Consider the following 72,089-nt stretch of genomic DNA (forward strand, 5'->3'; position numbering starts at 1 on the left):
TTTGGTGGTTCTATAGAGTAGAGGTTTTTCTAAACATTTTTACACTTAGGAAAAAGAACAAAAAAAGTTGATTTTATTTTTCTCATAGTTAAGCTTCAAAATTTTGAGATTTTTGGGTTACTAATCAAATTGACTTTTGTAGCTTTGCAGGTTGGAGCATCTATGAAACCACTAATCATGTTTCTTGCAGGTTCTCCTTACATGGTTTAATGTGCTTGAAAAATGAACTTGCATGCTTAAACACATTTTTCTTTGAATGAATGTTGCTCAAACACAATCTTGAATGCCATGGATTAAAATCAATCTTTCTTGGAATGCATGCTTAAAACAAACAAACTCAATCTTGAATGCAAAAGATCAATTAACCATTGCAATATCTCACACTTCAATTTTTGGGCATAAAAAAACCTAACTCCACATTTTAAAAATTTCTTAAGTTATAAAAACTAATTAAAGACACTTTGAGTGAGTTTGTAGTTGGACTCACCCTCTTTAATCACCCATCAATTTAACCATTGGTTGCAATCTCAGCGCCATCTATGGGGATGGGTCTACTTAAGAGGGTGTTAAATGCTCCACGCAAATCAAACTCCACTTACTTGAGTTTTTAGTAGTTTATCTAAGTTCAAAAATCTCTTGAATGAGCATTAGTCTAGCTAACATTTCATTTGGGCATAATAATTGAACAACTCTTAACGTGGAGGGCCTCCAAGCGCGTGCTTGACAATCGAGTTTCACACATCTTTATTTTGGGCTTAAAACAAAATCACACCAACTCTTGAATGTCTTAAAGGAAATTAATCGATACTTGACGTGGAGGGCCTCCAAGCGCATGGGTTTACTTTCTTGTTGACCCTAACTCTTCTTCTTATTTGCATTCTTCGGTCGATTTTACTTTTGTTGAATGCTTCAAAGTTGGAATAAACATTGTATCTTAAACATGAGTGCTTGCAAAGTCTAGATCAGAAAACTTAAGCGTCAATTGGAAAAGAACTTTGTCTTTTAGCCCAAGGTCATCCAAATCTTCTCTCCCCTTATCATCTTTCGAGGCTATCTTGGGTGCATAAGACTAGGATCCAAAACCTTGTTTCTTTTTAGGAGGCCTGCTTAGGGATTTCATCACCCCTTGGACGACCTCGACTCCAGCGTTCCGACGGAGTATAAAGATTGGGAGGTGAATCCAAAGACACCTCTCTTGGAATCAAAATCTTGTCACTCAGGCTAAGCCTCAAGGAACTTTATACCCTTGAGAAGTGAAAGAGGAGAAGTGGGTTACCGCTCCTCTTGGCTATGTGACATCTTTTTGGTTTCATCTACGGATTTGGGCCTCACGTACCTTAGGTATATCGAGGACTCCCTAGCTAAACCAACTGTCAACCTTGCAGACAACCATCTAGGGTGTTAATGTGTTTGAAGTGACTGATCGAAACATTTGTAAAACATACACACTCCTTGGCGCAAGTATCACATTCTGGGAATCAAAACTTTTATCTGGTTGTTTCTATCTATTGCTTGATCTTTTACTTATTGAATGAATGTTTGCCAAACTTGGTCAATCCTAGCTTAGGGCACACTTAGCATAGTCACTGCCTGTTTCAGAAGTTGAACAAGTTGAAGCAAAACAATTGAGATCTCTCAAAGCCAAGCAGATTCAGGAATTGATGTCAGAACAACCCAAACCCAAATAGAAGTTTCACAAAGCCAAACTCAAGTCATCTCAGGCATACCAAGAACTTTCAGCCAAGAGAAAGAAAATAACACCAAGCCCTCGAATTGCCAAACTCCACAAAGCAGAGGACAAAGCTGCCAACGAAGCCCTTCAAGACGCCTGGTTAGATCGCACTATCCAACTTAACCAACATCCAGGAGTTAACCCTGCTTATGCCTTACCAACTAGGCATGATTTCTATGATTAGACCCCCTTGTTTCTCCACATCTTCTTGCATAAGCTTCACTTTAGAGTCATCCTTGTAGGTAAGCCAGCCATCCTTGGTCATCCCCTTAAGCATTTTAGCTCATCCATCTCATTTAGTTCTAAACCATCTAGCCAACAATCCAAAAACTTCACATCCAAGCCTTCAAAATTGTTGTCACCTTGCCAAAAGTTTGCCATTCCTAACATCTTCCAAATCCACCAATCTCACCAAGGTTATCCCTTTGATAGAGCTTTGTATAGGGTAATCTAGCTTTGTCACTTGTTATCCCTCATCACCTTGACCTAAAGGTTGGGATCCACAAGTGGTCAATCTCGTGTTTTTCCTAAAGGATCATCAGTCTATCCTTAAGTTGACACAATCACCACCAAGCTTGCACATAGGAAAGCAGACCTTTCATACTTTGGCAACATATCTTTGAAGTTAGAATTCCCAACCCAATCCTCCTTAAGTTTTGTCATATAGCTTTGCCTCAACCTAGAAAATCACTTGCATAGAAAAGCCTTCCCCTTTTGCATCCATCAGCATTGTTGCATCTCATCCCTAGGAACATTCTACATTTTCATGCCACCAGTCACTCGCTTAGCCAATAAGAAGAAGGAAACAATGGAGCCCTATCATTTGGATCAAATAGCTTTGCTCCCCTTGAGCACTCAACCATCCTTCAGCCCAGAGAACACTATACCATCACCTACTGACATTGAAGCTTTCATGAACCAACCAGGAAATGTAGTATTGGTGAATGCCATTATAGACAAGAACAAAGAAACAATCATGGCTGACTTTTGAAGGGACAACATTGGAGCCTTCGACTTTGGAAGACCTCCCCCCTTATCAGATCCATCTCACGCATTGTTTGGACAACTCCCACCACCCATGGGCTCTTATGATTCAAATCATCCTCAATATGTGCCAAAAGAAGAGCCTCAACCCACCCCATATGATCCAACAGACCCAAACATACCATCCTCCACCCAAGTTGAAATCTCCCTTCCGCAAACCAATCCAGCCACCACCACTCCACCATTGGTTCATACCACTCCATCCCAAACCCCCTTCACCCAAAACACCTCATCATTCACTCCCTTCACTATTGTTGCTGCTGCTCTCCAACCTCGCCTTCCAAATCCACCCATCTCCCAAATTAGTGCTAGTATCTTTGGCCAACCTCAGCAATATACAACTGGGATGCCACCCATAGGGTCAAGTAATCAACCTTTCATCACCCCCAGCTTGTTTACCTTAGCCCAGAACATAATTCCATCATTTCCACTTGGTCCTTGGAGCTCAGTTCCATCAACCACAAATCCACAAGCTACTACCCTCACTCCACAAAGCTATCAAACCCCACAAGCTACTACCAATGTTTTGCCAAGCTCTCAAGTAACCCAAGCTCCTGCCACCACTCTACCAAGCTTTCAAATCCAACCACCAAGCTATCAAACCCCATCAGTTCCATTCCCAAGCTTTCAATTCCCACCACCTCCACCACCAACTAATCCATTACCTCCTATTACCAACTATTTTTCTATGCCACTTCTAGGAAGAAATCCACCACCACCAACCACCAATTACTTGGCCTCTTTTGCCATGCAGACACCTTCCCAGATGGGGGCACAGCCCACATATATTGGTCAAACTCCTCAAATCCAAAGTCAAGTTCCACAAGCACCCTGATCCTTCCCCCAAGCTTCACAAGCATCTTATACCTTACCTCCACAAAGCAATCCATTTATCCCATAGCCAGCTTATGTTCCTCAGTCCCAACCTCAAATCCAATATCAGCAGCAAGCCTCACAACACATGCAGCGATATGTGCCCCCTCCACCTCAGCAACCCATCATCCACCATTCAGTTGCCCAAGCCATGTACAATCCCTACTAGCCCATACCTCAAAGAAATCCATATTCCATTGCCCCATCTAGCACATACCTACCTCAGGGCACTCCTACATTGGGGGCACCCCAACCATCACCCATTAATTCAGAATGGGAAACCATGAAGATAGCTTTGAAGAACATCCAAGAGAAAAATGATCCAAAAACCTTCAAGTTTGAGAATGTGTGTCCTTACCCATTTGACAGAGCCATTACCATGACACCATTTCCCAAACACTTTGAGATACCCAAGTTTGACAAATTCAGAGAAAAAGGAGACCCTGTCAAACATATCAAAGAATTTTACATGCACTGCCAAGAAGTGGCATACGGTGACGTCTTCCTCTTGCATCTCTTTCCCAAAAGCTTGGCCAGACCATCTCTTGAATGGTTTTATAAAATCCCCTATGGCACAATTAAAATTTTTGCTGAATTATTTGAGGCATTTGTAGCCCAATATGCCCTTCTTGTTGAAACAGAGCTATCAGTAATTGATCTTGTCCACACTAAGCAAAAAGGTGGAGAAAGCCTTCCTGAATATCTGCAAAGATGGCAAACCCTTACCACCCGCATATCTTGCACCTTGCAAGAGCGCCATTTGGTGAAAATGTTTATTGATAATGCCCATCCCAGCTTGGCTCACCACATGACCATGAACTGTTTGCATACCTACAAAGATATCAAAGAGAAAGGAATGATCCTTGAGCAAGGACTCATTAAAGATGGTGTGGTCAAGATTTACAAGGAGGCCAACCAAAATCAATCACATTCCAATGACAAGTCTAGGTATTGGAACAAAAACAAGCACGTTGCAACAGATGGCGTCACTGACACCAGACATGTGAATATTGTTGATCTTTCTCAAAACCAGTCCAACCCACCATATCAACCAAAAAATCAATAAGATATCAACTACCAATAGCATAATAACCAAAGCTATCAAAACCACAATCCAAGACCCAACTTTCGAGGGTCTAGCAATCAAGCTAATGCTATCAATGTAGCTACAGGGCAAAAGCCTAGATTCCAACCTGCACCTAGAAATTATACACCCCTTGGTGAGCCATTGGATGTCATTTTTGAGAAATTAGTCAAGGAAAACCTCATCAAATTTCCTCCTACCTAGCAAATCGACTGAAGCCAATCCAAAGTTGCATGGTACAAAGATAATGAGTACTGCAAATTTCATAGGGTAAAAGGTCACACTACCCTCAGATGCATGAAACTGAAAGATTATGTGCAGGACCTCATTGATCGAAAAGAAATCACAGTTGGAGCACAAACCTCTCCCAATGCAAGCTTACAGATCTATCAAAATGATTTTCCTCCTCACAATAACCAAAATCCTGGAAAAGCACCTATCCAAACCAACAACAACAACACCAACCATCACCAACCAAACCAACAGCATGGGAAGAACAATGACCACACTTCATCCTACATAGACTATGGTGGCCTCATAGGTTGTATATCCGAGAAAGAGCCTTCTATCAATGTTATCAATATCCAAGGACCAAATAATGAGTGTGCAGTCACCACTCGAAGAGCGCAATTTAACATCGCAGGCCCACCCTTTTCACCAGCACCATCAGCTCCATCAAAAAGCTAGTACAATATCTTGGAACACCTTAGGAACATGCCAGCCCAAATCTCCATTTTAGACCTTCTCTGCACTAATCTTGTGTACATAAACATCCTTGACAGTGCTCTCATAGAATCCCATGTCCCTTCAGATATCAACGCTGCTGATTTTCATAATCTCGTTGGACACCTATCCTCCTCATGTGCCCTATCTTTCAAACCCACCAACATACCTGTGGTCGAACCAGACCACACCCTTCCACTTCGCATAGCCATCATGGTATCCAATTTTTCCATGAAAAGAGTAATGATAGATAATGGATCAACCTTGAATATTTTCACCCTAAAATTCATAAAACAAGCTGGGTATACTGAGGTAGATATCATCAGTGAAGTTATCACCATCAAAGCTTATGACAACTTGGAAAGAACCACAGAAGGAACTATTTTGCTGCCAATCAAGGTTGGGCCAGTCATCCAAGAAACACTCTACCATGTTATTGATCTAAACCTACCATTCAACATCCTCCTTGGTCACCCATGGATTCATGCCATGAAAGCCGTTGCATCCACTTACCATCAGTGCATCAAATTTCTGCATCAAAGCACTGAGGTAACCATCCATGCCAATCCAGAACCCTTTGCTTACTGCAATGCAGTTGAAGCTTCATATGCAAACCATTGCCCTGGAATTGATATCAGCACAGCCATTACCAACTCATCCCACACTTGTAATGACTCAGAAACCATCCTCACATCCACCCTATCTACTGTAAAGATCAATAACAAAGGCTATGGAGAGTATAGTCTGTCAGATGCATTTGCTGTTGAGGCACTCCCACTTGATCCACACACCCATGGACGATCGACATATCACAAAGCTAAGGAGATTCCACCTCCTCGATACAAACTGTTTGGCCCAACAACCTTTGTATCCTCAAAAATCCCTCTTCATGAGGAGCTCATTCCAGATATCAATAATTGGTTACATAAGGATGCACTTCCAAGAAATCAAGCATGCCTTGATCACTTCAGCCAGAAGTATCTCCAAGAACATAAGCTCAATACTGACAAATGGAACTATCAAGGTGGTGGTCTACGACCAGAAGAAAGAGGCATGTAGTGCCCCATCGAAGCACACAAGTGGGAAACGAAGTCAGGTCCTGGCTTTGGCATACCCACAACTAGAGGCACCAATGAGAACGGTCATGCTTTTTCAAACATTCATCACGACCTTGTTGAAATCGAAGACATTCCTGAGGAAGTTGAAAAGAGAGCCTACGACGATATCCCAGACCAAATCTTCCTCGAAGACTCTATTCTCCAAGAACTATCCATCCATTTCATTGACCTACCACTTGCCCATCCACAACTCATAGATTGGGACCAACCAAGCATCATACACATTGATGAGTTCACATCAAAGGAAGCACTTCTGAGATTCATGGGAGCTGAAACACCTCACAAGAAAACAAAGCCAGATTCTAACTATATCTATAAGTTAGATCCCAAGGGGTATTTTGGAGAAAATCCCCAACCTAGTTCCAATACACCCAAAACTGGAACTAAGGTGACTCTAAGACTAGCTAAGGCAGGGAAGAGAACCCCTCAGCAAGAAAATCCAAAGTCACAAGCAGAAAATGACGATTTAGCATTGCCTCCTCAAGATAATCGACTAGAGGTGTCTTCTATTCTAATTGAGGATAGTAGAGAAGTCAACATCGGTTCTTCAGAGATTCCCAGACTTGTTCAAATTGTTGCATCCCTATCGCAAGACCAAGCTGATCTCCTCTTTAAGGTCTTAAGAGAGAACATTGGTCAATTTTCATGGTCATATCTGGACATGCTAGGACTTGGTCCAAAGCTTGTAGTTCATCATCTTACAGTCGATCCAAAGATCAAGCCCGACAGACAAAAGCTTAGAAAAATGCACCCCAAGGTGGCCTTACTAGTCAAAGCTGAATTAGAAAGAATGTTAGTTGATAAGGTTATAGAGTGGATCTCCAACATGGTCCCCATCACTAAACCTTCCGGTGACATCAAAATCTGCACTGATTTCAGAGATCTTAACAAAGCTTGTCCAAAGGATGATTTTTCCTTGCCAAACATAGATATGATTGTAGCTCTTATAGCTGAACATGAAATTTTGTCCCTCATGGATGGATTTTTTGGGTACAATCAAATCAAGATTGCAAAAGAGGATCAACATAAGACAACATTCACTACCACTTGGGGAACCTTTTGTTACAACATGATGCCTTTTAGCCTAAAGAATGCTAGGGCTACCTATCAAAGAGCTATGACAACCGTTTTCCATGATCTTATCCATAGCATTTTGGAGGATTATGTGGATGATATCTTGGTTAAATCTCACACCTTCATGGATCATCTTGCTGACCTGGAGAAAGTCTCTGATAGGTTAGCCAAATATCATCTCATGTTGAATCCCAAGAAGGGTGTCTTTGGGGTCACATCTGGCAAGCTTCTAGGCTTTATAGTTTCTAAACGAGGTATAGAGATCAACCCCAAGAAGGTCAAGGCTATCTTAGACATGCCTCCTCCCCAGACACTGTGATAGCTTCGCACTCTTCAAGGAAAGCTTCAATCCGTTTGACACTTCATCTCCCAACTTGCAGATAAGTGTATGCCATTTACAAATTTACTAAAAAAGGATGAAAACTTCAAGTGGGATCCTTTATGTCAACACAGCTTCAATCAGCTCAAGCAGTATCTCGCCAATCCCCCTATCTTGGTTCCACCAATTCCTGGTCGTCCCTTGATCTTGTACATATCAACAACGCCTACTGCTCTAGGGGCACTTCTAGCACAGCTCAATGACTATGGCAGAGAAAGAGCCATCTACTACATCAGTAGAACCCTAGTTGGTTATGAACTCAATTATACTCCTATGGAAAAAGCTTGTTTGGCAGTTGTTTTCTCAACTCAAAAGCTTCGCCACTACATGCTAAGTCATACCATCCAACTAGTCTCCAAGATTGACCCTCTCAAGTATATGCTCTCCAGAATAGCACTTACAAGCCGTTTGGCCAAATGGGTTATGCTCCTTAGCGAATTTGACATCCAGTATGTGGACAGAAAGGCAATCTAAGGGCAAGCTATAGTAGATCACCTCGCTGATACACCTCTAATAGATGCATATCCTTTGATCACAAAATTTCCAGATGAGCATATATGCCTAATTGAAGAACAGCCCCCATGGAAACTTTATTTTGATGGGTCACACACATCTCATGGATCAGGGGCAGGAATATTGTTGATCACACCTCAAGGAGATTACATTCCAAAAGCCTTCAAGTTACAATTCCCTAGCACCAACAATATAGCTGAATCTGAGGCCCTCATAGTAGGATTAAAGATAGCCACATAACGGAACATTACTGAATTACAAATCTTTGGCAATTCTCAACTCATCATCAAGCAAGCCCTAAATGAATATCAAACTAAAGATGAAAATCTATTACCCTACAAAGAGCTAGTTGATCAGCTAACCCAGCATTTTATAAAGCTTCAGTTTACACAAGTGCCTCGAATGCAGAACAAATCAGCGGATGCTATGGCTACTATTGGCTCGCTCTTGGAAATTCCCCAAGCAGCTACACAGTATGAGTTTTTAGTCGAGCAGCTCCTCACACCCACCTATGTGAATGAGGATTCAAACCGTGTTTGTATCTTGGTTAGTCCCCAATCCCCTTGGTACCATGAGATTCACGCTTACCTTAATGATGGTATCATATCCCCTCACCTCACACGTACCCAATGCCAAAACCTCATCCGAAAATCATCCCGCTATGTTATCATAGCCAATACCCTATATCGTCGGGGTTATCATGATACTCTCTCTCGATGTTTAGACCAAAACGAGGCTGCGATGGCGTTAAAAGAAGTACATTCTAGACTTTGCAATACCCACACGAGTGGTATTGCCCTAGCACGACAAATCCTCAGAGCAAGCTACTATTGGCCTACCATTGAAGAAGACTCCTGTGACTTTGTCAGAAAGTGTCTCCCATGTTAGCAGCACACAAATCTTGTGCACACTCTAGCACAAGATTTGCAGCCTATTGCACCACCTTGGCCTTTCACTTGTTGGGGCCTTGATCTAGTTGGAACTATCACACCTCTCTCATCTAATGGACATAAATGGATAACAACAGCTACAGACTATTTCACTAAGTGGTTGGAAGCAGTCTCCCTAGTCTCAGCTACAGGAGTTCAGGTCTCCAAGTTCATCTTGTACCACATTGTTTGCCGCTTCGGCATCCCATCCACCATCTTCACCAACCACGGAGGTAACTTTGAAAATCTCAACATGGAAGAATTATGCACTTCCCTCCGCATCCATCATCGCTTTTCTAGCCCATATTTCCCACAAGGTAATGGCTAGGCAGAGGCAACTAACAAAACCCTCCTCAAAATCCTAAAGAAAGTTGTCAATGATTCCGGCCGTGATTGGCACCTACAAATAAATCCAGCCCTATGGGCCTATCGAACTTCCTTCCATACATCCACAGGCATAACTCCATACTCCTTAGTCTATGGTGTCGAAGCAGTACTACCCATAGAGGTTGAACTTCCCTCCTTGCGCATATCTTTGCAAGGGCAAATATCAGATGAAAAATATAGAGTAGCTCGGCTCACCCAGCTAGATCTCTTAGATGAGAAGCAACAACAAGCCTATGATCATCTCATAGTCTATCAAACTCGTCTCAAAAGGAATTTCAACAAGAAGGTGTTTCCACGACACTTTCAGCCGGGTGACATGGTCCTCAAAGAAAATATGAAAGTCCAAGATGATTGAGAAAAGAAAGGCAAGTTTGAACCTACCTGGCTTGGTCCTTATGTTGTCACTGCTTCCTTTGGCTCTGGAGCCTATTAGCTATCTACATCGGAAGGAGAAATCTTGAATGATCCTACTAACATCATTCATCTCAAGAAGTTCTATGCTTGAAGATCCTTGGTATACCCAACTTTTGAAAAATACAAAAAAATAGTAAAGAGAAATAAGCATCCAATGGTGAAAACTTGGCAATTCAAGCACCTTGGATAGGTACCTTGGTGAAAACCTAGTAATTCAGGCGCCTTATGTACTAAGACTAATCCATTATCTATCACTAGCCTATCCCTCATCCATTCACCCACCATCTCATAACACACCTGCTTGTTCTTTTGGTGTTCCAACCAAATATCCAAAATATGATGAAGCTTGTAAATACCTCCTATACAGCTTGTAAATCTTGTCCCTCAGCTTGTAAATCTTGTACCCCAGTTTGTAAATCTTGTATCATCCCTTGTATCATACTTTGTATATCCAAATCTTGTCCAAAGCTTGTACCATATTCCAACTTGTATTATATGCCAAATCTTGTATCCTAGCTTGTATCCTATCAAATGCACATAAAGAACCCCATTTTCACTTAAGCTTTTCAAAAACCATCTACCTATCTGCCTATCAACTATTACAGACATCTCGCCCTTCACAAACATCTCCATCTCACCAAAACTAAAACATGAACAACCTTGTACATTTGTAACATATCTTGGTCTGTCAGCCTGTACATCCTCTTTAGCTTAGTACCATTGTATCTATCCAGCTTTCGTGTTAGTTCCTCCTTGATCAACATCTTGCACACATTGCACAACCCTTGGTTAGCTATTCCAATCCATCCTTTAGCTAGATCTCCTATCACCAAAGTGTTATCCTTCTTAGTTCAGCTTGCCAAACGCATCACTCATCCAAATCCACCAACTTAGGTGCTCTCCGATAGATCCTTATAGGATATAGTTTTTCTCATGTCTGATCTTGGTCCGTTAGTACCTCGTCCTACCCATTTCATTGGCAAACAATTCTCTTTTGAATTTTCGCTTTCTTTTGATTTGGAATCTTCCCTTCTGGGTCTTGACGTATCTTTTCCAAGCAATCTTTTTGTTCCCTCCTCGAGGTTGCCACAATCTTCCATATCATGGTATGCTGCGAATGGGGCACTCTGAGCGTATAGTTTTGATCAAGTCTTTCATTTGTTTCTTTTTTGCTTGTGGGTTACCCAGTGTCAGTTCCACACTGTTTCCTCTGGGTTTCATGTGTGATGCTGGGGCAATCCTTGTGTGTTTTGAGTCAGTCCGTCAGTCCTCTGGATAGTTGGTGAAAAGGCCTTGATGTTCTTGGTACCCTTGGCAATTAACCAACAGTCCTATAGTAAATCTAGTGCTCAACTATATGGTGGTACTTCTCTTTGAAGTATCTCCCTGCTCAAAAAGCTTCAATGGATTCCCTTCATCTCCATTATCCCCCATCCATATCCAGCATCTATCTCTCCTACCCTAGCTTGTGCAATCATATTTCTCAGAATCAATCATCACTCTTAGCTTTAGGGATCCACGATCCTAGTCTTAGGGATCCACCCATCAAATCAATCCATCAAGCCTCATCTTTTGAGATCCACAATCCTAGTCCTAGGGATCTCTGACACCCATCTTCCATCAATCTGACTCTTTGAAATCCTGTTGCCTCAGCTTTATCTCATCCCATCATCTCTTCCCTTATCCTGGATTCCTTTTTATATTGCTATACACCTTCATCCTCCCCCCAATCCTAAAAGTCTTAAGCTTATTTACTCTTATACCTCTGATTTTCCCCTTTATCATTCTCCCATAGTGAGAGTTTGAGCTAACTAAACCTCTTCTCTTAAGCCACTCTTCATCCTCCCACCTACCAAGATTCTTGTACTTTTCAAGAAGCCATCAAGCCTCGCTTTCTCTCCCCGCCACCTTCTTGAGGGGGCATCTCCCAGTCCATCCTCTCCTCTTCTGCTCTAGCCTTGGGCATCTTATTTTCTTATCTTTGATGCCATGCCACTTGCGGCATCACATCAAAGAGGGGCAAAATGTAGACACCTAAAATCTCTTAGAAAATAAAGTATTTTTATTTTCTGAAAAATCCCTGATAACATCATCATTTATTAATTAATTAATTATTTTATTTATTTATTTATTTTTATGCCATTAAATCCCTTTGTCTTAATTAAAAATATTTAATTAAGGAATCCCTCCCAAAAATGTTTAAATCTTATTTAAACATTATTTCCTTATTCATTAATTATTTAATTAATAAATTGACCAAAAATCCCAAAATAAATAATTTATTTATTTTTTGCCCAAAACTTGGCCAATTTCCTTAAGATCACTAACCTCTTCCAAAATCTTCTAATCCTTCTTCAATTTCGATTAAAGGCTAATCCCATCATTTTTTTACCCCTAATCCCAACTCAAAATATTTAACTAAGGTTAAATATTAATCCTCATATTTATTAAAAATGTTTTAATAAATATCTCCTCAACCCAAACCTATGAGGTAAATAAACTTTATTTATCCTAACCCTAAGCCTATCCCTAAACCCCCTTCTTAACCTAATCCACCCCATCCACCCATACTAATCAAGCTTAGCTACTAACTCACCCACCATTAAATGCCATCCACTTGCATGTCTCTAACATCCCTAATCTAATCCTAAATCACCTCTAATCCCCCCCTTAACCTTGTCACATTCCCTAAGCAAGCTTAATACTTTCCTAAGCCAAGCAAAGTCAACAATCCCAACTCCCTCCAAAATATCCCAACCACCCAACCATGAATGCTCTTACAAAGGCCATAAAGACTCTTACAAGCCCATTCATTGCTCTTACAAGCCATTTTATGAAGGGTCTTTATGAAGATATTATCCCTTGAGCCTCCTTTGTTGACTCATCCTTGCCCTTTCCTCCATCCACTCACCCTGTGACATGTGTCACTCCTTGATTGGCTATAAGGAAGCACAATCCATGTGCTCTCCTCTCATGCAATCCTAGCCCTCCTTAACCATTTCCCCATCCTTGCATCTTAGCCCTCAAACCCTCAAGCCCTTAGCCTATAAATTGAATCTCCTCTCAAGCCATTTCAAAACAATCCTTGAGTTAAAGTTATAATGCCCTTTTGAGAAGCCTAAATTCATACTTTTCCATACACCCACACCCAAATACTAAGAATCTATTGAAGCTAGTTTGAGAACCTTGAGCACACATCCTAAATCTATATCCAAATTAGACTCATGCCCAAATCAAGAGAACAAACTCATTGAGAGAGCCCCTTAATGGCTCACATTCTCATTTGAGTGGCTTCTCTTTGTCTATCTTATATGTTATGTTGATTTAGTTAATGTTAATGCTTTTGTTTTTCATTAAATTAGTGTTTCTAGCATACTAAAGTAGCATATACAGGGTAGTAGTGCTTTTTCACTCTTACCATTGAGATCCATCCATAGTCATCGTGGCTAGAGAATTCTTTGTTGGCATTTACCTTCATTATGTACATGGATCATTATGATTGATGGTTATATTTTATGATGGATGTTATATCTTTTTGATGTATGGATGTATCATGTATGGTGGATGATTTCATTTATTTTACTGTATTGCATTTGCATCATGGATCTGAAGAGGATGATGTATTTCTATTTTTACATATGTATATTCTTTTAAGCCTTTCATACCCTGTGACATGTACAGTGGATGAATGAGCATTCCGAATTAATTTGCCAAGAGGCATTCAGAACAAATGTATATTAAATGGACATTGGACGTTTCATTATTCTTTCATATGGATTTGGTATTTGATTGGTCTTAGTAGTAGATTAAATTTAAATGTAACTCAACATCTTGGGATCCTTAAGGAATGTAACTTGTTATGTATGTTTCCAATTGATTGTATGTTATTGCTTCCACTCCTATGTGATTGATGTGAATGATTTATCTTTCTTGTTTTTTTAAAAAATAATGTTTAGAAAACTTAGTAAAACTTTAGGTTAATTCTTTTGGATCCCTTGGTGGGGTGTTACAAGAAGCATCACAATGTAGCTCAAAAGGTTTGCTAAAACCATGTAATGCTAACATTGGATAAAAAGTCATCAACTCCTTAAATTTTTCAAGACACTCCTATGCCTCAGGAGTCCACAAGAAACCTCTCTTTCTCATCAAATCTGTCAAGGGTGTTGCATGCCTAGAATATCCATCCATAGACCTCCTATAGAAACCACACAATCTAAGGAAGCCCCTCAACTGCGTAAGGTTCACTGGTGAAGGCCACTCCACAATGGCACAAATTTTTTCAAGATCCATGCGTACGCTTTCTGCACTGATGATATGACCCAAATACAACAACTTTGTCATACCCAAATCACATTTCAACTCCTTTGCATACAAGGACTCTTTGCCCAATATATTGAACACTGTGTCAAGGTGAACCAAGTGCTCCTCCCAAGATCTACTATACACCAAGATATCATCAAATAAGACAAGAACAAATTTCCTCAACCGAGGATGGAAAACCCTATTCATTGTTGCCTGAAAAGTAGCAGGTGTGTTAGTTAGCCCAAATGGCACAACTACAAACTCAAAATGGCCACAATGACATATAAAGGTTGTCTTCTCAATGTCCTGCTTTCTAACTCTGATCTAGTGATAACCTGATCTCAAATCTATTTTTGAGAAGAAGCAAGCTCCATGAAGCTCATCTATCAACTTATTGATCCTAGGAATGGGGGACCTATTTTTAATTGTCTTCCTATTAAGCACCCTATAATCAATGCACATCATTGATGTCCCATCCTTCTTCTTCACCAATGCCACTAAAGAAGCGAAAGGAGACTTACTTGGTCTAATGTGGCCCATAATAAGTAACTCCTTTATGGTTTTTTCAATTTCATCCTCAAACCTCTTCGGATGCCTATAAGGTGTAATTATGATGGGCTTAGCCCCCTCCTCTAACTCAATGATGTGCTCAATACCCCTATCTGGTGGTCTACATGGTGGAATGTCACTGAACACCTTAGAGTGTTTAACTCTAGGCTTTTGAATATCAGGAGGATATTCAGTCTTTTGTTGCCCCTCCTGTGATTTTATTAACATGCACTATGTTGCCCACTCCATCTAATCATGTCGAATCATTCTAGCCATCCTCTCGAAAGAGACCATTCTGAAATCACTATTCCTGATTGCCTTAAGAATCTATGTCTTCCCATTTACTTTAAACCTCATCTCCATCTCCTTGATATTAAGAGTGAACTCACCAATATCGTGCAACCAACTCATTCTAAGGACTATATCTATATCTCCCATAGGCACAACATAGAAATCTACCTTGAAAGCATAATTATTAACTTCCAATGCGAGTCTAGTGATCTTATGATCACAATTGAAGACATAACCATTAGCAACCCTCACTCTAATTCCCCCAAACTCCCCTATTTGTATGCCAAGCCTTTCCACCAACCTAGCATCAATAAAATTATGAGTAGCACTAGTATCAACCAAAGTTATAACTCGTTGTCCAACAAGTACTCCTCTCATTCAAAATGATCATTCTTGTTTAATACTAGTGAGACGAGCTTCCCTGAGTTGCCCATCTCCTTCCCCATCCTTGAACTCCATTTTAGACAAGTTTTCAGCGTTGTCTTCCTTTTCTTCACCATATATTTCCTTTATATCAGATTGTTGGTCTGAATTATCTAATTCTAATTCCTCATAGTATGCCCACAGAACTCTATTAGCTTTGTCCTTTGGTCTAAGAGGACAGTCATGATTTGCTTCATAGGGTCCCTTACAGTAGAAATATAATTTTTTCTTTTTCAAATCATTTAATGTTTCCTTGTCAAAAGGTGCCAAAGTTTTATCTTTAGAATCATTTTTAAAATTAGTTCTCTCTATTTTTTTATAAAATGATTTGTTATCCTTACTAGAAGATGCTCTTGTTTGTTGAGACTACATGTTCCATACTTCTTGCCTTTTTCATAGCTTTCTATAAAGAAATGGGATCAAATGCTTTTACCCAACCTCTTAGTGGTTTAGATAGGCCTTCAATGAAAAGAACTATCAATCTATGCTCTAAAATCTTTGGCACCATAACTTCCAACCGCTGAAATTCACTAATGAAATATTCCAATTGCCTATTTGTTTCAACTATGCTAATTCCTAGAAATAAACCTCTGGATCTTTCTTGTCAAATCTTTCAACCAACCTATCCACAAAGTCTTGGTACTCTGTCACCTGACCATGTTGAAGTGTTACCATACCACGGTACCACCAATCATGTGCTACTCCCTCCAAATGCAAAGTGGCATATTTGATAGCTTCAATCTCTATCATTGGCCTTAGTGCCAAAAATGTGTCAAGCTTATGAATCCAAGCTTGAGTTTTCATCTTACCATTCCCATCAAATGTAGGCATAGTAAGCTTTCCTGTAGCCTTCTTCAACTCACTATTTTGACCCCTAGGCCTCCTATCCTATCTGAGTGACCTGTAATGTTCTCTTCTCTGATTTACAAAGCGTTCAGAGCTCATCTTCTCCCAAAACTGTGGTACCAATAATTCCCATTCATTATTTTCAACCATAAGGATATCTGCAAATGTCTCATCCTCAACTTCCTCCATTGGTTCTTGTACTAGTTTTTCTCTAACAAAGGTAGGACATCTGGGCCTGTCAGTTGCTCTAGAAAGAGTTCTACGAGCTCTAAGTGATCCCACCACACTCCTGTTATCCTCTTGTTCTTGATTCTATCTATCCTATGGATTCATGTGCTCAACCATGGTGGTGAGTGTCTGCAAAGCCTAAGCCATCTGCTCTTGTCCTATAACCATTGCTCTGTAAAATTCCCTTGTTTCTTGATCTTCATTCCTATTGTCTCTTGGTGGGCTATGCTCTTACCTGTCACCCATGATGTTTGGCTACCTATGAAAATCTTGTTCCCTATCAAATAAAGCTTTCCTGTGAGTGGAAAATCTATGAGAGCCAACCCCAGGTGGTTGCATGTGATTGCTAAACCCTTATGATGGCAGGATTTAGCTCTGATACCAATGTAATATCCCTTGCCCAAACTGATTGAATTTAGCTTAAGGAATATTGTCAAACACTTGTATGTTGCTTCTCCAAGCTAAGAAATTTAGGATAATATTATAATGCCTTTTTATTTTAATTTATTTAATGACTTTATAAGAAATTAATTTCTCCTTATTTCTCCACTTAGCCTTCGGAGAATGTCGAGGCTAAGAACTCCACTGAGATGCTAAAAGGATGGGGACATTACATCTAGGTTCCTTAAAGTATAGTTATAACCTTAAATGGATTTTTTAGATTATTTTAGTTGTTATATTACCCTAGCTTGGATTGAAGCCTCTCATGTTCCCTTTTGATTTCTTCTCTTTGGTCTTATGGGATTGAGTTTGATCTCTATTATTATAGATTATTATCATTATTGAACAAATGTTGGTAGTTTTTAGCTACTAATGATGATCTATGATCTGTTATTTTATTTGATTTCATTTCCTTAGTAATAATTAATGAAGGAAACTTAGATAGAATATTAAGCAAATTTGTACGTGTGAGGTATTTAAAATAAACATTTGGGCCTATATGCCTGAATTTGTATATTGTTCGGTGACCAGTGCTCTACTTTTTCCCTTTCATCATTATGGTTTGTTTGCACTTTATTATGCTTTAAGCAGAGCAAGATGTTTATCGATTTCCCTGCTACTGATTATTTTATAATCTTTGTTAGGCAATATGAATGAATTCAAGTTGACTTCTGTTTGGACTTCTCCTCTTAATCACATAAGTATATGATAAGAATAAGATGAATTAATGAATATCTAAAATTATTGAATTTAGTTAATATAATCTTGATTGATCTATTCATTCGAACTAGATAAGGACCTTGAATATCTAATCCACTCTAAGTATAAATTGTAAACTGAATAGGAAACGAGATCAAGTTCTAGATAAAGATTCACATAAAGCATATAATAAAACTCTTCTTATTAACTCCATCGGTACAATTTAGGTTTCTTATTGTATGAAGAGCCTCTCAGTATGTTGATTGGTCTTTCTACTTCCCCCTTTTTTCCTAATCACATTGATTTGGTTCTAACCCCATATTGGAAGATAGTTGTATTTTGTCATGTAGATGCTTGGTGGATCAATTCTTCATGGTAAGATCATTGCTGAATTTTGTTCGAGACCTTGTCTCTCTTTAGAATTATGTCCCCTTTTTCAAAGAAAGTCTATTTGTTATTAATTGCTTTATCAAATTTTGTATAAACCTGTATGAAGTTTCATATAAATTGGGGTATGCCCCTTTTAAATTGTATAATATAGGACTTTGGTCCCAGGCAAGACTAAAGGTTTTCTTGCTTCGTTCTTTCCTATCAATGCCCATTTGAATGGAGAATTTTGTAAATTTTATTTTATTTTATTCAATATAATATAAGGCTTCAACTGTTTACCGATAAAACAAAAAATTTATAAATCTATTTCTTACATATATATAGGTAATGGGCCAAAGCCTAGATTCATTATTATTTGTTTGAGATTAATTATCATGTGTTAAACTCGAGTGGATTTGAACCCAAGACCTCTCCATTGAGAGACTCACAAATTACTGTTGTGTTATAGGCTCTTGCCTACATATTTTATATTAAATTATTTTCTATTCATTTCAATTATATTAAATATAAAAATTATATCTAATTATTAGGCAAATATTAACTATGTGACACTTGTTATAATTTTTTTTACTATAATCAATAGAATATTAAGCCAATTTGTATGTGTGAGGTATTTAAAATAAACATTTGGGCCTATATGCTTGAATTTGTATATTGTCTGATGACCAGTGCTCTACTTTTTCCCTTTCATCATTATGGTTTCTTTGCACTTTATTATGCTTTAAGCAGAGCAAGGTGTTTATTGATTTCCCTGCTCTTGATTATTTTATAATCTTTGTTAGGCAATATGAATGAATTCAAGTTGACTTCTGATTTGGACTTCTCCTCTTAATCGCATAAGTATACGATAAGAATAAGATGAATTAATGAATATGTAAAATTATTGAATTTAGTTAATATAATCTTGATTGATCTATTCATTTGAACTAGATAAGGACCCTAAATATCTAATCCAATGTAAGTACAAACTGTAAACTGAATGAGAAATGAGATGAAATTCTAGATAAAGATTCACATAAAGCATATAATAAAAATCTTCTTATCAACTCCATTGGTACAATTTAGGTTTCTTATTGTATGAAGAGTCTCTTAGTATGTTGATTGGTTTTTCTACTTCCCCCTTTTTTCCTAATCACATTGATTTCGTTCTAACCCCATATTGGAAGATAGTCGTATTTTGTCATGCAGATTGTTGGTGGATCAATTCTTCATGGCAAGATCATTGCTAAATTTTGTTCAGGACCTTGCCTCTCTTTAGAGTTATGTCCCCTTTTTCAAAGAAAGTCTATTTGTTATTAATTGCTTCATCAAATTTTGTATAAACCTGTATGAAGTTTCATATAAACTCAGGTATGCCCCTTTTAAATTGTATAATATAGGACTTCGGTCCCGGGTGAGACTAGAGGTTTTCTTGCTCTGTTCTTTCCTATCAATGCTCGTTTGAATGGAGAATTCTATAAATTCAATTTTATTTTATTCAATATAATACAAGGCTTCAATCGTTTATCGATAAAACAAAAAAATTATAATCTATTTCTTATATATATATATATATATATATATATATATATATATATATATATATATATTCAAATGGGAAGAGTACTTCTGAGAGGGGGGGGGGGGGGGGTGTGAATTAGAAGTAACACACTTTTAACCTTTCCAAATCCTTTTAAAACAAATAATTGAAAGTAAACTGCATGCATGCAAACATATTAAATGAACATAAAATAAACACATGCATCAACACACATTAGACTAGATTTGGTAACCCAGAAACCCTCCAGGAATAAGAAGGTAAAACTGGGGTGGGGATGATACCCACAAAATCACTGCAGCAATATTTGTTTGACCACTTCTAATGGTCTTCCTTGTGAAAGGCCTACCCTGTTAAAGGCTTTACACTATGTCAATAGTGACCTAGTTAAAAGATTTACAAACACTTTACATGAAGTGTCACCCTGTTAAAGGATTTAATCACCTCTTCAAAAGATCTACAAAATAGCTGTTAAGTTAACCTATCAACATAGGGTTTTTACTATCTAATACAATTGCTAGAGAGTATTAGAAACCTTTGACCTAATTGCTTACAATCTTCAATTGCTAATTTCAGGCACTTGATCTGCTCACTCTAATGTGATCCTTGCTTGATCTGATATCTATTCGTATTCGTTGTACTATTCTGATCAACCAGATATGTAATTACTGCTCAATTCACTAAGTCTATGATGCTCCTGTTGTTTTCCCTATTCTATAATTTGCTATCTATTTAGCAACTTCCTTAACTTCTATTCAACAACATAAAATCGTGGGGTCTAAGCCTTCTTATAAAGACTTCGTAGACTTAGGGTTAGGTATGGATCTATGATCCATATTGAATCTTGAATTCCTGCTCATTCCTTGCATTTTTCTCATTGGTTGCATGCCTTCTCCATTTTTCTGATTGGTTGCATGCTTATTGCATAGGAAATGTAAAAGATTCATTCTTATCCTTCAAAATTCTTCTATGTTAGCTCATAAATGATTTACATTTGATTTTGTGAAGGCACAAACTCATGTTGATTTTGTGTTACTCGGCACATACTAGACTACTAGTGCTCGACACATGTTTGATCCTGGTTTGCTCGACACCTATTACATTCTGTCTTGCTCAACATCAACTATGACTCGACACCTCTAGAATGCTCAGCACCTGTTGGAATTCTGGCTCGACACATACTGTGGCTTGACATACATAGTGTACTCAGCTTCTATGTAGAAAGTGGTTAAGTGTGTTGACACTCAAATGTCAAAACCATTCTGAGACCAACAATCTTCCACTTTGACATGAGTGTCAAAAACACTTAACTAAACATTATTGATCTGACCTTATGAGTACCCTATCCAATCTTCTCTACATATGTACAAAATTACAAAAAAAATTCAAAATACCTCAAAATTCTTATAACTTCCCCTGAGTTGATTGTGTCATTTTCATTCTTGCAATCAAAATTCTTGTGTTGATGTATTTGATACTCTTTTCTTTTGCCCTGTTTCTATAATCTATACTTGTGTGCTGAGTTGTTCTATCTACTTTGACTATACTTTTAGGTTTTATTCATATCTCCCCCAAAAAAATAATTTCTCCCCACACTATTTACACATTAAATCTTATCTCCCCCTTTTGGCTATCTACAATTCTTTCCCTTTTATTCTCCAAAAGAATGAATGAAAGAACATAATTACTAGAATACTTAGTATTCTCCCCCTTAGTTATATCTTCCTTATTATTATTACTCCCGCTAAACATCATATCTACTAGAATACTTAGTATTCTCCCCCTTAGTTATATCTTCCTTATTGTTATTACTCCCCCTAAACATTATATATATCTAACTTATCATCTCCTCCAAAACATATTTCTCCCCCTTTTTGACACTTATGTCAAAGGGTTCTAAGGAGTAATACCATATTTTGCCAAAAATGTGTTGTTTACCTCCATTATCATTTTCAGAGCTGCATCCCAATTCTCCAAAGCAATGTCTAGTGACTTATGCTGGATGGTAGTCTCTGCAGCAAGATGCACAAGTCCATCTAATGTAGAAAGATTAGGATCTTTCTTTAAGATAGTTTCAACATAGACTTTCTCTTTGTGGAGGACCTCCAAATGTGGGGTTATGGAGGACTAAATCCTCATTAATTTGGCCTTTATATTGGCCTCTTCATGTGAGGTCCCTCCTTGTATGTACTTATTAAATATGTATCTCTTTGTTTAAAATTATTGTAGGAGGTTAGAATGGATATGAAATAATGTTTTATGGTTTTGATGTCCTAATAAGAACTGAGATCCTAATACATTCATGTTTTAAATATTCAGTGATTCAAGAACAAACTACATTATCTCAACTGTTTAAATACTAAAATTTCACTAATGATGATACAAGACATTTTCACCTGATGATAAGGGTGTTGATTTTGATACCCTGATGATTAAGTTTTATGTTCCAAATAGTTCAATATTCCTTAAATGGCGATGTTTATGATGTTAGGTATATGCATGCCTAACGATGATTTTTCTAGCATTTTAATCTAAATTAATGAGTAAGTTATGTTATATTGATTATGTGATTTATGATGATTAAATGTGAGTAGAAATGAATTAAATAGTTAATTATATGAGAGATTCATGTTTTGATTTATGTAACTATCCAGATAATTTTTGAATATATGTATGTAATTTTCTTGAGCTACTGATGTGTGCAATGAGTGTGCAAGGTATTTTAGCCGAGAAAATCTAACAGAGAAACAAAACTGAACCCTATGTATCATTTGTGGAAACCAGGGTTAAATCTAATGAAGGATACAAACCCTGTTGTCTGTATTTTATTTGTATTGTGTGTTGAATGAATGTATCATTTTGTAATCAATAAATGTTAATGTTTCATAGCAATGTTTTTATAGTGTCGCTTGACACTCATGAATTGTATATGCATTCCAACATGATAGTTAGGGTTAACCAATTAACCTAAAGATCTAAGTCAAACTAGGTTAGTGACCTTTTTTCTAATCAAGTTAGTAATCGAGATTAATTACCCCTAATCTAGATTAGTGTTTAATCTGCATTTTGAAGGTTGTTAGATAGTCCTAAAATTTCCTAGCTTTTGATAGGTCCCTAATTAATCCTAAAGGCATAAAAACATGAAATCTAAGTACCCAAGGGGTATGGGTATGGGTTGGGGGAATTTTCCACCCCCCCAGACCCTTTTGTTGAGTTTTATGGTCACTCAAAAACCCCATTTTTGCTTTATTACGAAAATTGATTGATTTCATCATGGGTTGGATAACTTGAACTCCACCTTGAGGTTAGCCTTAGGTCTAGTTGAGTTAGAAGCCTCTAGAAATTTTAGGTAGGTGGGGGAGTTATTGCCTTTTAGAGGTGGTTGAGTTTGTGATCTTATTTAGAGGCAATTTTGAGAGGGTTTGAGTGTTCACCCAACCTCTAGTTTTAGAGTGAAAATTAGGATTGAAGGAGAAGGAGAAGGAAGGGAATGCTCATCTCAAACTTGTTCTATTGCCATAACCTAGTTTGGAAGGTAGGAATACTTCACCTCATTTTGTTCATGTTGTGCTTCATGTTTCTGTTTTATTGCTTATGTATGATTGTGTGTGTGTTGAGTATGTTGGGAGGGATTGAAACAAGTTTTCTTAAATGTCTTTCCTTTGTGTTTTTCTTTGAATTTTGAAGGGTATTTTATGGGTGTATTAGTATTACTCATCCTTGGATAAGGTAGAAGTGGCCATGTACAGGGGAAGGTCTTAAGTTGGACTCTGACAGTGTAGAGTCTCTTCTCAGAACGAGAAGAGGGAGAGAGGGTAGCGTGTTATGGGCCCCTACTTGTCAGCATAAACCACGTATGAGTTTTGGAATGTAAGAATGGAAGAATGAAAGTTCTTGAGTTTATAGCCTGGAAAGGGCACCTATTTTGGTGTTGTGTTTGACATCTTCTATTGGAAAAATCCACCTTCTCCCTAGTTTGGTTCAATGGCAAACCGTTGTGCAAACTTGGGATGGGAGTGAATGTCTGATTTTGTCTTCATGTTATGATTGGTTGTCTCCCGGTCAATTTTTGTTCTCTCCATGATCATCGTGATGTATTGTAGAATTTGAAATGGATCCCTTGTTAAGGGCCAAGAAGAAAATTCAGAGTTGTTATCAAAATTCAGTTATGTTGGGAGATTTCTCCTTGGGATTGGAATCCCATGTACAAATGTTATTTAAACTTATTGTTAAAATGGCAATGATGACAGGTTTTCTTCTTGGTTCTTTCCAGGCAAAACCTTTGAATTAGGTGGTCAATAAAAAAAAGAGATTGAGTAATATCCTTGCTTATGATATTTCTAGTTTGTTTCAATTTTTTTGCATATGTACTTATAAATCAGTTGTGATGATATTACCTTATTGCAGCATTCTTATGTTTCGAAATCGTATTCATTTGATTGAGGTTAATTATATAACATGGTGATTTATATATATTAAGTTATGCAATTTAAGTTTTAAATTATGTTAAGAAAATTTGCATTTGATCGGTACTTAAATTTTGTAATTATACCTAAATATGAGGAAGTTAAGTAATTCTATTTGAATACTTATGTATTACATTTAATCCTATTATCATTTTAAAATTTAAAAAAAAAATCTTGGTGTGTTTTTGCCCCGAATTTTGGGCATGACACTTCACTTGTAAGTGTAGCTAATTCTCTTTGAGTGTGAAGTGATTGGGAAAAATGCTTCTCACTTTGAGCTAGATCCCTTGGTAATTGCATGATAGAAATCTTCAAATTTCTCTCCAAGCTCATTATCCTCTAACCCATCTCTTGTGTGAAGTTGGAAAAATCACACAGCTTTTTGTACAATGAGAAAATATTCTCAAGTACAGTTTTGACCTTTTTAATTTTCTTGACCAATTCTACTTGTTCAAGTGCTATACCACTTGATATTTTCTCATTCACCTTCCCCTAAAATTTCCTCTCAGACTACTCCATAAGTTTAACATTTGTATCCCGGTCTTCACTAGTCACCTTGTCAACTATATCTGATAATTGTTCCATTATGGGCTTTGACTCATCTGGTGACTGCAAGCTGAAGGCATCCATAAAGATATCCTTAATCTCATGTAGTGCTTGTTTGTGTTTATACTCTTTTCTGAGTATTTCCTACCTCTTTCTCCTATTTAATGCATCTTGCATCTCAGTAATCTGCTCCATTGTGATAGTCTTTGAGTCATAAGCAGGTATTACAATGTCTTCATCTAACTCAGGGTCTCCATAGTGAAGTACCTTGGTCACCTTTGTAGAACTCGAGCCTAGTGTGGAGATTTGCAAAGGTATGGCTTTAATCTTGGCTTCTGAAGGGTTTTTGTTGGAGTGCCAGTTTTTGGTAGTTCTACCAATGTCTATATAGTGGCCTGCTCCTTTTCCTTTGATGTATCCTCCTTCTCATTAGACTTCCCTTTTCTGCACTCAGCTTATGTGTGGTGTCACCTACTGCTATTGGTGGTGGAAGCATTAAAATTTGAGTGCTAGTAGTTGTATAAGTGAAAGGTGGTTCCTATGGTTTCACCTTGTCTCTTTTTGGTTTTGCTACTACCTTTTGTAGCTCATCTACACTCACGAATATAGGATTTGTGCATAATTGTGCCTGTAGAGTGGATTGGTGAAGTATCTTGAAGAGATCCTTTGTAGTTAGGGGATTGATGTTTTGAGCATAATTGTTAGGAACATCCTTGATAGTTATTGTGTCTATAGCTGTGATGGTTACATGAGGAGGGCTAGGGGGTGGCATTTGTGTGTCTTGCACACTCTATTCCTCTTGCTACTACTGTTCAACTATTGCCATAACTTCTCCCTTTTGTGTCTCTTCCTCCTCTCCTTTTTCCTTATCTTCCTAATATATCTCCTCTTTTTCTCTTTTCTTTTCTTGTTTCTTTATCCTTTTCCTCTTTCTTTTATTCTTCTCCTTTCTCTTCCTTCTCTTCCACTTTCCTTTCCTCTATCTTTTCCTTGGCACTAGCCTTTGCCTTATTTGCTTCCTCATCATTGTCATTAGTTATCTTGTAGATTGTCTTCCACAATTGTGTGGACTTATTCACTACATCCTCAATCTTATTTTGTAAAATGCTGAAGGCTCTATATTTAGGTGAAAATTTTCCACCATGTTTCTTATTAGTCTTTATTATTTGACCTCTTGTTAGCTCAAGCATCACTTGTGCTAAGGTCAATTCTCTGATCTCCTTTTCCATTTTTAGACAATAATGTCATTTGTTTTCAATTATCTCATATAGCTCTCTAGGCATGGTATTGTCTAGCTCTAGAGGTGTATTCTTAAATTCAACCATCATGGCATACATAGATTCCTCTATTTTATTTTGCTCTTCTCTACTTAGCTTATTGAAATCAAAGTTTTTCAAATCATTCAAATCTACATTCCTAACATTTTCACAAATTTTGTCTATAGTAGATTTGGGAGGATGGCTTACCACTTTGAATTGGCTGATATCCTTTGACTCTGTTCTTTCCTCATCATCAGTGTCTGGCTATGCCACATACTTTCTTCTTTTCTTTGGCATTTCATTAGATTGTTCAATGGCCTTTTTCTTCTCTTTTGTTTCCTCTTTGGCCTTTTGTGTGGATGCCCTTGTGGTAGCCCTTGTTACTGGTGCTAGCTTGGCTTGTGCAAGCTTGGGTACCTTCTTGGGTTTGGGCTGAGATGGAGGCTGAGTTTTAGCCTTTCTCTTCTTTTTCTCAGCTTGTGTAGGTGCTTCCTTGGCTTCTTCTTCCTCGACACCTTCCTCCTTGTCTTCTCCTAAGCCCAGGGTTAACTCCATTGGGCCTTGCCCTTGTTCTTCTTCTTCACTCTCACCTTCTTCTTCTTCTTCTTCTTCTTCTTCTTCCTCTTTAGCACTTGCTTCTCCTTCAATGTCTACACCAAATTTCTTCTTTATCTTCTTCACTAATTTATCTTTTCTTTTAATTACAGATGTTGTCTTCAATTCTGTTTCAACTTTGGATTTGACAACATCATATGTGCCAAAATGGGGAGCCTCCTTATCTATCTCTTCTACAAGCAATGATATGATTGCTGCTGAGGCTTCATCTACATCAAGTTCATATCCCAATGGCCTTAGCCATCTTACCCTTGGAATTGCTGCCTGGATATAGGTATAGTCAATGTCAACCAAAAAGCATATGTCATTGATATGTTTTTCCACTAGGGAAATTGGTATTCTTACCCTTTGCTTCATGGATTTCTTAAAATCCTTAAAATAGCTTGTCATTTGGGCCTCAAAATTATCACCCATCTGATCAATGAACTCGTTGATTTGTGTGATTACAGTTTTGTTTGGGTTCCAATTCACCTTTCCAATAGAAGGAAACTCTTTCATGACATAAAATAATATGCACATAAGAACTAAACCAAACTTGCATTGAGCACCCTTTGACCTCCTTATTGCTCTTGGGTTCTCATTTATTTGCTACAACATTAGTTCTATTAGATCATATGTATGATCTTTCTTCACAAGTTTGTAAGCTACATCAACAACCATACATGACAAATTGTTCAATCTGCTGGATTGGTAGAATTTGTGAGATATTACTCTCACTGCAAAATCTAGAAGAGGATCAATTACAGTGTTAATAGTCATACCCCTCTTATTCCATTTAGCTCATGTATTCCTTTCAATAACTTCTTTGGAATCACTGCGAAAGGTCTTAGACCAATCTAGGGTTGGGAAACCCGTAACCCTATGTACTATTCTCTTGGTAATCTTAATTAGTCATGTTTCCAACCACAAACATCCATTGTGAATTTTGCTTAAAATAATCCTTATCCATTATGTTTTAAAACATGTAGGGTAAACTAGGGCATGAGTTAAACCCTTCTTCTCAACTATCTAAAATTTATCCTTCATAATTTTTTTTTCACACAATTTGTCGTAGGCTTGAAATATTTCAAGGTCTCCTATAGCTCCTATTTTACAGTTGTAACACTTCCTTACGTCTTGCACCATGACAACCTTTGGTGGAATTATGGACAACGTGCCAACAGGGTTGTTTCTATAGGTGACTTCTAGGATAGGTCTAAAATTGGGTTGTTTTACTTCATTACTGACCAACTAGACCTCATAATTTTCCTTTCCTTTGGGGTTTCTTGAACTAGAAGCCATTATAATGAACTAGGGTTTCAAATATACTAAAAACTTCAATGTTGCATAGCTCAACACTTGATAAATACCTTAGATCATCGAAATGTATGCTAAATCACTGTTGAAATCGATGCAAATGGCTTCAAGGTTGCTCTTTGATCGCTTCTACACTCTTCTCATCTTTTCTCTGTGTTTGAATAGCGTAAAAATGATCAAAACTTGACCTTATACCTTTCAAAACCTAGCATTAAATGCTTAGTGCATACAACTGTAAACTTGACACCTAAAGACTGACAATTTTGAACTATTTAGTTGGAGTGAGCTTCTTTTGTACAAACATTTTCGTTCACTCACAACAGATATAGGTCTTTTGAAGGAAGAAATCATTTGTCACTGGAAGACCATGTCATTGCAAAAATATAGTGTTTGGCATATTGATTGCAAAGAACAAACTAAAAATGACTTGTTAGAAGATAATGAAAGTGAGGATGAGCCATCTCTACAAGACCCACCCTAATTGCATGAGTGGGAACTTATTTCAAATATGTCTTATTCCAATAATTTCAACTTTAATGAACTTGACTTATTGGGTAAACGTGATTTTGACAAAAACCACAACTAGGAAGGTCACGATGTTCCTTCACACTTGTAGAAAGATGCAAACCAATTTGTTCATAGAACTAAGATATCTCAACAAGCTATACACCCACCAACACATGAGTTCAATTGCCACTACTAGTTGTCACCTAAACAAAAATTGGCCATTCAACTAATTTTGGAAGATTCTATTGCAAATAGTAATATTGAACCTTTGTACATGCTCTTGCAAGGAACAACAGGAATGGGAAAGTCATATCTAATCAATTGCATACACACGTCTCTTCAAAATAAATCCCCACATGGCTTAACTCCTATACTTGTTCTTGCACCCATTGGAATTGCCGTATTTAATATACATGCAACAACTATACATGTAGCCCTTAAGATACCAATTAGAGAAATGAAACCACTATAAGGACAAACATTAACAACTTACCAAGAAGAAATGAAAAACATCAAATATATTTTAATCAATGAAATGAGTTTCATAGGCCCAAAATTTGTACTTAAAATTGATTTGAGGTTATGTGAGGCATTTCCCCATTGACAACACATTCCTTTTGGGGGTCTATCTATGATTCTAATTGGTGATTTTGCATAGCTTCCTCCTATTATGGACAAACCTATTTATGTAGCACAAACAATAGCTCAAAATCTTTGGCACAAGTTTAATATCATCGTAACATTACAAACAATATTTAGACAAGATGGTGGTGACCCAACACAAATAAAGTTTCGTCATGCACTACAAAACATGTGCAATGCTGAACCATCTATGGATGACTGGAAATTACTAATGACACACACAAATAAACACCTTTGACCAACTAAACAAGCGAACTTCAACCAAGCAATACATTTGTTTGCCACAAATGAACTAGTGGCTACACATATAAACAAAAACTCAAACAACTAAATGCACCTATTGCACTCTGTGTAGCTGTAAATACTCAACATAATAATGCCGAAATATTTACAGATGACCAACTCTCACAAGAAGTTCACATATGTAAATTCCAATGTGTCATGCTTACCACAAACCTATGGATAAAAGGTGGCCTTGTCAATGGATTGCTTGGTGAAGTTAAGGACATTGTATATGCCCCATCCTCTAAGCCTCCTCAATTGCCAACATGTGTTACTGTGACATTTGATAGCAACAATGGGCCTCCATGGGATGTCAACAACCCAAAAACCATACCAATCCATCCAATTACTAGAGGCAACCGTACCCAACTACCACTAACCACTGCCTAGGCTATCATTATACACAAATCACAAGGCCTAACTTTAGAATGGGCCACAATTGATATAGGTAAATCTGAAAGACAAGGCCTCCCCTTTACAACCATATCAAGGGTCAAATCCCTACAAGGCCTTCGAATTGAACCTACCTTCTCATTTGAGCACTTTTGCAAAATGAAAAAAAACCCCTACAATATTATTAGAAAGAAAGAAGAAGCTCAATTGTCCTTGCTCTCACTTTGAGAAGGTACTATTTCGTATACACTTCCTCCCTTCTATACACTTTTCCTTTTTTTTCAATTACCTTTTCTAAGAATTTCATTTGTTTGATGACATTTTTGTCTACTTCTCTTTTATAAGTTCACTATATGCAGCAAGAAGACGACAAAACTCAGTTTGACTTGTCATATAGATGATATATAAATGTAATCCAAATAAATGCACTGCTCAAATTTTATGGGATATTCGACAAGTAATACCCATACAAATACATTGTACTGTCAAATTTGGCACATAGATTTTTACTTACAAACATTGCTTCTATCAAATATCATGCATGTTTCAAATGGCAGTTTACAATTATATTATTAACTACTATTTAAGTCCACACATACATTTCTTGGTAAACATTTGTATCAAACATTATGCATGCTTCAAATAACAATTTTCAATTTTATTGAATATTACTCTTCTGCTTCTAAAATGCCATTGTTGTTATGCACTATTAGACCACACGAAATCATACTTACTTGATAAATAATATTATATATCATCAGAAAAAATTATGTTTAACCCTTCACTATACTATTCAATTTCATACAATGATAATTTTCTAAAATTATGCTATCAACTTATCCCTTGAACCTCTCACAGGTACAAGTGCTAGTTATAATTTTTTTTACTATAATCAATAGAATATAAAAAAAAAAAATTAGTGACAAGTACATGCCAATACCATATATATATATATATGCCAATTAAGCCATTTAAACCTTCCAATGGATAATTATCTTGAACCTTTTTTAGTTCCTGCCTACGACAGGTAACTTATGCTTTCGCTTAGTCCATTGTATTAATAGCTCCACCAATCAGATTTTAGATTTCATTCATATAGTAATGTTTGCAAAAGGTTTTGTAATTTGCATGATTTTTTGGAATTGAAAAATACAATTTTTTGAAAACCTTATTGGCTCATGATGAAAAAGGCAATGAAAAAATTTAATTTTTTTCAACAAAAATACAACTATTTTTTCCAACACCTCTATTAATGCAAGCATTAATTGCAACTTTATCTTTTCTTTTCTTGTGACAAGTGGATGAATTTTATTAAAAAATAATCATTTTCCTAACACCTCATGAATGCATTAATTTCAATTTTATCTTTTCCACATTTGTGACTAGTGGACAAACTTTTTAAAAAAAAGACAATCACTTTTAATTGATGTTTATTTTTGTAATTTGTAAAATGCTATTAAATATAGATATTTTAATCAAGTATAGGTATTTTAATCAAATATAGACATTTTAACTCTTTTAAATTGTTAATTTTCAAAAATTATTTTTTATATAGCTTAATTTCATATTTATTTTAATTTTAATTTATATATAAGTTTAAATTGGAATTTAGTTTCTTTTATTTTGACATATCTAAACCAATGCTTTTAATAGATTTATTGTTTATTTTTTATTTATATATATAATTTTTATTATATTGATATTTTTAATTTATACTTTAAAATACATAATACTAATTTTGTATCAATTTTAATAAAGTTCAAATTGTTTAGCTTTGTATATTATCAACTTTATTTATGATAAGTGTGTTTGGTTTTTTAAAACATAAATGTTATTGTTAAATTAATTTATGTTTTTTTATTTTTATGCATTAGATTTAAGCTTAAGAATATTGTCCACCTTCTTCAATTAGATGAATTTATCGCTTAAATAATATATATCAAACAATTTCATCATTAAAATTAATCAATTTAACTCTTTTTAAAAAAAATTATATAATTTTATCTATATCTTATATATAATTAATTCATAAATATCTTTGAATTCATAAATGTTCTTTACGATGTCATCTAATTTTAATTTACCATGATACTATAATATTTATTTATATTTTTTTTTACTATTTTAATTAATATATATCATTGCAGTTATATAATTTAATAATATACTGACTATACTCTGTAATTTAATTTAGCTTACCACTATAATATTCTATTTGTCATTACTATTTATTTGTTATTTTATTAAACTAAATACATTATATTTTAACCAAAATCTACTTCAATCAACCATAAAATCGTGAAGGCAAGAACTTTGGAGTTTGCGCTCCTTGTTTTTACTATAGAATATTATAAAACAAAATTATAGTGACAAGTACATGCCCATACCTTATATATATATATATATATATGCCAATTAAGCCCTTTAGACCTTCCAATTGATAATTATCATGCTATCTTAAAAAATAGATAAATTAGGCTGTCGTTGCCTTGTAGGTATGTGCAAGGGAAAAAAACAGCGGGGTATGGAAGCATCGAAGCAACGGGGTCACCACTAGCTTACTTTCGTGAGATGCTTCCTACTCTGAATATCATGTTCTTAGTATCCCTTAATCGTCTGTAATCGTCTGTCCAACCCTACCAATCCTGCAACAAGAAAACCATGGCTGATGAAGTTTTAACGGGCTCACAGGATTTCCAAGTGGGTTGCCAGAGTTTGGAAGAAGATGCGGGCAATCTGGAAGACTGGTTGACGTGGATGCCGACTGAAGATTTCGATATTGATGACCTTATTTGTGGCGTAGACGAAGATCATCTTGTAGAGACCCAGGTGGACAATGGCGAGGGTTTGCCTGTGAACGATTCTTCGTCCGCGTCTAGTAATCAAAACCCTCGAGAGCATGCCCACGCGGTTCCTCAACCGAAGAGTGATTGTCAGGCGCAGGAGGCCAAAAGAAGTTGCGAAAATCCTGATTCCAAGCGCCAATTAAGGTAATTCTCTCTTGCCTTATCTCCTTCGCTTTTCGGTCCTTTAGGAAAAGTCAATTGAGAGTTCATCAATTTGGAGCTTAGGATCCACCAGGAACAAGATATATCGAGGATTTGTTCATATTTTTAGCAGTCAAGCAGGAACTAATCTGACGTATCAGTAACCTCCCTTGGGAAGCCCACATATATGTTTTATTTATCTTTTCAGCTTGTCTAGAATGTAGTACTTTTAATCATCCAGCTTCGAGCTCTAGCTGCTTTTTTTTTCAAAACGAAAACAAAAAACAAAAATAACTGAAAAAAGTCTCTCAGTTCTTTTTTCTAGTCTATTTTAAACTAAATCTGCATGTCATAGAACTACAATTGTGAGAATTGAGTAACCATCTAAAATAGTAAAAATATCAAGAGGGATAGAAGCTGGATTCATGGAAACATTTGATTCATATTCTTAATGAAATAACTTATTAAATGATTAAATCCTTCTCTCTCGTTTTTTTTTTTAAAAAAAAAGAGGGGTAAACACTTTGACCTGGAGCTATGAACCAGTGAGGCCACAAACGGGGGACCTCATCACCACTGGATTTGAACCTTGATGGCAAGGATGCCAACTCAACAACTTAACCATCACAACATGCCACTATTGGCAATGATTATATCCTTTTCAACTATCTTGTAAAATTGTCATATTTTGAAATTTGTTTGGTCCATTTTTTGTGGCCTACAAGGAAGAAAGGAGGAAAGCCACATATATAACTGAATATGGGTTTCTGAAGATTTTTTAAATTAGGAATGGATAATTGGAACTCAGTTGTATCTAGATATAAGCAATGTTTCCCTCTGAAATCTAATGGTTATGCTTTAAACTAAATCTATATGTCATAGAAAGACAATTGTGAGAAGCGAGAAACCATCGAAATCATACTACATAGTTAAAACATCAATAGGGATGGTATGCTGGATGCACGGAACATTTGATTTATAGTCTTAATCAAAGTTTAACTGACTTTAAAATTTGTCATATGTTGAATTAAGGCCGACCCATTTCTTGTGGCAACCATAAGAAGATATTTGGTTGGTTGTCATTGATGGCAACTAAGTCAGAATAGCTATAAGTATAATGATTGGTGAAGATAGAATAAAGGCAGGACACAACCGGTGAGAATAAGCTTATGATTTGTGATGCAACAAAAAGTTTACTCCAGCAGAGCGGTTAACAACTTAGACAACACTTTGATGGTGATCGTTGTATAGGTGTAATTGTGTTGTGCAATCACAAGAACAACATCATAATGGTTATCTTTCATCATAGTCATGACCACAACCTAATTGGTTGATTGATAAACAAGTTTGAAATGTCACAGTTATCAAGACAATTAAGAACACTTGAGTTCTTAAAGTCAAGAAGAAGATTCCAGGTTGATGATGTAAAGAACCGTTGCCGGCTCCCAATTTTGAATATTGTGCACAATTTATTGTTTGCAATGTTTATATGTTTCCTAACTTATTCAATATTTCCCTAGTCCAATATGATGTAATAATTTGGAAATTTTTTGAAATGAAGATGTAGATTCAGATTCATATTGCAAGGAAATTCTTTTATTTTAATTGAGAACCTCAAATCAGAATTACATATATAAATATTGGCACCTGGACTGCAGTCAAATATGCCTAGCTGTGCCACCAAATGTCCTTCCTTTACTGCCAATCCCCGCCGTAAATGATGAATGCCCTTGCCATCAACAAATGTGCAGGTTGCTGGGCACGTGCAAGGAGCTTGCTGCTGTGAAATGTCACTTTTTCTACCCCAGTAGGGCTGCCTCTTTGAAATGTAAGCTCACGCTGGCTTATAGCTCTGATTGCCCATGCTAGTGGTGAAAACTGGAAACACAGGCCTGTACAAATGCTCCAACCTCCTCAGATATAATCAGAACTTTCAAATGGCGAACTGCAGGTCACAAACAATGGCCGCCAGGTTATGGAAATGGATCACAGGCTTTACACAAATTCGTATAGTCTCCTAATTGAATCACGACCTCTTAATTTGCAGGTCTGCGTTTGAGATTTGTGTATGGCTTCCCTTGAACAGTAGCACCAACTTGTAATATCTCAACTCCTTCCTTAATACAAATTGCAGGCAATGATAATTGCAATACCTCAGACAAATTGCTGGTAATGAGAATTATAATATCTCCCTTCAATACCTATTTAATTTCCTTGATAATAGACCTCTCCTTAGTCACAGTTCAAACAGTAGGAGAATTCAGCAATTTGTTATACCTCAGCAACAAATTGCAACAATACTCAGAACAATCCTCAGAAACTTCACACAAACCTTTAGCCAAACAATTAATGAGAAAATATATAATTCAAGATGTCTCCCTTCTCACAAAAAGGCCATATTTATAATGCCCATTGGGCCATTTAGCTTCACCCACAGACCTTTCACTTAAAAAGCAACTTTATAATATAAAGTACAATGATTATTAAATGAGTATTAAATAATCATTAAGGCCAATGAACGGGAGAAAACATACCATATCAGGGCACGAGAGATACCATACCCCATACCAGGAGTTGCTGCATTACAATACCAGACAGGTAGGAGTTGCACAGGCAGGCGAGTTGCAAGACCATACTAGGGGAAGAAACCATACCAACAGGAGGAATTGCAGGATCATACGAGTAGTTGCGGGGGACCATACCAACCAATAGTACAGGACCATACCAACCATGAGTTCAAGCAATAGTTGTAGTACCATAGACTACACCTGGAGTTCATTGCTCGGATTGGCTTTACATTATGGATTGGTGGGATATTCATCCACATATACAGGCATTGGCTTTCCATTTCCATTTAGAAACCCAATACACTCGACAGTAGGGGAAGGTCTATGTGCCAAGTTCAGTCGATGAATGAGTTATTCTTTCTGGTTCACTATTTGTTCTTGTGCACGACAGTGGCTAGCATTGATTGATAGATTCTTCGCTCTTCAGTGGTGGTTGAGCCGGGTACGATATTGTGGTCCATTGACAGAGATTCAAGGCAACCTAATCCCCCCTATATTATTATATGACCAACAAATCCCACCACTTATATAACTCTCTCATAGATCATTCTGTCTTGTCAATTGATCCGTGCCAGTATCACTCATGGGTGGTATCACTATATAATAGATCAATATGTCAATCTAATGTATTTATTCCACGGTATATTTATAAGATCGAGTTCCCTGGAATGCTACCATCTACGCAACTCTATTTGCTGCTATATCGATCCAGACATTCGTCGGGAATGGATTGGGGCTTTCAAAGTGGCCTGCTGCAAAGGAAAGGAGAGGTGGAATAAGTAGTTCTTGCTGCATTCTAAGGTTAGAACACTGACGCAAGAGAAAGACGACCATCTCGGTCTGTAGGCATTGGCACGAAGACTGAAAGGCCGCCTCCCTTTCCCCCATGTAGTCCGTTTAGGGCCCGACAAGACACGATACTGAAAGTCGAGTGGCAGGCTGAAAGGTTAAGTCGACAGAGCTGACATCGTGCCTTGCGAAACATACATCTTGAAAGACGAACGACTTCCTGATATGAAAGATCCAATAGGCAGTATATGGTTATAATAGCCGCCACTCAATAGAGGCAAAGAGCAGAGCTGGGAAGTTAACCATTATTTTTATAGGCACTTCTTGCACTTGCCTGACGTCATCGCTACTCTCCAATAAATATGACTTCAACAGAAAAACCTAAAGAGAGATCAAATATCCAAAGTCAGCTGATCATCCTGCCTAATCTGTGCAGTCTAAAAATAGCAACTTGCCAAGAGTGACTTGCTAAAAATAGTAAGTCCTAAAATAGCAATCTCTCAACAAAGACCCCCAAATCCAGACATTAACTCACGAGAGTCGCAATGATGAGCTGACAACACCATACTCTAGAGACCTGCTAAATCGGGGACATTACATATGAGTAGCAAAGTTTGTGCGATCATGTTGGGCGATGTGATGATAAAGCTTGAAGGTTATGGTAATGATGAGTTGACATTTTTAGATCGTTGAAAAAGTATAAGGTAGTTTTGAAGCGATGCATTCGAGGAGTCAAAACTTTTTTGAATACCTTGGATAATTGATAGAGAAGATCTTGTTGAAGGCATTGTTAGGTCTCCTAGGTTATTTATATAGTATTGCTAATCGTTTTCCATACTGTCGTTTGATGACTTATAAAAAAGTATTACTAAATGAATATTCAATTTCTAACAATGACATGAATACTTTTCAAGTAGCCAAATGCTATTTTATGGACAAGAAGAGGGAAATTTATAAATTTGATTCATGCAAAAATATTATTTTCTATTTGAATTTGTACTTTTCCCTATCCAATTTTATTGAAAAAACATTTCTGGTAGTTAGCCTTGGACAATTTTTTTGCAAAAGTATATGGATATTTGAAGATAAACAACTCCAAGGATCTGGTCAAATTGTAGTTGTTTGTAAGGAATCTTTTATCATTAGATTAGCTAAACCCTTTTTGGGTATTCGAGGAACAACTCATAATAGTTATTATGGGAAAACATGGTCATGATAAAACTTATTGTGACATTGAGATATGTGAAATACTTAAGGTGTTTGTGCAGGAAGCTTAAGGTTTGAATCAAGGACTAGGATTGAGAGGCAAAAGTTGTTTCTAACAAAACTATTCTTAAAGGAGTTATGTGATGAAAAAGAGTGGTTGGTTGTGAAGTGTGAAGCTTGCGATCAAGATATTGAGTAGAGAAGAGAACAATTGTAGAAGTGCATAGAGTGGATTGGATCTGACAAGCAAGCAATACCATATCCAGATCAATGAATATGTTGTTTCCTAATAATTGCAGCAAACAAATCTCTGAATTAGGTGAACACTAATAGGTTCTTGTTGTAAATCCTTGGATTAGGTGAACACTAATAGGTTCTTTTTGTAAATCCCTTAACTGGGTAAGCTCTTAAAAGAGTATTTAAAATCCTTTTACAAGGTTGATCTTTACAGATTTGTTTGTACTTCTAACAAGGTACAAATCACTCCTAATAGGGTGAACCCTGAGAAAGGGTTATTGTAGCTCCTAATATGGCAGCTCATTTACCGTGGTAGCAAGTTTGTGATTATCATTTCCATCGTGGTTTTCACCCTCTAACAAGGGCTTCTACAATACAAAAATATCTATGTTATGTGTGATGGTTTTATGGTTGATATTATTTCCTTTTATTTACTTGCATCAATTATATGCTTAGTGATTTGGAAGATAATATTTTTAACAAATCGGTGTTTGAATTTATACATTACCCATTTGTACTAATTCCCTCTCAGTACATAAGAATCCTAGCAAGTTTATCCTACTCGATGGAAAAATCCCAGCCACACTAAAAGTTCACTTTATTGAATAATGATTGCAGAACTTTACAATGCTGACAATTTGAACAATAAAATGAGTACTAAGTCTACAAATACTTAACCATCAAGACAAGACATTCTCTAAACAATAATATTGGACCCTACCATAGATATGTGTCACAAATAATACTCGTGTAAAAGCAATGGATGCTAGACATTGTAATAACAACAATAAACACTTTAGCTGATCTTATAATAATAACCCACGATAATCAACACTTACTCTCATATCATCCTCAATAGACATGAAATAATCACCCACGCTAGTCATGGAAAACAAGAAGAAAATACTTTCAACTGACACCACAAAGCCTTAGACAAGACACCAAGTCTCGATGGAACGCATTCTATAAAACTCAAAAGACAGGGCTTACAAAATTAATCTTCCTTTGTCCATTTAAGACACTGCTGTTATAGAAGGTGGTGGCTCGTCCACGCTTTTTATTGATTGACCCTTCATTGCATGAGAATATGAAAAAATTCAAACCATTTGATGGCTAAGGTCAATGATAGAAAAAGAAAAAATAATGGCTGCAATATGAAAGAAGATCAATTGAGGAATAACAACTGACTATAATTTATTTCATATATGACACATAGAATGAAGAACAATAAATGAACATTTTGATGGTTCTCTTGGACAAAGTTAATGATCACAGATATGCAAGATATCATCTGAAGTTACACATCCTCAACACTCGCTCGTAGTGAAGAAGATATCTTATCCAAATGTCATGGAGTCTCTCAACATGACAATCACAATGGCTACACACCAATTTGTGAGAAAACCAAAAACTTTATGACAAAATGTCTCAATGTGATAGTATCACAGAGTTACTTAACATGATTGATGTTCACCATGGCTACTCCCATGTGTGAAATAAATATACACACAAGCTCTTATCATGGAGTCACTCTGTGCTATTGTCATGGAGTCTCTCAACATGACATCCACTATGGCTACACACGTGAGTCAAACAAGTAATACCCCCCATCTAAGATTTATACAAGGGCTTTCACCTCAAATTTCTCTGTCTTAGGGAAAAATGTATTACAAGGGCTTTGCCTCAAATTTTTTAGTCTCAGAGAAAAATGCATTACATTTGAGGTGAAAGCCCTTGTGTAAATCTTAGACTGGGGTATTGCTTGTTTGACTCATGGGAATAGCCATAGTGGATCTTATGTTGAGAGACTCCATGACAAAAGCACAAAGTGACTCCGTGATGAGAGCTTGTGTTTATATTTATTTCACGCATGGTAGTAGCCATGGTGAACATCATGTTAAGTGACTCCATGACACTATCACATTGAGACATTTTGTCATAAAGTATTTGGTTTTCTCACACATTGGTGCGTAGCCATTGTGATTGTCATGTTGAGAGACTCCATGACATTTGGATAAGATATATTCTTCACTAAGAGCGAGTGTTGAGATGTGTGATATCTTCTTCACCTAAGAGCGAGTATTGAAGATGTTTAGCTTCGAATGATATCTTGCATATCTATGATCATGTGTTTGACTCATGGAAGTAGCCATAGTGGATGTCATGTTGAGAGACTCCATGACAAAAACACAGAGTGACTCCGTGATGAGAGCTTGTGTTTATATTTATTTCACGCATGGGAGTAGCCATAGTGAACATCATGTTAAGTGATTCCATGATACTATCACACTTTCACCTCAAATTTCTCTAAGGGCTTTCACCTCAAATTTCTTTGTCCTAGAGAAAAAATGCATCACAAGGGCTTTTACCTCAAATTTCTCAATCTTAGAGAAAAATGCATTATAGCATAGAATAAGAATAATTGAATGCTGAGATTTCGTCTCAGCTAGGGTAGTGTTCTCACAACTTTGATTATCACAAAAAATATAATTGGCTCCAATGTTTGACCAAACAATGAGCTTGAGAAGTCACATTGGTTCTCGAGCTTGCTGAGCCTCTACAAAGGACTTGATAATCTTAATTTGTTGCTCAAGCTCCCTCTGAATCTTCCTACACTTGCATCAACTTCTTGACCCCCCTCGTTCAAGATTGCCTGCAATGCTTGCCTTAGAACAATGGTTTTCAACGCACCCCTTTTAAACTCCTAACATACTAGTTTCTAGGACTACCCTCAACCTCATCCCAGGTCACCCTATATTGAATAAGTTTGCGGAGCTACCAATGTCAAATCCAAATTGACTATGCAATCCTGTTCTCTACAGCTAAAGAGGTTTTTCCAAACAATGAGCTTGAGAAGTCACATTGGTTCTTGAGCTTGTTGAGCCTCTGCAAAGGACTTGATAATCTTAATTTGTTGCTCAAGCTCCCTCTAAATCTTCCTGCACTTGCATCAACTTCTTGACCCCCCTCGTTCAAGATTGCTTGCAATGCTTGCCTTAGAATAATGGTTTTCAACACACCACCATTTAAACTCCTGACATACTAGTTTCCAGGACTGCCCTCCTCGATCTCATCCCAGGTCACCTTGTATTGAATAAGTTCGTGAAGCTACCAATGTCAAATCCAAATCTACCAATGTTTGACCAAAAAAAGAGCTTGAGAAGTCACATTGGTTCTCGAGCTTGCTGAGCCTCTGCAAAGCACTTGATAATCTTAATTTGTTGCTCAAGCTCCCTCTGAATCTTCCTGCACTTGCATCAACTTCTTGACCTCCCTCGTTCAAGATTGCCTGCAATGCTTGCCTTAGAATAATGGTTTTCAACACACACTTTTTAAACTCCTGACATACTAGTTTCCAGGACTGCCCTCCTCGACCTCATCCCAGGTCACCTTGTATTGAATAAGTTCGTGAAGCTACCAATGTCAAAACCAAATCTACCAATGTTTGACCAAACAATGAGCTTGAGAAGTCACATTGGTTCTTGAGCTTGCTGAGCCTCTGCAAAGGACTTGATAATCTTAATTTGTTGCTCAAGCTCCCTCTGAATCTTCCTACACTTTCATCAACTTCTTGACCCCCCTCGTTCAAGATTGCCTGCAATGCTTGCCTTAGAATAATGGTTTTCAACACACACCTTTTAAACTCTTGACATACTAGTTTCCAGGACTGCCCTCCTCGACCTCATCCCAGGTCACCCTCTATTGAATAAGTTTGCGGAGCTACCGATGTCAAATCCAAATTGACTGTGCAATCTTGTTCTCTACAGCTGCAGAGGTTTTTCCAAGGACTTTAGCACTTGGCCTTACAACACTGGAACCCACTTAGTTGACACCTTCACTTTTGCGCGAAATTCACTCTTGATTATTGTCGTAGAGATTGCAAAGAAATCCTTAATGCTCTCAGCTTGTGCCTTGAATCCTCAGAATAATTTCACTCCCTCTAAATGCCATTTCCTCCTCTTAGAAGCTAAGTTACTGATTCCGATGCAGATTTCGGAGGTGGATACAGGATGCGGGAATTTTTTTTTTGGGATGCAGATGTGGGAATTTTTTTTGGGATGCAGATGTGAGAGGACCAGCATAAAATGACCTTTATCAAGGTCCCTAATTTTGAAGATATAATCAAATAAGTGTATCTTAAGAGGACGGGCATAAAATGACCTTTATCACACCATGGGGTACCTATGCTTACAATAGAATGCCTTTCAAACTGATTAACGACAACGTTCTAGAGGGCGATGAATTCTTCATTCAAAGATCTACGAGATAAAATCATTGTGATCAACCTGGATGACTTGGATGATTTGACGGTCTACTCTAAGAGGAGAAAATATCATTTGAGAGATCTTGAAGCAGTATTGCATAGGTGCACACAACATGGCATACCTTTAAACCCTAAGAAGTCAATTTTCTTTGTAGAAGAAGGTAAACTCCTGGGACACATTGTTTCTAGACAGGGGATAAGGATTGATCCTGATAGGACGAAAGCGATTCAGTAGCTCTCTCTCCCTACAAATAGAAGTGATTTGAAATCCTTCTTTGGCCAAATAAATTTTCTGAGAAGCTTTGTGCTCGAGTTCTCAGAGAAGGTAAGACACATGTTAAGTATGATGAGTGCAAAACGTCCATTCAAGTGTCTTGAAGAAGGGAGGAAGGCTTTTGAAGATATCAAAATTGCCATTTCCCATGCTCCAATGTTGGTCAATCCCGACTTCAGGAAAGACTTTATCATATATTGCTATGCCTCAAAACACACCCTGTCTGGCATTTTAACTCAAAGAAATGATCAAGATGAAGAAGCTCCTATTGCTTTCATGAGTATACCTCTAATTAAACATGAGCTGAATTATTCTGAGGTTGAAAAACATGCATTTGTTGTAGTTGAAGCATTAAAGCAATTCAGGTATTACATTTTACATTCCCATTCAACTGTATATGTACCAAAGACTACAATTAAAAGTGTGTTGACTCAACAAGAAATCAGAGTAAATAAAAGAGCAGTATGGATAGCTAGGATTCAAGAGTACGACTTCACTATTAAACCCATTAACTTAGTTAGAGGGCGGGGATTATGCAGATTAATAGCAGAAAATAAGGAACCAATGTAAGAAGATACACATGTTGTTTCCACAGTCTTACTAGTTAGCTCAAGTGATCCCTGGTTCTCAAATTAGTATACTATCTGACCTATGGCGAATGCCCTAAAGACTTGAGTTACAAAGAGAAGCGTAAGCTTAGGTTAAATACGACCAAATATGTGATTTCACAAGGTACATTGTACAAAAGGGGGATCGATGGAACCTTCCTAAGGTGTGTGGATAGTGAACAACAAGAGAAATTATTGAAACTATATCATTTTGATGTATGTGGTGGACACTTCTCTTCTACAATAACTGATTTCAAGATCGTCAGGAACTGTTTCTATTGGCCAGGGATGTTCAAAGATGCGTATTTGAACGTCAAAAACTGTGAGAAGTGCAAACTTTTCATTGGTCGTCCTGAACTTGTGACGTTACCTTTAAAGTCAGTGGTGATAGATGAGCCTTTCTGCCAGTGGGGCATAGATTTTATAGGGCCATTGAACCTGCCATCTAGTGTCGGTCATGTTTATATCTTGACGACAACTGATTACTTTACTAAATGGGTGGAGGCGATTCCTACAAAGAAAGCAAATTCTCAAGTAGTGTGCGACTTCCTGGTGAATTTTATTTTTGTCAGATTTGGGATCTCTTAGAAAATAGTTGCAAACAACACCATATATATCTCCTCTGAACAAATTTCAATGTTCTGTTATGAACACGGCATATCTCTAGCTCACCTTCAGATTTCTTTCCTCAAGGTAATGGACATGTGAAATCCAACAACAAAAATTTGGTCATGATAATGAAGAAGTTAGTGAGTGACAATGCTTGAAATAGGCACAAGAAATTGTATGAGGCATTATGGGCTGATAGGATCACACCAAAAAGGGATATTAGAATGACACCTTTCAGATTGGTTTATGGAGTGGGAGCACAAGTGTCCTTACCAGTGGAATTGTCAGCTGTGAAGTTACAATTAGTGATCAAAGATTCGTTTTTTCAGCACTCTTTGGAGAAAAGAGTAATGTACCTAACTAAACTTGAAGAGGAAAGAGATAAGTTGGTGGATCACATCACTGAACATTAGTTGAAAGTTAAACAAATTTTTGACCTAAAGGTTAGGGCTTGTAATTTCATGAAAGGCGACAAAGTTTTGTTGTGGGATATGATAAGAGAACCTAAGGGAGCGCATGGAGAGTTTGATTCTTTATGGAAAGGCCCTTTTGTTATCTTAGAGTTCATTGGTTCAAATGCATTCTGCTTTAGTTATCCAGATGGCACTCATTTTCCCTTCACTTACAATGGGCAGGACTTGAAATTGCTTAAGTTGTAATTCCTTCGATGCGTCCTTCCTCTTGTACATAACCTTTTGCTTTCTTTTGTTTTTTTTGTTCTGCCTGTTGTTTCTATTTCTTTCCCTTTCAATCAATTTCTGTTCCCAGCGATCCGAGTTCTCTACGTACTCCATGCATGCAGTCCTCAATCAGAGCACATGTTAGCCCTAGTTTTTGAGTTGCTATGATCAATCCTCTGTTTTTCTCTTCACTTGCTGGGGTCCACCTCTTGGAATATGCGTTGAGCCCTTCAAGATGTTTTGACTTAGGCGCGTAAAGTTGAACCTTGTTGTGAGATGCTTGTGAATAAGTTTCTTGAACCACTTTGAACCAAGGTTCAAAGTAGTTCAAAGCAGTTCTAACATTGAGAATCAACACCCAAGAATGTAATCAGTGTTTGACACGATAGTTGTCCCAAAGGTATAGGATATGACGTCCTGATGATGATGTAAGCATCCCCTCTGAATTATTATCACCTAGTACGGGCAACAAGAGGGCAGCGTATGTTCTATAGTTTGTTGCAGGTTTCTTTTTCCTGTTGGGCTGTAATGCTTTATCTTTCTACTTTTTGTTAAAGGGTTTCGGAGTCCCTTCAAAACCTGCTTTTACCGTAATCTAAAACAAGAGGGCAGCATAAGTGGAAAAGACGAAATCTTTTATTGAAGACTATATCATGTTGTCAGAAGAATACTAATGATGGTTAGGACACTTTACTCAAATGAGCATTTAATGAAGAAGCATCACAACTTCTTGAAGCGTGTGTACTGGCCCGCGATAATATCACCATTAAAACCTCATCATTCGGCGGTACTTTCCCAGGTATGCTAGCCTTTCGTTAAAACCAAGTTTGAAACTCATTTTTTTATCCTACTTCGTGAGAAATCAAGAGCAGGACAATGGGAGAAGAAAGGGAAGTATTTTGGTTTTTTTTCAGCAGCGTACAGGTGGGTTGAAAAATCTTTCCTTTTTGCTTCTGTAATGTCATTTTTCTTTCGAAGGAAAGATTTGGAAAGTTTGTTTTTTTTGTTAAAATGAAGTCTATTATGTACTTTTTCGGAAATACCTCTAGTCTTGAGTGCTAGAGGCTTGTAATTTCTGATACTAATGTAATGGGAGTTGAAGTTGAGAAATTACAAGAAAGATTCTTAGAACAAGATGAGGTTAAAGGATGTTTGGAAGTCCTAACAAGTGGTTTCCTCGAAGCAGCTGCTTTCCCTTTTGCATTGCTAAGCCCAAAATTACTCCAATATTGTTTAGACTATTATGACGTCAAAGCTAAGAGCATACTAAATAAAAATGGGGGAACCCTTGCTGTCTATTACCATGGAGACTATGAGACCATCTCATTTGTCATAAAACCACCAGAGTGTTCCTTTGCTAGTTTCAGCCCTACCCAGTCCTTAGTTCAATTTTGAGAAGATCCTTCAAAATACTGTAACCAAATGGCTAGGAAATGGATAGAAACCTTTTATAGGGGAGGTTCAAGATTGCCTAAAGTGCTCACTAAGGATCACATGAAACCCCATATACACGACTTGATGGTTTTGTTGCACAAAGCAAGAGGGTCAGCTGATGTTTTGGTTTTTGAAGAATGAATGTTTTATTAAATAGACATTGTTTTGACTGGTAAACAATTTCTCGACTGGGCCAAGTTGATAGCCAGGTCATTAAAGAACCAACTTAAGCACTCACAAACCTCTAAACAAGAATTTTATATGTCTTCCTATTTGTCTTACTGCCTTGCATGTGTGAGTGATCTCATCGCTGTCCCTCATGAAACTTGGAGTAAAGACAATGATATGTTCGAACCTACGTTTGCTTCTATTTGTCCTTCATTGGTTCTTCGCTTTGGCCCACCCTTTGACACCCCATCCTACTAAGTTGTCTACATTCATACTGATGGCTGGTCTTCTTCTATGCTCCTTTGCCCCCAAGAGGGCCACCCATCAATATTGTCCCTTGCTAAGGCAAGATAGAGTATTAGAGGATTTAAGGAGAGTACATGATGTTTTTCTGGGAAATGCACACCTTAGCCTTGCTAAAGCCCCAGTGCAGAGGATGTTCGTAGAAGCTCAAAGGTTAATTCAAAACTATGGAAGTTTCTATATTCAGTTCCCTAGGTTCACCTATTTGAGAATAGGGGGTTTTGAGGAAGAACCAATTAACTTACCAAGGTATGCTCTAGATTACTTTGTCCTAGCCGAAATATGCAAATAAATATTTTCTGTAGTTAAAGACAACCTTCTTGAAGGGAAATGGGAATTTGTATTCTCCATTAAACTTGGCTTCCTAGCTTGCAACACAATGATCAATGCTTCAGCTATAGGGAGCGACCTATTGAACTTCAATTTAGGGTTCTACCAAGAAAGAAGGGGTTTTAATAATAAGAGATTTGCAAGACTAGTGCTTGGTATAGGAAACTAGGTTCAACCAGTGCCTCACCTTGAAGATTTGTGGGAAGATTGCAACAACAAACAAGAGGTCACTAAAAGAGACCACTCAAGGTTGACATTTTCTCAAATCACCTCACTGAAGTTGAAGTTCAAATTGGAAGGGCTTATTGAAGATGGCTCAGAAGTCATTGAACCAGGTTATAAAGAAATGATTGAATAGGTTCAGCTCGAGGTTGATTGGAATAGAGATGAGGAGGATGACATAATCCTCCAGTCTAGATCCATACTGGATTGCACAGATAATTAGTTGCGAGGAAAAAGAACCAAGCCACCCAGTGCGATGCAAACCGAAAAACCTACAAAGGCTGTTTCTTTCTCTAAATCTTTGACTTCTGAAATCCCCCTTTCATCCGATGATGCAGGTTGTGTTTCTACAGTTAAGAAGAAAAGAGGAGTGGTACCACCAAACCGACCAACAACCCCCGGAACCAAGTCCAAAACTAGGTCTATGACGTTGTTTCAAATGACAGTTCAAGCGCCCAACCTTATGGATCAAGACCAGGATAAAGGAGATCATCTTGCGCTGTCAATTAATCAAGAGATAGATATAGAATGGGTAGGTGCTACGAATGTGATTCAATCGAGCTTGATGACTCCCACTAGAACCAACGAAGGGGTGACAGTCGCTAGCACCATACCTCTTTGGCTGTCTAATTCTGTGAACAAGAAGCACAGCTTCAAGCTAGTTTACTGGCTGTCTAATTCTGTGAACAAGAAGCGCAGCTTCAAGCTAGTTTCCATGCCTGTCAAAGATATAGTCACCAAATATGCCACTTGCACTCCCAAGAACGAAAAGGTAAACAATGATGCCCGCCTAACCAAAGATCCTATCACAGGGAAGGTAACAAGAGAGGTGGCCACCTATAGGCAGAAAGAGGGTTCATGTGAAGTAGAAACCAAAGATTTTAAGGTCACCACCATGGATTTGGATTTGGGAGTCCTCACCAGGGATACTGGCAATCACATCTTTAAGTTCTCGGCTGACCACATGTTGAATCAATCAGAAAAAGATAGCAAGGAGAAGAGAGAGTTGAAACAACTGGTCGTTACTATGGCCGAATATATTGATTAGGTTCCACAATCTTTTGATCCCAACTCCTTTGACAGCCAACAATTGGTTAAACAGATGCAAAGAGGGAGAGTATTTCTAGAGGCAATGAACGATTGGATTGGGTCTGTCGTGAAGGAAGGAGGTAAATCCATCTTGGATTTTACCACTACATATGTAGAAGGAGAGGTACTACTTGGAGAAATCCAAACTCTCATTCCTATGTGGGAAACAGATCAAGGTCAATGTCGGGCAATTGCTTTCCAAGTGCATGAGGTAGAAAAATATGTTGTGATGAAATTCCTCTCCGAGAATCCCATGAAAACTGTGGATCCATGCATGCTTTTCATATTGAAAAGCAACATGAGTTGGAAAGACTCCCTATATAAAGCTACCTTAGAAGAAATGCGGGCGATTGATAATGAGATCAAAGAAATGCACAAAGGAATTCTAAAGGACATGCAGATAATCAACCCTACTGGTATCTTGCAGTTCAAAGATGGAAACTGTGTCACAGAGTTCACCGCATTTCATGCATGAAATTCGAATTTGGGCGAACTTCAAAAGTTTCTCCTACTTATCAATTGATGAGCTTAAGGGGCTTTCTAATGAATGGTTCATAAGGCACAACACTTGGTGAAGGTTTTGCAAATGGGGTTGCAAGCTTTGGGTTTAACTATGGAGGAAACTCTGTAGTTAAGCGCGCTCAGGCTGGAGTAGTACTGGGATGGGTGACCTCCCGGGAAGTCCCGGTGCTTCACCCCTGTGAGCATCACCTAGATCCAATGAGTGCTAAGTGTTCCATTTATTCTCATGAGAGATGGATTCATGTTGAATCACTACTCATGAAACATGGGTCAGTGAGTTTGACTCAAAATCACACAGTTAAATCCTGATATTCACATCACAACTTGACTTGCTGTGGAAATTATCTCCTACTTATCAATTGATGAGCTTAAGGGGCTTTCTAATGAATGGTTCATAAGGCACAACACTTGGTGAAGGTTTTGCAAATGGGGTTGCAAGCTTTGGGTTTAACTATGGAGGAAACTCTGTAGTTAAGCGCGCTCAGGCTGGAGTAGTACTGGGATGGGTGACCTCCCAGGAAGTCCCGATGCTTCACCCCTGTGAGCATCACCTAGATCCAATGAGTGCTAAGTGTTCCATTTATTCTCATGAGAGATGGATTCATGTTGAATCACTACTCATGAAACATGGGTCAATGAGTTTGACTCAAAATCACACAGTTAAATCCTGATATTCACATCACAACTTGACTTGCTGTGGAAATTATCTCCTACTTATCAATTGATGAGCTTAAGGGGCTTTCTAATGAATGGTTCATAAGGCACAACACTTGGTGAAGGTTTTGCAAATGGGGTTGCAAGCTTTGGGTTTAACTATGGAGGAAACTCTGTAGTTAAGCGCGCTCAGGCTGGAGTAGTACTGGGATGGGTGACCTCCCGGGAAGTCCCGGTGCTTCACCCCTGTGAGCATCACCTAGATCCAATGAGTGCTAAGTGTTCCATTTATTCTCATGAGAGATGGATTCATATTGAATCACTACTCATGAAACATGGGTCAATGAGTTTGACTCAAATCACACAGTTAAATCCTGATATTCACATCACGACTTGACTTGCTATGGAAATTATCTCCTACTTATCAGTTTCCATAAAATTCGTTAAAAATCGACTTGTGTTCGTACGGAAATGAGGATGGGCTTTTTCATCAAGGCAAAAAATTTATAACAGATTTTAGGAGTTTGAAATACTATTGTTAAAGGTTTTTGACTACACTTTTTCTATACAATGCTGCTCGGGGTCTCTCCTTTTCACCATTGGCTACCCTAGTTGAAGCTATCATATATTGCAGTCGAGAGGCAACAGTGAATGTGTTATTTAACCGGAGGCCAACAACTATCTTCATTGCTTTTTGGAGTCCATTTGCTTCTGCATGTAGCTGCATCTGGAAGCTCTCAACTTCACTGTAAAAACTCGTGGGAGGCTTAATAGAAGCTGAGAACCAATGCTTATTCCAACGCTTATCCAGTTTTTTTAAGCGCCTCAGGTTTTCCGAATGCGATGCTAGACAAACTTTATGTGGGCCAACATAGTTAGGCATTATTACTATTGTTATTGTTTTAGGTTTTATCATTGTTTGCGATTTATGTGAAGTTTAATATTGTCATATAGTTTTTCATTTTTGGTATTTAGTTTTGTTTAAACAAAATTAGAATATTAAATTGTTATAATTTTATGTTTTATATTAAATTTATATTAATAAAAATTTAATCATAAACTTAAAAATATCTTATATTTTTTAAACGTGTCAATGTTTTTGAAATGAATTTAAAACTATTTAACAATGATAAAATATATTGCTCATTTATTCTATATATATAAAATTATATTATTCAATAATTACTCATAATTTAAGCGTAATTGATATTTTATAAATGTTTCAATCTTTTTATAATGAATTTAAACCTATTTAACAAAGTTTAAATACTTTGTTATTTTACACACACACACACACACATATATATATTGGCAAATTTAATGTCGAACTTTTTTCCGAATTTATGCTCTTGTCGAATTTTGTTCGAATTTTATGGTTGCCGAACTCGAATTCGAATTCGAACCTTGTGACTTAGGATGAAATGCAGATTCAGAAACCTTAATAAAAAGTTTCCAGGATGCCATGCTCAAGATTAGGGACAGCGACACTCCTACTTCCCAGGATTTCACTACTGTGGCCGAAACTGCTCAGCCTAAAGAATCTGCACTCTCACGCTGCCCAGGAGTTCACGAGCGCTTTCCGGAGCTGGAAGTTGGTTAAGCAGGCCACGTAGGAGGACGATAAACATGATGGAGAAACTTAGTAATGTGGTGGTTGTCCTTTTTGATTTCTTGTTTTAAAACTGTTTTAACTCGTTATGTTTAGTAACTGTTTGTAACCAAGATGGCTGGGTTTTGATGGAGGCCTATCGGATTTTAAGACTATATATGCTGGGGCATAAAACTAATTAAAGGTTGGCTTTTAGATATAGATAAGATAGTCTTAACAGTAGTATTACATTTTGTCTTTTTGGATGGTAATCAGTGGAAAGTAAAGAGGATAATTTGAATGTTGTTTTTTAAGACTTAGAGCTTGGAAAATTACATTTATATATCCTATCAATACATATTATAGTTCAAGACTTTGAGTTTGAACTTAGATGTGGCGGTTACTTTGTGAACCATTGTGTCAATTACTGATAACATTGATTACTATTTTAAATTGTTGTTCTTATGTTCTTAATTCTTACTTCATTTTATGCATTTAGAATATCTCAGTTTTTCCTGAAGTTCTGTTCAACACTGAGAGAACTTTGTGTTTCTCAGTCACTTTATATATCTGAAAATTGTAGATTTCACCTCCGTACCCAAGAGTGCGCAAGAGATCCTTAGGCACTTTCGGGTAAAAGTGCGTGTATGTGTTTATTCTACTTTAGAGATATATTTATTGATAATTTATCAGAGGGAGCTGTACCTCTTAGAATTCAGAGGGGAACGTTTGTTGTTCTTATGTTCTTAATTCTTACTTCGTTTTATGCATTTAGAATATCTCAGTTTTTCCTGAAGTTCTGTTCAACACTGAGAGAACTTTGTGTTTCTCAGTCACTTTATATATCTGAAAATTGTAGATTTCACCTCCGTACCCAAGAGTGCGCAAGAGATCCTTAGGCACTTTCGGGTAAAAGTGCGTGTATGTGTTTATTCTACTTTAGAGATATATTTATTGATAATTTATCAGAGGGAGCTGTACCTCTTAGAATTCAGAGGGGAACGTTTGTTGTTCTTATGTTCTTAATTCTTACTTTGTTTTATGCATTTAGAATATCTCAGTTTTTCCTGAAGTTCTGTTCAACACTGATAGAACTTTGTGTTTCTCAGTCACTTTATATATCTGAAAATTGTAGATTTCACCTCCGTACACAAGAGTGCGCAAGAGATCCTTAGGCACTTTCTGGTAAAAGTGCGTGTATGTGTTTATTCTACTTTAGAGATATATTTATTGATAATTTATCAGAGGGAGCTGTACCTCTTAGAATTCAGAGGGAAACGTTTAAAGAAACGTTTACTCAACTGTTGTGAGCTTCATTGGTTTCCCATCCTAGGTATAGAGCAAGTTATTTAACTTTCAATAAAGGGGAAAGCAGTCTGTTCACCAACATAACGTTGGTGCAATCCAGTACTTCGGCAATCATATATAGAAAATAATTGTAGTGGTGCTGCTAGGTAGACGAGATGTTCTGTGTTGAAGTTTGGCCATGCTAGATTCAATTATCCTTTAAGCAAATTGACAGAGGAGATGCTTTGCCTGTTTAATTTCGAAAAAGACTTGGACTTCAAATCTTTTCTGCAGGTTTTGCAGTTACAAACCCTTCGAAAAAAGGCTTAGGGATGGAAGCTGTGACAACAAGGCAGGCTAGCATTGAATTGAATATCCATTGTGATACTGTTTAAGTTGTTTCATCTAGTGATTGCCTGGCAGAACTCATAAAAGTTAATTTTTGCTGGATGTTCCCAATAATGTTTGAATGATGGCCTCCACAAATGATGAGAATGCCATTCAGCAACTTGATTCCTGGCAATATAGCATTATGATTATTTTACAGAGGAGTTGTAATTTGGCTCATAAAAAGACAACTTTTGACAATCGGTGGTACTTAACCTGTGATAATGGGAAAGCTGTTTTGTGAGTTCAAATTAACTTCGTTCTAATGTCTTTGTAGTTTCAAGCACAGGCAAAACAAAAGCGGGTTATATTTGAATAAATTATCAGTGGATATGTTGCTGTTGCTAAAGGAATTAGAATGGAAATGAAGACGGCTTCAAAACTTTGCAATTAAGAGAGACTTGTTACAATGGAATCAATGATGAATACGACTATTGTTTACCACTATGATGTCTGGTTGTTACGCTCAAGGGATAGGAAACGAGAGATACAAAGTCAAACTAACATGGTTGATAAGGTGACTCCTTAATAATTCCTTGAGTAAATTTTCCCAATATGTCCAAAATAAACAAAGCAGGAGCTTCAGTAGAACAGTAAATGGTTGATATGTACTTTCCTATTTTCGCCAGGTGCATAGCACGGGTCTTGAAGTGGTGCCAGCCAACATGATTTGAGGTTTCAAGGTCAGTGTGGCTATGATCAATTGCTAAATGTAAACTCTGGCAATCCCAGATTGAAATCATCCTTGTTTTATCTTGTGTATGTTTAGAACCCATCTTCTCCTTGTTTTTTCTCTTGATAAATGTCAGATGAGATGTAGGCTAAAAGTTATGTTAAGCCCATCTAGAAATCATGTTTACCACTCAATGTGTCTGCCTGAGCATTAATAGTTTTTGATGTAATGTTCCCTCTTCAAAATAAGATTTTCAATTAATAAATAATAATAATAATGTAATATAATAAAATTTTAATAATGTTTAATGAATGGACAAAAGGCATGACATGAAGAGTTGTGACTCTCGAGAATATGAGATATAAAAGGAAGAAGAGATCATTTGAAAGGAGGTATGGAGGAAGGAAGAAATACTGGAGCATTTGAATCAAGGAAGGATTAATGGAAGAAGAAAGTAATGGAAAGAAAATAAGAAAATGATTGTGAAAGGTTGCGTCTCTTTCAAAGGGCAGAAGTGATGAAAGGTTTGTGCATGGTAATTGTGAAAGGTTGTGATTCTTTCAAAGGTCAAAAATTATTACGGGTTGTACTCTTTTAGAGGCTGGGAACTGTGAAAGGATACGACTCTTGCAAAGGGCAGACATGGTGAAGAGGTGTAACCTTTTCTTTAGGTTGGAGGATATAAAGGGCAGAAGGTTTAATTAGAGGACATGCGAGGGGGATCAATTTAGGTCCTTAAGAAACTAATTTTAAGTTGAATATTATACTGAAATTTAGTTCTATCTATTAATTATTCTTAAAATTTTAAAGTGAAAATTATAATGAGATGTCTTCAGTTTTGATAAAATTATATTTGTAAATATATTGCAATTCTCATCCTAAACTGGAATTGCTGCTTTAGGGCAAAAATCAGAAATACTTTTAAGAAGGGACATTGCATTTTACCATGTAGAAATGCCGTTATATTCATATAAAGAGCATAATGTTAAGGTCCATGAAGTGAACTTTTTATTTAATTGGCATATCCTTACTGCCACTTGCATATGTTCTTTACAGTCTCAGAAGGCTATTATTGAATTTGTAAAGGCTTCTTGCTTAGGAAACCTTTTCTATAAGATGTTCTGCACATAAATGTAATTGTTTAAATTCTTTTATTTGGAAACTATAACTGTTATCTTCCATGGAAAATTAGTAGAAGTTAGAGAAAATATATGACATGAAGCACAATCTGGGGATTTTTTAAAAATAGCATATATTTTTTCAGGCTCATCAAGAACCGAGAAGCTGCATCTCAATCACGCAAAAGAAAGAAATCCTATATTGAAGACCTTGAGTCTAAATGTCGGAAGTTAGAGAACTATTGCAACCAACTTCAGCATTCTGTTGCTTTCACTTGTACTGAAAACATGGTTTTGCGAGATGAGCTTCTTTGCTGTAAGAGGCAGAAAGGTGGTAATGATGTGGCAGGGCCTGCAGTGCCCAAGGGTAAGATTTCCTCCATACTTTACACAGATGAATTGCACTAGGACTATTTTCTTTCATGTCCGAGCTTCTAGTCTGCTTTGTTCTTCTAACATAGCTCATTTGCTAGCATTTTGGCCATTGTCATTTTCTATTTTTAACATGTCTCATTTACAAATATACCTGCTATTGTCATTTTCTGATTAACTTATTGAATAAATTTTAGATTCCCTGCCGTCGGAATCCCTGTCTCATCGTATCACCATAGCGGTCACTGGTTGTCGTATCGGCATCCACTGCCTCGATTGGCTTCTGGCAACACTGATCCTTCTATTATTCAAAGATGCAGTGAATCCAGGCAGCAAAAATAGCCCAACACACACGAAGAATGGATATCAATTTTCAACTTTCAGGGTCTTTATTAATTTAAATTTGAGGAGAGTTTTTGAATCCTTTCCAGGAACTAGATTCAGAGCCTTCTCTTCATGCCGACATCGTTATTGGAAATTGAATAATGTTACTTTAAATTTTCAGTGTGTCATTTAGTTTAGTTGCTTTGAAGGTAGAGAGTTAGTTAGTTCAAAGTTAATCACAATAGCTTATGTGAACTACAAGGCATTTTTATTACTTTTGCCCCTTATAAAGTAAATGGCGCTAGTTTATGAGGTAAAATTTATCACATTCTTTCTTCTCAAAATGATTTTAGATCTCTAGAAAATTTTCAAAAAGCATCAGAAGAGTGGGTTTTGTTTTCAGCTATTATTTGACAGGTATGGTGATTCTAATATCCAGTGGTTTTAGGAAAGGTCATGCTTTATATTTGATGGTCGTTTAATTTCATCAGTCTACCCTGGCTTGATGAACAACTTGAAAATATTAATGTGACTGTCAGTGTTCTATAAGTTGGGAAATCTTTGGCTCAACGTTATTAAGATGAGGCTTTATGATGTAATAACTTATTTTTCCCTTCTTTTAGGTGATGTTCTGCTTAGATCCTCCCAATCGTGTAGTTAATGTAAATGGATAGTTTAGGGCTATAGTTTTCTATTTCTTTGATGGTTACAGTAGTTTTCAATTGTTTGCCTTAGCTTTTAGATGAGATTTCGGACATTATAGGGCTGGCAATTTTCTTTGATAGTAGTTTCATTTGTTTACATGGACTTCCCAATCTTGCAGGGAAAATGCAGATGAATACATTCAAATACATGAAAAGTGAAACCATAGACTAGTTTTATTTGGTATAGGTTACTGTATGCAGGCATTGACGTGTAGTTCTCTAGTGGTGCAGGCTTAATAGGGACTTGTAGGCAGAAATTTGTAACACTAGAAGTCTATAACACTGGTTTTGTTGGTGTCTAGATGACATGAGAAAGTTGTGAATTATTTTAATTTTCTATTGGTAAAATTAATGTTAAACATATCACTTAAAGAAAATGTAATTTTATTGGTAGAATTTGAGTACTTATTGCTTTTAAAGTTTTCACACATAAATTTGTTTGACTGCCTGCTCTTCAGGCGGTATGGCTTCTATACACTGAAGGGAAAACAATGTAAGCTAGTTATTGCATGGCTCCTTTTGAACTGACCTCATGTCATCAATTTCAAGATTGGGCATTATTTGCACTTGCTGTTTTGTACTTGCAACCTTATTCAATTGGGTTTTAAGGTGCCGTGGTGATAGTAAAAAAGAGTAAAAATCATCTTTTCTTTTTCAATAAGGGCTTTAATTTTGTTAATTTGGCTGGGTGTTGCTGCAGCCTCAAATTGAGAAGAGAGTGATTTTTAACTTTGCATTCAGACTTGTCAGTTCTTCCTTGAACTTGATTCTAGCATATTAGATGCTATCAATTGCTGTATCAATCACATTAGTTGGCTGGTTGCATGCCTAGAATTTCATTGAAGAAGTGTTTCAGGTGCGTTAGAGATTAAAAAATGAAAAAGTATATCATCTACCAACAAAAGCTTTTTGTCAACCATCTTAACTGCCCGGAAAGCAGGGTTTATAACTGCCAATGTACTTAATTGTCAGCTTGAAAAGATGATATATTCCATATCCCTTAATTTGCAATTGTTATATTTGTCCATTCTCTTTCTATTCATCTGCAATTTCATTTGGCATTTCCTTTCACATTCCCTTTGTATTGTATTTGGTAATAATAGCAATTTAGTATGAAACATTTGGCACCATTGCCTATCTGAAGTTTGGTAAGATTCATAAAGAACATGAATGATCACACGAGGTTTACAGTATTTTTGGGATCTTTTAACATGGGAATGTGTTTGCCAAAATGTTGAGAGACCCCAAATATTGGTGGGTATAAATTTGAGTTTTACAATATTTTTGGGATCTTTTACTATGGGAATGTGTTTGCAAAAATGTCGATGGAAATCAAATATTGTTAGGCATAATTTGGAAAGCATAGTGGGAATACACTTCGAGTCATCTAAGTTCCTTGCAAGACAACACCACCATCGATTAATCTAGCACATCATTGTCGATTAAACTAGCACTCAGAAAAAGTTGTGGAGATCAAGAATAGCCAAGTGAAGACCAATGCCGTACCTTGAGAAATCAGTACCATTTAAGGCCAAATAGAAGCTTGAATATCACATGAACCATATTACAAGAAAAACCAATCCACACACTTGAGGCCAAGAGAAAGGTAGAGCCAAAGCATAGTCCAAGATGCTGTAGTCACTAATAAAATAATTTATGCATCCATTTGATTTCATAGAAACCACTTACAAGGGGTTAGTGGATCGAAATTGCTTGGCGACTTTCTCTTGCAAAAGGACAAATTAGGGTGAGCAGTCAACTTATTCCGAAACATATTTGAAACCATAAACATAAATTGAGTCTTTGAATGACATTGTATTTATATGGACAATAATTGAAGGAAAAACTATTAAGGGGAGCGCAGGTGAATATAACGACTCCAAAGATCACTCTTTGATACGATGTCAACAATGTGGCGAATACGTTATTTAGTGAGTGCTCAGCGCAGGTGACTAGTTTGAGGTAATTCATGGGACGTTAGAGCAAAACAACTGTTCTATAGATGATGTGAACTGAGATTAGAATGATAGGGGTTGTCCAAAGGAATTCACGTGTGAATATCAATATGGTTAATGTAAAAGAAAATGAACAACTATCAGCAATAACACAAGCCCAAGCAATGAAAGTTATGAACTTGGTCCCCTATAATGAAGCACGAGTGTAAAAGAAAATGAACAATTATTAGCAATAACGCAAGCCCAAGCAATGGAAGTTACGTACTTGGTACCTCATAATGAAGCACGAGTAGAGTTGGAACGTGTTATGGCGTAGTGTTAACCATTCCAACTAAAATGTGAGCACAATAACTAGCGAATTGGAGTCGAATAATATTAATACAAAGCATGAACAATTGAATTAGCATTCTCAAACCAAGGAATGATATTCTTGGGAAAATAAATGACCATGGTGTGGAGGAGCATGCAATTGACCCATTTAGCACTTGGAAGTGAAATATACGAAGAATCAATGTTAGAACCTCCGTTGTATGGGAACAAGGCGATCAATACCATGTTAGTTACTATCAAATTGGTGAAGAGATGAATTGTGGCACATGCGTAGATACTAAAGAAGAGTATATCACTACAAATATTGATCTCAAATATTGAGTTCAAGTTTGTTGTAATTGTATTCTTCGAAGATACTTGGTAAGTTTGAGCATGCTAGTTATTGATCTCCAACGTTTTAATAAATGGGTGTAAGCACACGAGGGAGCACGTTTCTCATAGTTCAAAAGAGTATAAAAGGTATTAATTGGAACTTTTAATTGAATCTTGTAATCTATTTGTATAAAAAATTGATGCATTATTAGGATCCAAGGTTAATCATAAATTGAAAAAATAGATTCTTAATTAAAGACAAGGGCAAAAAATGAATAATTGATATACAAAATGTAAATAAAACCAAGTAAACAATTTGTTTGAATTACTTTCATCCAAAATCTTAAGCAAGGTAGCTAGAGAAATAGAATTTTTGATTCTAATGGAGATGCGGACATGTTTTTAGGATAAATATATGAATAAGGCTACTAACAAAATTGTTGAAAGTGCAAATGTAAGGATTGGTGAGTTGTAGATAAAAATGAAGTAGATATAAAAAAGGAACCAAAAGATTATCGAATATTTGTATATGTATAGGAAGGAGTTCCTAGCACTATACATGAGCAACAAGTAGAAATGGAGGAACTAGTTGAACCTCCACTGAGAGAAGAAAATGTTGAAGAATAAAGAACCAAGCCATTCCTAGAAAAGTATGCTAGAAAGAACCGCTCACCTACTCAAATAATGGGAATAAGATTGTTAGATCTATGACAAGAAGCAAGTTGAGAGAATATAGGTTTGATTTATGAATTTGAGCCAAGATCAGATAAGGATGCACTAGATGATGAAGATTGGGTTAATGCAATGCAAGAATAGATTGATTAGATTGAATAGAAGAACACTTGGACATTGGTACCCAGACCTAAGGATGCAAAAGTTATTAGTAAAAATTAGATTTTTAGGAATAAGATAATGAGAATGGAGAAATAACAAGGAGCAAAGCAAGACTAGTCTACAAAGGATATGTTCAAGAGGAAGGTGTTGATTATGGTCATACATATTTCCTATTGCTAGATTAGGTGTAAGAATTTTACTTGCATATGCAACATATAAAGGTTTCAAATTATATCAAATGGATGTAAAGTTTAATGGAATATTGGAATAAGAGACATACATTGAACAACTAGAAGGATTTGTTGTCAAAAGAAAGAGAAATATGGTATGTAAACTACACAAGGCACTGTATGGCTTGGAACAAGAACCCCAAACATGGTATGAAAGACTCCACTCATATCTAATAAGTTTCATACTAGTGGAAAAAATAATTTGTACTTGAAAAGCGAGTCTGAGGATAAGGTATTATCGGCTGAAATCTTTGTTGATGATATCATATTTGGAGGAAATGAGCTAATGTGTAAATTATTTGCTGGTGGAATGAGGAAGGTATGTGAAATGTCAATGATTAGAGAGAACAAATTCGTAATTGGATTACAAGTTCAACAAGTCAAGGATGGAATATACATAACACAATCAAAGTACATCAAAGAGATCCTAAAAACTTCTAGGATGGAAGACTCAAGACATGTTGGTACACTGATGACCACTAGATGTAAATTGTTAAAGGAAGACGAATCTACCAAGGTGAATGAACCCCTTTATAGATCAATGATTGGTAAGTTGCAATATGTAGTTCATAGCATGCCCTACTTTGCACATGCTATTGGTATTGTGGTAAGCTTTTTTTCTAGTCCTAAAGAGAGACATGTCTGTTGTGAAGAGAATATTTAGATATCTAAAAGAAATCAAGGACTATGGTTTATGGTACAAAAAGAATGGAGATAACGAATTGAAAGTGTATACTGATGTTGATTGGGAAGGTAATGTGGATGATATGAAAATTACAAGTGAAAGATATTTCTTCTTAGGAGAAAGACTAGTGACATTGATAAAAAAAAGAAAAGTTTTTTTTCACAGTTAATTGCTGAGGTAGAATACATTGATGCTGCAATTAATTGTTCCAAAATTGTGTGGATTAAGCAACTACTTAAAGGGATACAAGAAGAAGTAAGTGGTCAAACAAAAATATATTGTGATAATACTAGTGCTGTAAACATTTCAAAGAACCTGGTGATGCATTCAAAGATAAAGCATATATTGGTCAAGTATGACTATTTGAGAGAACAAGTACATGAGAGATTAGTGAAGAAGGAATATGTGAAATCCAAGGGAAGATTTCTGATAGATTCACAAAACCATTATCTAAGGATACTTTTGAGTACTTGAGAGGTAAACTAGGGGTCATTTCCCTATATAATGCTCATTAGAGAAAGATGCAAGTTGCATTAATTCATGCTTTATTAGAGTATCCATCTATGAGTTGATACAAATGTTCTCTTTAGAAGCAACCTAAAGTTGTGAGAAAAGTAAATGTGTGAAGAAACAAAAGTAATTGGTACAAGTAAGGTACAAGGTATAGCTACAAAGAAAATTAGTTTCAATTTTACAAACACCTTTAACATTGCTCTCAAAGGGGGAGATAATAATGAAAGGGGGAGAGATTTAATAAAGGGAGAGAATAAATAAAGAGGAAGAAGACTAAGAAAGTAAGTAAAGGCTAAAGAAGGAGGAGAGAAATGATGAAATAAGTAAAAGATGATTGAAAGGAGAAGAATAATCAAAGGGGGAGAATTATCAATAAAGAAGACTGAGAAGATTAGAAAAGGAGAGTATATGTGATGACCAAGACAATTGACCAAGATAGTGAAGACTAAAGAACAAAACACAATTGATGAACACTACTGGTATTGGGTGGTATAATTCAGATGTGTCGTCATCAATGCTAAAGGGGGAGATTGTTACCACAACTGATACTACTACCCCAACTGATGCCAATGATGAACAAGATTCGATAACAAAGTAATAACAAGTATGTAGAAGAATGAGATCAATTGTTATATTGTCATTGATTTTAAGCTTATTGACTTACTAATTTATGTAAGTTTCCAAATCATTTGAAGGATATGGTGTTGAGTAAAGAAATGGTTGGTAAAGATAGAAGATGAAATGAAGAAGTGATGTTAATGTATGAGCTTAATTAGGAAACTGATGAATCAATCTATGACAAGGTAATATTAGTTTGATTATTTTACATGATTATATGAAATGTTAGTATAATGCATAAGTTAGTTATATTGGTCAATAATAAAGGAATGAAGTTGTGAAGTGAAAAGACAAAGAATCATTATGTGCTACCAAGATAGAAATGGTGGTCGGTAAGCAAATAATTTGTTCAGTTGAAGTTAATCAAGGATGTGCTCAAACATAATGTTAACTGAGTGAATAGTTGTAACTAAGAAGATGAGGTTGTTCAGTGAAACAAGAATATAGGTCGGTAAAGAAGGGTAGTTTGGAAAAATCAATTGAAGGACAACATGGAGTGATGATTTGGATTAATCTAGGAGATTATAGGAAGGAACAAAGTTAGTGAAATCAACAGATGGAAAGGGTTAGGTATAGATAAATGGTTGGTTCAAGATCCAAGAAAAGTTCATGTTCCAAGTTAACTTGATTTATAAAATATTTTTCTCAGTGAATGATTCAATGTGTGCAAGTTGAGATTTGATTAAATTATTGAGAGGAATTCAAGGAAACCCTAATGAATGAGATTAAGTGGTAAAACATTATTTATATAAAGGACAAACAAGAAGTTTGTTGTTGTTGATAGTCAAGTGGATAAAGAAGAGTCATTAGTAGAACAAAATTGGAGAAAAGAGTGAATTGAGTAAAGGAAAGTGACGAGGTGAAGAGTGTGTGTTGATCAACCACCATGGAAGAGTTTGAAGAAGAGAAAAGAGTAGAAAGGAGATTTGAACAGGAAAAAGGTAGTTGCATATTTAATCAAATAATTTCATTGTTACTTTCTAACCATTGTAGAAGAAGATCTCTTAATCAAGTGGATTTAAAAGTTCTATTTGTAAATCCTTTCTAAGGTGGCATTCTAACAAATGTCCTAAATCCTCTAACTAGGACTCATTGAAGGGTGATAGATCTAGTTGATCTGTGGTGAAATTCCCGTAGGGTCACATCTAACTAATGTGTTTGCACCCTTTAATAGGGTCTGGCTCTTAATCGAGACCACTTTAGAAGAGTGAATTTATTTGTGGGTGGCAATTACAATAATACTTTTTATCCAAATTGGGTTTTCACATTAAAATACTATTTTCAAATTGATTGAAGGTTTTGCATATTATTATTTTATTTATGAATGTACATTGGTGCTATTGTAGTTGATTAAATGATATTGTTGTTGGTTAGTGGAATGTTGTTGAGTGATTAGATCAAATTAATATGATTAGTTATTGAAAGGTTTAAAGGTGAAAATTGTTAAGGGACCTTAGATAATTGGTTCAACCCTCTGCACCCCCTCTTAGTTATCCAATAGTCTATGGGTACAAGAATAAAAAAAATTACGTAAATAAGCAATAAGAGGTCACTCCAGGGAAGGATCAATGAATACTTGCACCCTCTTATGGTGAGGACAATTTATACTTCTTGAGGAAACCCAAAACAAAATGGAATAAGAGGTAGATGCAAGAGGGGGGAGAATACGAGTGTAAAAAATAGGAGTGAGAGAGAAGACATGAGAGTAGCGATAAATGATTTATCCTCAACTTCTAGAGGAAATTTAGATCCTTGATTCATCACCTATTGATGATGCTTACATTTATGCATACAAAAGTTCAAACATAGATGGGCACTAATAATAGAATCTTGAGAAAATTCAATACAACACGTTCCATATGAATACTTGTAGTCACCATTATTGTTAGTGAAAGAGAAGGTTGTATTGATAGTATAGGTTGTATTACAGGTGTAGAGGTCTTACTTTTAACTTGTAGTGTTGTAAATTATATCCCGATATAAACTATTGTTTAGTTAGGCCCTATTTTAGTGTCTTTAGCCTTCCATGTCTGTTATGCTTGATTTGCCCTTGATTCCACTAACTCTAGTTTGATTTTGCCTATTTTTTGATATCTTCTCCTCGATTAGGACATGTGGTCCTAATTACAAACATATATGAGAGAATAGGGTTACATAATAACCTCATTCCCTTGTGTTTTACACCAAATTAAAGCCTCACTATAAATGATTTTCTGAAGTGGGAAATCCAAGCCTACATCATCCTTCTTTCAATTTTGCATCCCAAAATGACTAGGAAAGGTATATAAGACAAGTTTCCTCCCTCATTTTCCAAAGAATTCATGATTCCACGTATCCAATGAGAAAACAATAGATCAAAAATTTCAAACATTGAATAATAGGAAGTAACTTGAACATCTAAGTACTTTTGAAGGCATCCATGATCTCCTTGATTTTCAAGTCGCCAACCAAGTCAAATTCAAACATCACATAAAGAAGGTTTATGAAGCTATACAAATTTTATTTTCAAATCCAACCTTTTTTTATATCATCTTGTTTTCCTTTCAAGTAAATTTCATTTATATTTTGAAGTTAATTTGTAAATTGGGTTTTGACTTAGGAAAATCCCTCTCTACACAACAATTTCTCTCTTTATTATGTCTAGGAACATGTGGCACCAATTCAATGAGAGATATGAACATATCAAGAGGTATAACTTGCAACAAAATTTCCTAGAAATTTTAGGGAATTGGGTGAGTGATTCACTCTAATCCCAAGAATAGGGTGAATGGTTACTCCAATCCCTACATCCTAACCTAAAATTTAGACTATATGTAAGTTACAATTTTCCTTGGTTTTTCTTCTACTTCCCTAATTAGTCTATTAGTTTCCAGTCATCATGTGCATTATAAAAATGACATTTGCATCCTTTCTAGCCCTAGATCTTGTATTTAATATTGCATAACCATGTTCCCTACAAATAAAACACATTTGCTAGTAAAGGATCATCATATCTACACATTGCTTCATTTGTCTTGATGCCTAGAGTAACATCTTCCTTTTAATGTAATACAAATAAATAGGTGCACAATAAATTCCTTATTTTCATACACGAGCTTGTGATTCTTATTGTGTACCACTCATCTCATTTCTTATGTTACATTTTGGTGAACTCAAATGTTCACATATTTCTTCTAATGTGCACATATGAGTTATATGTGCAATCATAGTTTAAATATGTAATAAGACCTAATATGATTTTTTTGTTGCATAAATTTGATGTATAATTGCATGATCTTTATCCTTTCATTTGAGATCTTATTTATGTTGCAAAGTGGTGAGAACTAAGGGCATGGATGTTTTCATTGATGAAAAATAATAGTTTAGTAAGGTCAGCTGACTTGTGATCAATTTTACAAATGGTTAATCATGGACAATGCCTAAGTACAATACACAAATAATTAACAATTATATTGGTTTTATCAACAAGCTTGGAAGACTAAGTATTATTGGCCACAATTTTGGATATGGTTGGAGTAATATTTAAATATGACATAAGTATGTTTTATTATGTTAAGATGTCAGTTGTCACATGTTTTAGATAAAGAATATGAAGAATAGTTTATATCATAGAGTACATGACAAGTGGTAGTGATTAGTAAATTTGGCCAATGGGATTCAATTGCCTTGTTTGTTTAATTACTTGGATATGTATTGATGAAATCCTTGATGTTAACCCTCAATCAAAATATTATATTAATTATTTTTGGGTAATGTACCACACACTTTATCAAAATAATTGTTGTCAATCAGGATTGTGCCTATAGTGAGATAAGAATCTAGCTAGCCTGTTGGAACATGGAAACCTCTCTTGGATGGTGGGATTAAGAACAAGAGAAGAATCACCGGATTCTAGGCCCATTCCTATATGATATCACCTATGAAACTAACTTGTGCTTGGGAAAAAGGATAGAGAATGTATGTGAATAACTGGATACTAAAACTTAAACTAGGTGATACACCAAAATCTGAATGTAACTTTGACCAAAGAACCATAGATTAATATTGATTTTGAAAAGGTTCACAATACTCAGACAACTTGCAATCACATAAATATTTCCTTATTAGGACTTGAAATCCAATGCTTTGAAAGGAAAACTAAAATTTTCACAACTTTCTGCAATAAAAAATAGGACACAAACAAGAACCTGTAATCACAAGTATCGTGCTTCAACATGCAACTAGGAACGTAGCTTGAATGAAGGACAAACACAATCATAAAAGCAAGGAATTCACAAAATTGCACAAGAATCAATGAGAAGGAACCGTTGAATCTGTATTAATCACTGATAAATCAATCTTTGCTACAACTGGATACAATAACTTGATAGCACAATAATCTCGCAAGAAATCAAGGCTCTCATCAAACTGCATCCCTTTCTCATGTAAAATAAAAGTATTTATTAAATCTAACTCCTAGATGAGCTCCTAATGCACTAGTCAAATTTGCATAAATTTAACCACTAAAATGTACTAAAAAGATTGAAAATCATGCAAACTATGTGCAAAACTGGTTGAATCATGCATGTGCATGGTCAGACTAAAAAATCCACCCCTCTAAAAGCCAAAAATAACCCCTCAATAGCCTGTAATCTGTCAGATATATCTGTCATGCAAACTGCCCAATCTGATCCATGTAGCTAAAAATAGCACTAATCAACCCCATTACTACATGAGAATCTTGAACTACTTTTAACCTCCTAAAATAGCTCCATGCAAGTCTTCATGCAAGCATTAACTGAATGTCTCTTCAAGAGTTCAAAAATAAACACAACTTTCCCCTCCTTGCATTTGGGCATTAAAATATTCATAACTCCTTTTAATTCCCTTTAATTAATTAATAAAATCAATGGTTTTATAATTACAACCACTTGATTTATTAATTTCACAATCAAAGTTCTTTTATTATATTAATTAATATTGACATGTTTGCATTATTTATTTATTTATTTATTACTTTTTAAAACACATAAGTATTAATTAATATGATAAAGGGACTATTAAATAATATTTTAAAAGTATTATATATATATATATATATATATATATATATATATATATATATATATATATATAATGATTTCATATTTAATTCATTTAAAATATATAATATTTATAAAATATTATTTATTAATATAAGTTTTATATGCATTTATAAAATTGGCATTTAAGAATATAATTGCATATAGAACTTAGCATAAACAATGGAGTTGTTTTAAATAAAATAAAACACCTACCCTTTCCCACTACATGGACCTAAATTTTTTATGCAATATAGCAAAGGGTCTTAGCATAAACAATGAAGTTTTTTTAAATAAAATAAAACACCTACCCTTTCCCACTACATGGACCTAAATTTCTTATGCAATATAGCAAAGGGTCTCTAGAAAAAATAAACGTCAAAGGCAAAAAGGGCATTTTTTTTTTTTTTGCTTTGGCGTATGAAAGGAAGAGGATTTATGAAACCCTAGCCACAGTGGGAAAACTCTGTGATTCTTGCTCTTTGATTTGTTCTTGGATGCCACACTGCAGTCTCTTTGCATTTTTTTCCTTTTTCCTCTGCACACTTGATGCCATATCCATTGTTTCATGATGCTTGGACGCCATTTTCATCTTTCTTCGTGGCTGAGCTTGCTATGGGTTTCATTCATGGGTTTTATTTGGCCCTAGACGACTGAGCATTATGGTGCTTAATGTCTTCTTTTTACGCATAGATTTGGAGTCCATAAATCCTGGTTTAGTCTCCATCCTGCTAGCCATATTTTAGATCTGTATTGGATGTGATCCTCTCTTGGATGGATGCTATTGAGACATGATGCCATATTTGCTAGGCGAATTTCTCTTGCTGGTTGCGGATTTTGCTGTGATTTGAGGTATATTTTGCACTCTTTGTGAGTTCTTCCTTTTAAAAAAAATTGATAATTAGTTGGGCATTTTCTCATAATGAACTTGTTGTATTTGCATATTATACAAAATTTCTTTAATGTGCTTGCTGGTTATGGTGCTTTAATACTTGAGTCTAGGCAATTATCTGCTCTCAGTTTGCACATGGGTTGGTTCTGTCTATTTCAGAGGAAAAATAAGAAATATTCTCCACACCAAACAACATCCTTCCCCTGCTTAATGAATGTCAGAGAATTCTATTAATCAAGAACATACACAACTTCTCCATAATGGACCACAATGCCCAGGCTTGCACATGACCAACAATACATAAGAGAACAACTTGTAAGGAAGAACCATGAAGCTTATAATAATTTTGCACCGAAAACATACACCATCTTGACCCCTTGAATTGTCATAGGAAACATACACAACAAGGTTTGTAACTTCGCTACCATTCATATCCAGCAATACTTATCATTATGTTGTCTCTAAAAAACAAGGGTTGAAGCTTCGAGCATAACCAAGAATTTTTGACAAGTGTCATTTGTGCAATGGAATAATTAGTTACTTGTTTAGAAAACTCCAAAAACATTTCGCTGTGATTCTCATCAAATTTCACTGTCTTATTAACCAATTCACAGTTCAATAAGCTCAACACTAAATATTCACGTATCCCTTGACCCATGCCAACCAAAGGAAAAGACCACGACAAGGTTTCTTTCTACACCTATTGATTACTTCCATTCACTTCTTAGTTGCTCAATCCTTCTATTTTTGATTTATGCATTTGTTTTGAGATTAACATCATAACCTTTATTGAAAATCAGCACCAAACTTGAAACAGTATCAACACTTAGGGATTTCATGGATGATCCTAGTAAACTTGACTGAGCACCTTTTCAATTATGCTGATGATATTGTATAACAACAGTCACATTGTATGATTATCAGATTTCAATGCCTTGAACATCTTTCCCCTACTTAATCAATGTCAGAGTATTCTATTAATCAAGACCACGCGCAACTTCTCCATAATGGACAACAATGCCTAGGCTTGCACATGACCAGCAATACATAAGAACACAACTTGTAAGGAAGAACCCTGAAGCTTATAATAATTTTGCACTGGAAATATACACCATCTTGACCCCTTGAATTCTCATAGGAAACATACACAACAAGGTTTGTAACTTTGCTACCATTCATATCTAGCCAATACTTATCCTTATGTTGTCTCGAAAAACAAGGGTTGAAGCTTCGAGCATAACCAAGAATTTTTGACAAGTGTCATTTGGGCAATGGAATAATTAGTTACTTGTTCAAAAAACTCCAAAAAAAATTCACTGTGATTCTCATCAGATTTCACTGTCTTATTAACCAATTCACAGTTCAATAAGCTTGACACTAAATATTCAAGTATCCCTTGACCCATGCCAACCAAAGGAAAAGACCACGACAAGGTTTCTTTCTGCACTTGTTGATTACTTCCGTTCACTTCTTAGTTGCTCAATCCTTCTATTTTTTATTTATGCATTTGTTTTGAGATTAGCATCATAACCTTTATTGAAAATCATCACCAAACTTGAAACAGTATCAACACTTAGGGATTTCATGGATGATCCTAGTAAACTTGACTGAACACCTTTTCAATTCTGCTGATGATATTGTATAACAACAGTTGCATTGTATGATTATCAGATTTCAATGCCTTGATTGTTTTCGATTTGTAGCACTAGTATCACAGTAGTATGAAATTTGAATTGAAATTAATCTGAAAGTATCAAGTCATTAACGTCTGTTAATAAACAGGAATGAAGTTGTCAAGTCATTGATGTTTGTTAATGAACAGGAATGAAACTGTTATATAATATCTATGAATTTGTCTTCGGTCTTGGCCCCTACATGATTTGACCAGAAAATTTCATGCCTATAACTTACACATGTCCCTTCAATGATCTCCTCAATGTCTTCAATCTACTACATTGATTTAACTGGAAGGTCCCATACCTGAAACTTATGTATGCCCCCTCAACAGTCTCCCCAGTGTCTTCTATCTTTGCCCAAACAAACTCAGCCGAAAGGCTTCATGCATGTAACTTACGCATGATCCTTCGATAACCTCAAGTATTCATACCTGTATCTACACATGAAATAAACATGATTAGTATTAAAAACCTTGTGTTATGTTTCTCTTCTTCTCCTTCTTTTGGCACTTTCTCAGATGCTGATTTGCTGATTTCTGAATTTGCATGTTATGACTGAATGATATGAAGTAAAGGTACATAGGAATGCTTTCATTGCTTAGTTCGTATGAACTGATTCCTTTCTTCATCATTTTTTTGTAGGTTGTTCCTAAGCTGGATGCGGGCTTGGGTCTTCTTCAGCTTCAACCGTCAGCCTCTTGCTCAACCAATGAAGGATTTCCTTCTATCTCTTCTTCATGTCATCTACTTGTAGCATGTTTTTATTCAACATTGTAGTTTTATTTGTGATTCTTGAATGCTCTGTAAATTACTATATATAAAATGTGAATACTTTTACATTAGCTGAACATTTCATATTCTTTTATATCTCTATATCAACTCTGAAATGAAAGTGATCAAGTTTTCATTACATCAGTATTTTGTAATTTCTTTTCAGCATTCAGTTTACTTTGAAACATATGATATCTGCAATGTAAAACATAGAGTTTTAAATCCAACAACAACTTGATAGTTAACCATTTAGGTGGTAGGCTAAATAGGTAACATTTTTGGTGACCTCTCAGGGGTATTTGCCCGCTAAACAATTTCAGACCAGTTGCCTTATCCTATCCATTGGGCACAGAGTCATTTTTCATGTAGAAAACTAAACCTTCTCATTTTAGAAAACTCTAAAACTCTAAAAATTGAAAACAAACTTGCTTGAATGAAACACACCACACCAAACTACAAGTTGAAACTGAAAACTACAAGCTAAAAACTAAAAACAAATCTGTTAGTTGCCATAGGATCCCGTAGCTATTTATTTTGATAACTAGAATGGAATTGGATCACAGTAAAGAGATAAACATGGTTTCTTTTTTGATCTCTTTGCTGTGACAAAACAATTGTATCGTGGTTGTGAGGACTAATTGTTGCTGGTTGTTATGACACTTTGCATATTTGGCTGAAAATCTATTGAAAAACAACTGTAAAACTTGAAATGCTAAGCTTGAATGTGTACCTTGCATTATAACAACAATGTGGTGCATTATTTATGATTGTACTAGGGTGGTATACTAGCTATTTTGGAGTGACCATTCCTCCTATCTTCCAGTATTTTCATGGTGTATACAACAGTATATCAATCTAGTATGATGGTGGATAACACATCATATTACTATTGTGGGGCAAGATATTCATTCAAGTCAACCATAATTCAAAACTAGAATTTATACTTGTTATTTTTCTAAAAATATTCCAAAAGGATCTATACCAGCAATATGTTTGAATGTTCTCTGATTTCCTTATAGCTGAATGGCTGAAAATTACACCATGTCATCATGAACCCGTTATGAATCTGTGGGGTATGCATGATTTAGGGCATTGAAATTTATTCCATGCTTTGTGTGATATGTACCTCATGTGTTGATGGCAGATTGATAATGATGTGTTGTAGTTTTCAGCTTTATTAATGACAACTAACATGCTAAAACTTGAATCTAAATGTGCTAAAACAACACTTATTGAAATCTAAAAAGTAAAACACACCTCTACTCTACTGTCCCAAAGCACTTATTATAATCTAAAAAATACCTCAAAAGCACCGCTTGAGGTGAATCCCATTGATCGGGATTCCCAACTCCTCTCCATCAAGTGTAGATAGATGGAAAGCATTATGTTGCATGGTTTCAATTATGATGTACAAACTAGCCCACATGGCATTAAACTTCATATGCTTTCCAAGCCTACTTTTCAATTCATCCCATTTCAAGACTATGTCTCTAGCTGAAAAATCCTTGGAGATGCCTTCTTATTAAACGTCCTTTTCATCTGATTTTGACGACTCTCAATCTTCTGCAACACATCTCTTCTCTTTTCTTCTAAATCATTTAGCTAATTCAACCTTGTTGTCATAGGTTCTTCATCTAGCATATCAAGTTGGTACATGAAATCCAATGCTGGTAGTTCAACTAAGACTGGTAACCTGGCTTCTTTGTCATAAACCAACATGTATGGAGACATGCTTGTTGATCTTTTAGGAGTAATCCTATCAGCCCACAGTGCTAATTTTAATTTCTCATGCCAATAATGTTGATTGCCCTCAAATGTTCTCTTGATAATACGAATTAGGTTCTTATTGGTGGACTTAGCTTGTCCATTACCCTGTGGGTGAAGTTAGATGATGTATTCAAATAAATACCTTGCTAAACAACCCATTCTGCAATCTTATTTCTTGCAAATGCAAGGGCATTATCTTAAATAATAGAATCTGGAACTCCAAACCTACAAACCAAATCTTCATAAAAATTCAATACAACACTTTCATTTGCATCTTTGAGAGCTACAGCTTCTATCCACTTGGTAAAATAATTTGTGGCTATCAATACCCACCTAAGCCTTGCACTTGAAGGTGGATTAATGACGCCAATAAATTCTAGACCCCATTTCATAAATGGTTGGTCCACTTGAATAGGCTACAAAGTAAGTGTAGCCAACCTTTCTTTTCTAACAAAAATTACACACTTTGGACACTTTCTTACCCAGAAATGAGCATCCTTAAATATGTTGGGCCAATAATAGCCAGCTTTCATCAACTTTAGAGCCGTAGCTCTTGGTGAGAATTGGCCTCCAGCTGGCTCTTCATGAAATTGATGAAGGATGTGGTCAACCTGATCTGGTCTAACACATTTCAGCAAAATGCCTTGTAAATCCTTCTTAAACAAAATATTATTCAGAAAACAATAAGGAATGGTTTGCAGCCTGTAATACCTTCATTTTGCTTTGTCTAAACCTTCAGGACAATGTCCTGTCTGTAAGAAATTAACCATGTCATCTATCCAATCATTCTAAATATTTATAACAACAGGCTGTTCTTCATCATTCTGAACTAGAATATCATCTGAATCTTCACTTAACTCATTCTTTCCTAGTTCAACAAGCTGTTCACATAGCCCCTTACCTTTTACCAGCTTGGTAACCTTGAATTTAATATCGTATTCCATAGCTTTGGTAATCCAACCAACCCTCTTGGTATTCAAGTCCTTATTCAGCAAGAAATATTTCATTGAAGGACAAGTAACCATTAGCTATATTTTATTATTTGAAAGCATGTGTCTGAATTTTTTT

General features: G+C 36.2%; 1 protein-coding gene across 1 annotated transcript; it reads left to right on the plus strand.

Annotated features, from left to right (window-relative positions):
* Positions 1 to 32,479: 32,479 nt before the first annotated feature.
* Positions 32,480 to 54,993, plus strand: LOC149542579 (uncharacterized). Its single transcript, XM_089797480.1, has 3 exons — positions 32,480 to 32,972; positions 54,125 to 54,345; positions 54,548 to 54,993. Exons 1-3 carry the CDS (start codon positions 32,644 to 32,646, stop codon positions 54,865 to 54,867), a joined length of 870 nt encoding a protein of 289 aa, XP_089653606.1. The 5' UTR covers positions 32,480 to 32,643; the 3' UTR covers positions 54,868 to 54,993.
* The last annotated feature ends 17,096 nt before the right edge of the window (positions 54,994 to 72,089 follow it).

The sequence above is a fragment of the Cupressus sempervirens genome, chromosome 8, assembly GCF_028749045.1.
Source record: "Cupressus sempervirens isolate cs-2001-9-10 chromosome 8, ASM2874904v1, whole genome shotgun sequence".
NCBI lineage: Eukaryota > Viridiplantae > Streptophyta > Pinopsida > Cupressales > Cupressaceae > Cupressus > Cupressus sempervirens.

Bases quoted from the DNA above. Each gene is read 5' to 3' on its own strand.
- LOC149542579 (XM_089797480.1), top strand. From the start codon at position 32,644: ATGGCTGATGAAGTTTTAACGGGCTCACAGGATTTCCAAGTGGGTTGC. The intron at 32,973-54,124 runs GTAATTCTCTCT...ATATTTTTTCAG, and splicing joins GATTCCAAGCGCCAATTAAG to GCTCATCAAGAACCGAGAAG. The intron at 54,346-54,547 runs GTAAGATTTCCT...AATAAATTTTAG, and splicing joins AGGGCCTGCAGTGCCCAAGG to ATTCCCTGCCGTCGGAATCC.